The sequence below is a fragment of the Mchenga conophoros genome, linkage group LG19 (genome assembly GCF_057382185.1).
Source record: "Mchenga conophoros isolate Kocher_MC1m ecotype Shallow Benthic linkage group LG19, M_conophoros_male_GT1.1, whole genome shotgun sequence".
NCBI lineage: Eukaryota > Metazoa > Chordata > Actinopteri > Cichliformes > Cichlidae > Mchenga > Mchenga conophoros.
The window spans coordinates 21,992,192-22,058,536 of NC_140544.1; the positions used below are offsets into that span (position 1 = coordinate 21,992,192).

At 39.3% G+C, this 66,345-nt stretch overlaps 4 protein-coding genes across 4 annotated transcripts in view; 3 read left to right on the forward strand and 1 right to left on the reverse strand.

Annotated features, from left to right (window-relative positions):
- pax9 (paired box 9) overlaps positions 1-2,620 on the reverse strand; it is an 8,158-nt gene extending 5,538 nt beyond the window's left edge. Inside the window, exons 1-2 of the mRNA XM_085257607.1 lie at positions 2,472-2,620; positions 1,270-1,884 (exon numbers count right to left, since the gene is read on the reverse strand). Of these exons, the coding sequence (XP_085113733.1) occupies positions 1,270-1,884; positions 2,472-2,475 (619 nt within the window). The 5' untranslated portion in view covers positions 2,476-2,620. The remainder of the gene's footprint in view (positions 1-1,269; positions 1,885-2,471) is intronic.
- An 11,760-nt stretch (positions 2,621-14,380) lies between these two features.
- nkx2-9 (NK2 homeobox 9) lies at positions 14,381-15,685 on the forward strand. The gene is made up of 2 exons (XM_085257528.1): positions 14,381-14,801; positions 15,077-15,685. Exons 1-2 carry the CDS (start codon positions 14,642-14,644, stop codon positions 15,661-15,663), a joined length of 747 nt encoding a protein of 248 aa, XP_085113654.1. The 5' UTR covers positions 14,381-14,641; the 3' UTR covers positions 15,664-15,685.
- Positions 15,686-25,352: 9,667 nt separating this feature from the next.
- nkx2-1 (NK2 homeobox 1) lies at positions 25,353-27,813 on the forward strand. Its single transcript, XM_085256836.1, has 2 exons — positions 25,353-25,913; positions 26,524-27,813. Exons 1-2 carry the CDS (start codon positions 25,547-25,549, stop codon positions 27,198-27,200), a joined length of 1,044 nt encoding a protein of 347 aa, XP_085112962.1. The 5' UTR covers positions 25,353-25,546; the 3' UTR covers positions 27,201-27,813.
- A 19,312-nt stretch (positions 27,814-47,125) lies between these two features.
- Positions 47,126-52,746, forward strand: mbip (MAP3K12 binding inhibitory protein 1). Its single transcript, XM_085257836.1, has 9 exons — positions 47,126-47,284; positions 48,136-48,252; positions 48,439-48,639; positions 49,181-49,277; positions 49,620-49,685; positions 49,819-49,977; positions 50,220-50,317; positions 52,261-52,299; positions 52,395-52,746. The coding sequence occupies exons 1-9, from the start codon at positions 47,165-47,167 to the stop codon at positions 52,500-52,502; spliced, it is 1,005 nt and encodes a 334-aa protein (XP_085113962.1). The 5' UTR covers positions 47,126-47,164; the 3' UTR covers positions 52,503-52,746.
- Positions 52,747-66,345: the final 13,599 nt, after the last annotated feature.

Genomic DNA, 66,345 nt, shown 5'->3' on the forward strand with positions numbered 1-66,345 from the left:
GATTCCCCGTTGTTTACTGTGAGAGAAGCCATCACAACAATTTCGACAAAGAGCTGTAAACAAACTGCGTGCTGCACATATTAATATTATAACACTCTGCGACTTTATCAACCCTCGGGAGTTTTGAATGTGTTGTCCGTGTGCGTAAAAATAAAAACTACTCTAGACAAAGCCACTAATATTTTACATTTTTAGCCGTGCACGTGTTTTATTTTATTTTATTTCCTATCATTTCCATTAATTCCAAACCCATTTTAAAAAAGTATGTGGCAAATCTCTCACTTTACTAAATGTACTAAAAACTTCAACTCAGCGTTCAAAAACCTGCCACAAGCATCTGCTAATAATTTAGAAATGCATAAATTGTTTATAAAGGCAGCCCCTCAAAACACTGTTCTCCCCCCACCCACCCCCACCCCGTGAGCTTTCGTGGATATCTGCTTTACATTTATGTTATTTATATTGCTCGAGTGAAGCTTTGCATGGCGGTGGAAGTGGAAGAGGCCGGGGCGTGTTTCTGCATGGCAGCCCTGAATCCTGACAGCAACAGGATTGCGGCAATGGACTGACAACACTTCCCTTCCTGCCACTGGAAAACAAGCTCTTAGAAGAAGCCCTCTCACACCACCGAGCCGACCATTAGCACTGATTTATGCTGGATCCTGTTTCACTGTTTCCAAAACAATTGCGGTTTTGTTGAGTACAAGGCAAAGTTATCTGGGCCTACCTGCATGTGGACAAAACACAACCCACGCAGCAGAAAACGCATTCTAATGCGAGATACTTATTTGAGGCCTGAATCGGGCAAACCGCTGAATGCACAGTTCTGCACAAAACGACTCGCTCCAAGTCATGGCAAACATTCAGCACACCTCATTTTGATACACTTCGTCTCACCGCCTTTCCCTCCGCTGTCCCTCTAATATTCCACATCCGCCTCTTAATTATTCTTGCAAGCTGGACCATCTGTTTCTGAACTAACCTGCCTCCTTTTAAAATCAATATCAGCAGGCAGGTCAAATGGCATTTAAGCTTTCTCTCTCCAAAAAGGCCTGTGGGTTTATAACGTTCCAATAGTTACTTTTGGAGGCCTTTAAAAACAATTACACTAACTCAAAGGGAGAAAAAAAACACAAGTGCCGGTTTTATTCCAAATACACACACACATACACACACACATTCGCACTCTTGCGTGCAAAACCCCTTCAAAAGTTGGTTATATGTGGTGCAATAAACAAATGTAACCGCCCTCCATGCAGCCATGCTTACTTTGTTGCTCTGTAATAGACCGTATCCCCAGAATATCAGTTACAGAGTGCGAGGAAGGCCATATCCTGTGCATGGCCATGTGTCCGGGAAGGGTGGGCATGCCAGGGGGAGTGGGCACTTTGGACGTCGGGTATGAGTATAAGTGGTTGTAGGGTAACGTTGGTTGTGGCGGTGGATGAGGCGCCTGCTTGCCCGACTCATACTGGCTCTGCTGGGACAGATTCCCAATCTTGTTTCGGAGGATCCGACTGATGGAGCTAACGGAGGGCAGGTTGAACTTGTCGCAAACCCCGTCAGCGAGTAGCCTGTCCCGGATCTCCCAGGCAAAAATCCCCGGGTCTCTCTGCTTGTATGTCCGTATGTGTTTGACAACGGTGGGTGTGGTGACCCGCGGCTTGCTGCCTCCGATTGCCCCCGGGAGGATGGAGCCGGTCTCGTTGTAGCGAGCCAGGATCTTGCTGACACAGCCGTGGGACACGCGCAACTGCCTGCTGATGTCACAGGGTCGAATCCCGAGTTGGGCCAGCTCCACTATCCTGAGCCGGATGGCGTTGGGGAGCGGCCTGCCGTTTACGAAAACACCACCGAGTTGGTTCACTTCACCGAAGGCAGGCTCTGGTGTCAAAAACAAACACACAGAAGGGCACAACAGTGAGACAGCGATTAGGTAACCAACCCAAGGCCCTCCACACTGCTAACGACCCCTTATTTATAATATAACAGAATATTTAAATAATATATGCTTATATTACAGATATGAATTTCAGCAGATATGCTGATAGTTTATTTGTGTCTCAGTCAACATATTTCAACTTTTGTTATTTATATACGACGGGGGGAAAAATCAACCTTCTCACATTTGCACTTGATTTTAAACTTTAATTTTTGTTTTTTCAGCAAAGTTTTCACTCCCGCTAAACAACTGAAGTTATGGATCAACTGTGTTAAGTGATCGCTGATAGCTGTCGTTTATGCAGGGTAGATTTCACACCGATGTCCGGTGGGAAGTGCCAAAATTCGTGCGTAACCTCCACATAAATACTCATCGCCCTGTTTTATATCCTCTGGATTAAAGACTAAACTAATCCGTCAAAACACCACAGACAATATCTCGCTAAATTCCCCCCACCTTGCTTTAAGAAGTTGCACCGATCGCTGCATCCCTGTCAAGAAACCAAAAAGCGATACAACACTGAACTCACCCATCGTGTTAAAGCCGCAAATGAAGAATACGGTGTCCGCTTTGTGCCTCCTGCGTGGGTCCTGCTCCGCGTCCAGCGTGTCCACTTTCTAAAATCGCGTCCAAGAAAATCTTCTTGCGCGATAAGGAACAAGAGAGACAAAATTCTCGATCTGTTTCCTGACGGCGCTGGAGACAGGCTTACATTTCAATCTGTTGAAATCAGGAGGCTGGGCTTCCGAGGGTTCTCCCCCCGCTGATTGGATCGGACCCTCCCATTTGCCATCGAGTTTGCACAGACCTAAATTATCATTGGCCCAGAAGTTTGTCATGACAACTTCAGAGTGTCACACACACACACCCGGGTCCCTCTCATCCTGCTATCCAAAAAACGGGGACATGCCACCATGAATGGCTTTGTTTTTTAGGCAGGTTGAGTGCAATCCAGTATCCGTACGGGATCGCATCTTCACTCTTTCAACAATGATGTGAAGATACCAACAAAAAAAAATGACAAACAGGTTCCTATTTGTGAGCATCACAAGGAAACACCAACTGAAATATTATGTGAATTTATTTATAGGGGGAAACCCCACAAATGTGTGCATTTTCGACCCCAGCAGTAACCGGTTTTATTTTATGCAGCTGTTTTTATAATAATCAGTTGCCTTTCAAAATAAAATAAAAGTTCAGCTCCAAAGACCCGACTTTGTGTGGCTTTATGCTCCGCCACACTAACTTTCATCTCAAGCTTTTAAATGGCATCATTAAGGAAATGGCAGGAAATGAATGATTGCTTTTCTGTAATGTAATTGGCTGGTTGATGTTTGTAAATTCTATCTCATTGCACTTGAAGGTTATCATAACTTTTTTCTTATTTGTCACCCAAGTATTTCTTTTCTTCTTCTTCTTCTTTTATTCTCTTTCAGGCGTCGAGCATAGACTGACAGCAGACCAAACGCTCCAGCGATTTGGTGAAAATGAGGCGAATAAGTTTAATCTTTAGAATTTAATCTCTCTTGTCATGCAGTTTGAAAATACACGGCACAGTTAAAAACCATGGCCAGGTTTCAATTTTGTGCCCATTTGACATTAAGTATTATTTCGTTTTTTTAGTCGGACACGTGTCAAAAGAAAAATACAATTCAAATCATTGTTTTTTTTTTAAACAATTATTTATTTTCACGTTTCTATTATAAGCTGCACGTCTCTTTAGGCTTAGCCTGCGCAAAGCAGGCCAATTTTTTTAGCCAATTATGCCCAGCGAGCGTTAATGGAATGCAGGTTGTTAAGGTTCTTATGTGATAACATAATTACCTTTTATTTCTTAACCTTTACGCGATTGTCCTTCAAGCTCAACGTTTGCAGCTCAGTGTGTTATAGAGGGAATATTCCTTACTTTCACATGTTCAGCAGGCAAGCACTTTCTGCAGAGAAACCCCAGTTGCAAGCAATAAGAAAGATTTGTTGCTCCCCGACACGAGAAACAAACACACGCCATAATTTTGCGCCTTCGCTCACTCCCCGTTTTGACACATGCTTTGGATTTTCCGTGTCATATTTTAAGAAGGCCACGGTGCATGACTGACCTTCATCTCTGTACAATCTAAAGAGATCAGTGTGCATGTAAACATCAAACAGCACCCCTGCGCTGCAGTGCAATTAAGAATATTGTTGAAAACCTCTGCTAACATTAAACACCGAAGCGGCTTTGAGGGGCCAGAATGTACACGAAGTCTTTCTCGGTATTTGTTTCAGCACGCACAGCTCTGCAGGCTGGATGCTGGATGCCTATATTATGATTAGCTTTCCCACCTTTGCTAGGATCGCGTCAAACTCAGAAACTGAACAAATTATAGTGCCTCCACGGCAATGCAAGTCGGTTAGACGTGTCTTTAAAAACGCGTAAATTACTTTTTCTCCCCACGCTGGAGTTGTTTTTGCCTTCATGAACGGTTATTTGTCACAAGAAGACCAGTTGGGGTTGTCTTAATGGACTCTTTCTTCTGTTTTATTTTATTTATTTTTTTGTTTGTTTTTATAAATGTATTTATCGCTGCATCATCTCTTGTGCACCCACCTGCCCACCCTCCTCCGCTCCCAGGCCGCTGATGCAACAAGGATAATGTTTACGGCGGGGAAACGTGCCCAACTTGTTTGCCTTGGGGTGCCTCTGGTAACTGAAATAACACAAGGTCAGGAGCGAGGGATCAAAGGTCTTCCCAAACTGCTTCATCTTCTGCATTTTTTAGGCCGGACGGGCATGCACCTTCCTCCCGTTTCTGTGACATAATACACGTCTAAGGTGAGGCTATCTGAAACCGGGTGACGTTTTAAAACAATAATAATAATAATAATGCTAGCGAAATACATGCTTTATCTGATTAATGGCACCGCAACTATTAACATTTAAACGGTAGTAGACAGTGCATTTTTACGCAGTTGTTCAAAAATTCCCATAAATTAATTAAAAATAATGTGATTATTACAGTCAGTGAAACTGTTGCAAATTATCATGACTGTTATTTTTATAATAATTATTGTAAATTGTACTTTTATTAACGGTAAAACGAAACTAGTACTAATAATAATAGTGTATTCTTAAAGAATGCTGCTAGAGTGTATTAAACACATACAAATAAATTTTAAAAAAATTGTGTCGTCACTATCAGACTAAATATGTAAATAATAGTGGTTTAGCCTGTAGAGTATGTTGGCATCAGTGAGCCTCCACGCACGATTTGCACACTCTACACGCCTGTACTGTTCACGAGCCCAGAATGGTCCGTGTCGAATTGAATTGTTCATACCTCAAGTGAAGGCAACGCATCACTTGTCAGACAAATTGCGTAATGATGGAGTCAGAGTTTCGTCCTGTGCTCTGCAGGAGAGAGCATAACCCAAATGATTTTCCTCTGTCTAATAAGGTTTCTGTGAAATCAGAGATGGATTGTTAACAGGCTTATCCTCTTGTCTATTCTGAAAAACAGTAGGCTTGTTGTTGGGTTTTTAAAGTTACAGTCTACACTTTTATTTTAAGACTTTAAAAAAAAGTATGTATATAGGCTACAGTATTAATGCTTCGTTAAAAACACCAACATGCTCTATTTGAAATAGTCCAGCTCCTGCAGGATGTACTGAGTCATGTTATTTGGTTCTATATGCTGCCAAGCAGACGACTGCATACCCCAGCTTTTGATGGCCCACACAAACAGCGTGCGTCCGGTGGTGTTGCGCACGCATAATGCCTGCGCAAGTGCAGCTCTTCCATAGCACGTCGAAATCCATAATTTAATGCTTGAGGGGTATTTTCTAAATAACATCACACAACGTCACATGCTTGAATTTCTAACACTTCCTCTGCTTGTTTGCACTGATGTGCCTTTGAGCCCCTTCAGGTTTTTCTTATTAAAGCTGTTTCTCTCTCTCCGTTTTTAAAACCAGGATGCTTTAATAACGTGGTCTGTTTGAGAGCAAGACAATGGACCGTTTATTAATATTTTTATGAGCTCAAAAAGAAGACGACTTTAGGAATTGTAATTATTTGTTTCACTTGTTTATAGTTCCGTTCTTCTATTTGCCTTCAGTGGAATCGCAAGCTCCAACAGCTGTGTTTGGGAGCCACACATACTGCATGGCTGCACGTTTAACTCCTTATATTGCAGTTCACGTCAAAGTGCATGGCGTGGTTGTGATCGTTTTCATGAATATCGAAGCTACATATTATCAAAAATACCTAGTTTCGATTTACTTCTGCTTTTCTTCTTTTCCAAAAGAAAAAAACTGTCAGAAAACTGAACACTGGGATGTAATGCTGATGATAATCCATCAACACTCAGCAGATAAACATGTTAAGCTGTGAATGCTTATCGTGTAACATGCTGAGTGAAAAACGTAAGCGCTTCGTCCAATTTGCATTTCCAATGAAACAAACGGAAATTCATACGGTCCACGTCACATGAAGCCCACAACGCGATAATATTCTTCTTTAGAGCAAAGTTATGGGGTGTGCCTCATCCTCTTATTTGGAAAAACATATCCATAGGTTATAAACGACATCTTAAGGCCTCTATCTGGGTAGAGGGAAAAAATTAATTAGTGATAAGAAAGGGTTCCATGGTTTTGTTTACCTGTGCTACTAGCAAAACAGCCATAAATTCGGATGACACAGGCACTCTTACCACAACTATCCGCTTCGTGTGTGAGCGAAGTCACTAACCCACCTTTTCTTTTTAATTTCCTCATGTTCGACAAGTAAAGGCATGAGGAGCTCAGTTGTCACCACAAGGCTCTGGTGCAGCTATACAAAATTTTAAAAACAACAAAAGAAAAAGCTGAACTAGACTCCCTGGTCTTGGTTTCTCAGGCTGTTAGACTGTTTTGGTATCTGCTAAACTGTAAACCCGTTAAAACAGTTGTGTGGTTGCAGGATTTCGATTAAGCCTCGTGGAAATGCAAAAGAAACTCTCAACATTAAACGCAACTTATTTCCCATGTGTCTTTTAGTTCCATTCAAAAATTGGTGCATCTAATTTTATATTAGCCCACTTTACTGGAGATGCAAACGTAAATCACTAACATTTATCTTACAAATCAATTTACGACTCAGACCGAATTAATTCAAAGATGGGAGGACATTCTAATTTTCGTGGATGCTGAAATAATCTCATAATAATTTTAAATAACGTTTTATTAACGTAACAGTCTAAATGATGTAATCTTTCTAAAAATCGTCAGTACCGAAACAGAAATTCTCGTATTCAAATACATTCGTTTTCTATCCACCGCAAATGCGAAAATAATGATGATGTTCAAAATGACGATGATGACGAAACGGCTACGTTCTGCATCCTCTAGCAGGCATCAACCATGTAGCTGATAGCCCTTTAATCAGATCAATTAGACACCGTTCTAATGCGTTCCATTTAATGTAGTTTGAGCTACCACATTTTTACCTTTTACTCTCCACTCAATCGGATGACACCGTCATATCAAGACGAATGAAAGTGTGACACTGAAATAAAGTGACACACTTACTATAGAAACCACAAGACCATTGCCAAACAGTGCGCATTTAAAGTCCGTAACAAGACTTTAATAATGAATTCGTAATAATCATCTTTTCTTGAAATTAAGAGGCAGCACATAAAGGGGGGGAGGGGGGGGGGGTATTGATATGTCCAATATTTCGCAAAGATCACTTTAATAGCTAAACCAAATAGCCTACGGCATATTACAATGATACAATAATAATATTACAATAACTACAATTAAAGTCTTTGTGCATTATTATTATTATTATTATTATTATTATTATTATTATTATTATTATTATTATTATTATTATTATTATTATTATTAACTGTGTGACTTTGTACCAGTGGGACTTAAGACCCTGTGTCATGAAACAAGCTGCTGAAATTGGATTGAGACGCTTTGACTGTAATCCGCCCAGACTGCTACTTCCTCTTTGTGGTCTGAAAAAAAAAAGTGTGTAAGACAGAGTTTCTTATCTGCAACCTTGAGACGCAGAGCCACCACGCTGCTCATATTATCCGTGGAGAAAGTTACAGAGGGGTGTTAAAAAAAAGTTCCCAGCTCCAGGTTTAATGTTCCCAGTAAGATCCTGTGGGAAATCCAAGTTACCACTAATGGGTTATTATGGGGACACGCAGTGATTTCTTGTTTCACAAAGGGGTTGGAGGTCTGTCATCTCATACTAACTGTCCCCAAAACGACTGACATCTGCAATAAGATACACACGTGCTGAGAGTTATAGTGTTTGTGTGTGTGTGCGTGCGCTGCTCGGAAAATTGAGGTCCAGCAGCAGCTTGTCACCCAAGAGCACCACTAATCCGCGTTATTAAAGCGGAAAAGACGTGATTTCCCCTCAAGTTGTTTGATACAAACGAGATAAGACTGTGTGGATTTTTACTGTGTGGACACTGCTGTTTTTTAGGATAATGCCATCGCTTGGCGCCTTTAAAATAACCCGCACCGACGATTCTAACCTTTGCAGTCCAAATAGCGGTGACACCATTAAAGTCTTTCTACAGGTTAGCACTTCTCCAGGACTGAGTGGCCCGGTAACTTTAGTGCGGCCTTAATGAGGACGAACGCAGGTTAACGACGAATGTAGTCGTGTTTCAGAGGCCAGGCCTGGGTTTCAGCGGAGAGGGACAAAAAGAAACAATATTTACGACACTTTTAAGCATACATCACTTTGACATCTGTTCGTCTGGCACCTGGCATCCATTAGTATTAAATATTTCATTCCGCCCTAATTTGGACCTCTCTTTGTCCCGTACCAAGGACACTGGGGGGGAAATGGAGAGCTCTACCTTTATTGCGCTTTTACGCGCCGATTACTTTGTGCACAAAAAAAGTGCAAATGGGGTGTTGATACAGACCACACCGCTATGTTATGCGTTGTAGATACGAGGAATCCTTGAGTCATACCTGGGCTGGACTTATATTAAATTTCCTAATCCATTAAGATCCCCGCATAAGCGCGGAAACATTCCTGCAATTAGTCAAGTTTGGGCACACGAGCTTCAGATTTTTACGCAGTGTTATTAGATTACTGAGTGGACGGAGTGTTCAATATCCTCATACACAAACAGAGGTCGGAGAGAGTCAGATGTATAATGTCAGCGTGGACATTGACAAAATACTGGCCCTCTGATAGCCCCCTTTTTTGTTATTTAATTTGGAGTTTGGCGCCGAAAAATAGAAGTACATGTTAATTTAAGGATGGTAGAAATAAGAATACAATTTCATCGTTCTCTCTGGGGACATGCAGTTAAATTGTGATTGATGTGTTTCATAAAGAAGAGAGGATTACACAGGAATATCAGCACTGAAGCACCGAGGCCTCCTTAATCGGGACGCATTGTGGAGACACAGGAATGAGAACAAATTTTGTCTGAAGATAAGGGTGGAGTGAGTTAAATATTGTTTTTATTATTAATAATAATATTAATAATAATAATGTAAAGGGATTACATTTTTGAGCATCAAATAGCTGAATTAGTTAGAACCGGCTTAAAATCTTTCCATTTGGTCTTTGTTGACACAAAATTGTGACCAATTTGTTTTAATCTTCTTTAGTTTCACCGTACGTCCTTGTTGGTGACACGCGGTGCAGGGGTCACAAACGCTGCTGTGCCAACACACACTTTACCTGGGCAAGTCTGTGTATTGTAAAATGCAGTGGCGCCATCTGGTGGATCTTCAGGGAACACGTCAAACATTTCTTAAGTATTATTCCACGACTTTTTAATAAAATACCAGAATCATATACTACACATATACAATTTTAATTGCCTGATAAATGATAAGTTTTTACTTCCCTGGATTGGCTCGTTCAATTAGTAAAATTGTAACTATATTGAGTTCTATTTCACCTGTTTAGACTGAACTTATTTCACTTTCAAATATGCTTGTGACGTGTCTGTTACGCAAGTATACGTTTATTTGCATTTCTTTCCTTAAACACTGCGTTCATCCCTCCTGCTATTGGTTGTCTGTGTGAATATATGTCAGGCCAAGTTGTTTTTATCTTGATAAGTTCAAGTTACTTGGTACACACACACACACACAAAAAAAACGTCAATTCAAATGGAAGGTTCTGCTGTATATGAAATACGACCTTTTTTAGATAATCTATATTTACCGGAGAAACAAAAATAAAAAGTCAGTTAAAAAAATCAATAGTTTTTACACACCTTACAAAACCATAATCGGTTATGTATTACAGCTAAAAGGAGTGAAAACTGGCCTTTGACCCTGGCCTGTTAGACCCACTGAACAGTTGGCACAAAGAAAGCTGTTAACAAATGTCAAGCAGCTGATATTTCTTATGGTGGTGGTGAACTATCTATAAACCATGCATTTTAAAAGATATATATATATATATATATATATATATATATATATATATATATATATATATATATATATATATATATATATATATATATATATATGCTGTACGTGTTTGTTTTCAAGGGTATTGTATTTTGTAAAGCATTGCATTCTCCTTGTAGTTTCATTTTGCAAACATCATAACATAACGTCATAAGATTAGCAAGGGAAAATATGTGTAAGGACAATAAGAGCAAGAGTCTCTTCTCCCCCATAGCTGTATAGTTCACAAAGCTGAAGCCCTTCAGGAAACAAAGAATTAGTAAAAATAGATGAAAACATTAGACACTGCAGAGCTGTCATATCTGTTTGCCTGTATAAGTTGGCGCAGGGATACTAAGGGTGCTGGGGCTACATTAAGCTCAAAAGAACTTAAAGACTAGTGAAATAAACTCCTCCCACAGCTTGTGATTGGTTGAAAAATGCTAAGACGAGTCTGCCTCTCAGTTTTAATGTGAATCCTGCAGAGGGCAACCAAGTATCACACATGTCAGATGCATCTACAACACTCAGAAGGCTTTAAAAATATACATCATGCAGTCGAAAGTAAGCGTATGTAAAAGCATGAATGAAAAAGACTTTACTTGGTTTGTTTGTTTGTTTTTAGTAATGCTGTTTCTCTTAAATGAACAATGAAATTGTGTGAAATTGAATTTTCTTGCCTGAAAGCATTTTGGTGACAGAACACTCGTGTTATTAATGTTGTAGATTTTAAATCATCTCTGAATGCATATGGATCCATTTATACATGTCTGCTTTTAATGCCATCAGAAGTCAATAGAACGATTACAATTAGTCATTTATTGTATATCGGTCTTGTCATAATCAGGACAAGAGCTCAGCTATATATCAATTAATTTGTAAATATTTATAAATGTGGGTCTCTCCATCAACTTGACTTCAAAAGGTGTATATTGATCATGCTTTGCACCGAACATAAACTGTTATTCTGAGTTTGCTAAAGTATCTATCAGGACTGCACTGACAGGTGTGTTTGTTTCTTTTCAGTGGTCAATAAATGATCAGTGCTAACTTTATTAAATGATCAAGATGAATATTTAGCTTTTAACTTCATTTTTTCTTGGTGTTTCTGTCTCCACTTCATTCTTATTTCTAAAGGTGATTTATTTTCCACTAAAATCGTCAGTTTGAAATTCAGGGTGCTCTCAAATATTTTTGCCTCCCCTGGATTTGTTTTATTTTTATTATTTATTTATTTATTTATTTTTAGAATACTTTCTTGTATATTTTTAGTTTCTTCAGGAGTTTTGTAACTCCTTTTTATAAAAACGTCTTTGACACACACTGGTTTATTGTCTTTAAAAACAATACTTTTTGACACACTTTCACCGAGTACAAACATACAGCTGCTGTACGGTCAAGCAGCCTCACAAGACTCCAGTTTACTGCAGCGCGAGCGATGTGGCTGCCAAGTAATTATCCCCCACAGCCCCTGTCCAAAATGCTAATGGTATTTACAGGAGAGGACATCAGCAGCAGGTGCAGCTGCTGGAGCGTGATGTTACGCTGAGACACCACACTAAACTGAGAAGTAACAGAGGAACCATTGTTGCCATAGGTGTTAAATAATCAGTCAGACTGAAATCAGATAAATGTTGTTGTTTTTTTTCAGCAGTTTTTGTCTTTTACTCCGATGCGACAGCTTTAGACACAAATATAATACATATATGTCAGCAGTTGGTTTATTGATGCTGTGGCATGAGTTTGGAGTGAGTCGGAATAAAAAGATTGCTGATTCCAAACTGACTCCAGATTTTTACTGCTGAGATTTTGTTTGCTTTAAACTTTCTTGTTAGTAGTTCATGAAAGTACAGTCCAAAAATTCTGTCTTAAGGATTTAGTGCGGATAGGAATGTAATTTTACATAATTAAGTGATATCTCAAGTTAAGCACTGTGAATGCAAATCCATGAACTCAGGTCTGTGAATTAATCCTATAAAATCTAATATTCCGGGTTAGGACAGTCTTACTTGCACTCTGTCGATTTCTTTTTTTAAAATGAGCTTATAAACCAAATACTGATTAAATGACTTGAGAATGTTATTTGGAACAGACTTCATTAAACATTCATTTTAAAAGCTTAAACGTTTTCTGACTGGAGGAATAACCTCTAAGCTTTCTTAAAAAAAACTACAGTTATTTACAAAAAATTATCATTGCATATGTTAAATATGTTAAATGTTGCTTTCTACAGTCACTATATATATATATATATATATATATATATGATTGCAGGGTGGAAAACAGAAAGAGGTCTCTTCGTCGAACTTCTAGGGAAAGCTCTAGGGAAGCTGTCAGTTCAGCTGCTGACTAGAACCATGAGAGAAAAATCTCCATTTGGCTGAGGAGGGATTGGGAATGGAGAGCTGAACAACAGAGTAAATATTTGGCAGTGGAGAGCTCTTGGGAGATGCAGAGAGCCCACTCTGGCTGAAGCCCGCGGGTGTTAAATAGATTAAGGGGCTGCTGGGTCAAAGAAATTCCCGCTCTTTGGACATGACTTTTCTTTGCTTTTGGGTGTTTTTGCTCTCCAATCGAGTGCCCTCTGTAAACTACCCACTCCAGCTAACCTGCAGTACTGTAATCCTCTGCTGTTTGTCAACCACTGGGAGGCCGATGTGTACACACAAAATGTGCTTCGGGAGGAGTGCGTCTTTTAAGACGTTTGTGCGTGATGTAAACACTTAAAGGTTACTTAACACTGTTTGGTTTTCATGGACGAGATTACGTGTGCGTAAAAACAGTGTAAAACGACAGGTAAAGGTGGATTTCAGAGCATTTTGGCGGAGTAATAATACAGGTCAGCGACTTTTTTTGAACTCGGAAATCTAAATGGAATTTAACAAGTCCTGAATATTGCTTTGAGCTATAGACTTGGTGGCAGTAGACGCAGAGCAGTAGATAGTGTCCCAGATCCTATTCAGCTCCATTCAAAACCATGACAACACAGAACAAGCTCGGATTTATCTTGCTAAGTTAAAGGACATTGTGCCGGGGCGTCAATCAGGCATTATTGCTGGACTGAACAAATGCAAAATCTTGACTGGAACAAATGCTTCCAACGGGTCTCGGACGCGGGGCTACATTTTCCCCCTTTGTTCCCCTTCTCTGGTTGGCATGTATTTGTGTTCCCCCTCGTTCGACCACCCAGGACGACTGGGGAGGCATGTCCACCACTACTCTCCTCCTCGGCCCTCGTGCACCTTGGTGAAGTGGCTGAGGGTGGATATCAATATCAGTTACTAGAAGTAGGGAGGAGGAAAAGCACCCCCACCACCACCACCACCAACATCGTGTTGACATGAGACTGGATTCACGCTTTGCAATTAATGTGCTTTATAGGCTAGCACAAGGGTAACAAATTGACCAACCACTGCAGCAATTTATCAGAAAATCCCCCAGGCTTATTTTCGTGTTAAAGTTAGGTAAAAATCTGCTGTTGGGTTACAGTTATCGCTATTATATTAGCAGTTCTAAACACGATAAAATACAAATACCTTAAAAAAATATTTGTCAATAATATAACACCCTTATTTCAAATCATATCTTCCAAACCAAGTTTTAACATTTCTGTTTGCCCAAAAATTAAACATGATAATAAATCATCTAGTCCAAAAAGGACGTTTCGGAAAAAAAGTCTGGAAATCCTCCGCCGTCCATAAACGTCAAGACTTCTCACGTCTGCAATTAATACGCCCATTAGAGGCGTATTAGTTAAACCAACTGGCAGGCATCACGCTAATTGCTCACTTTGTATGCAAATATTGGACACGTTGTTTGGGCAAAAAAGAGGGAGGAGGGGGGCGAGGTGTAGGAGAGAGAGAGGGGGTGTGTGGGGGGGATGGGATGGGCTCTGTTGTCAGTTGCCACCCAAGATGTGATTCAGCTCCAACAATTACCATTATCTGTTTCCCAGTTTGACGATACGGGACGAATCGGTAATGATGACGAGTGTTTCCTTCGCTCATTCTTGAAGCTCTGAGGATTTTTTTTCTCAGTTCACACCTAACCATCATTGGGTGTCAGCACTCGAGCTATTCAGGTACTCAGCAGAGGAGGAGGCTATTTATAAGCGAGCCCCTTGTGTTTGCAGCTTATGAAGTGCTGTTTGTGTAAATACGGAGGCCAGCGCGCACACTGGTGTTTGGACAGTGCGTGAAGTGGACTTTTTTTTTTTTGATAGATTTGGTTTGAGTGCTTGCTTCTTATCGGCCAGAACAAACCCAGAGTGCATGCAAGGAAAGGATGGCTGCACCGACCAAGTTCAGTTTTTCCGTAAGGAGCATCCTGGATTTGCCTGAGCAGGATGCGGATGCAGCAAAGCGGTCTTCCCCGATTTACTCCTCTTGCTCTTCCAGCTCACCCTACAGCTCATGGATCGACTGCGAGCGGAGCCTTTGCATGTGTAAGTGGGCGTTTAAAGCCATGAGAGATGGGTGATAATGAATTTTAAAAACAACCCGCATTTAAAAACAAGGGGAGAAAAAACTAAGACTACCCTGAAATGTTTTAACAATTTGCTTTCTCAAAATGATAGATAGATAGATAGATAGATAGATAGATAGATAGATAGATAGATAGATAGATAGATAGATAGATAGATAGATAGATAGATAGATAGATAGATAGACACATCAGTTTAAAAATGCTTATTCTAACTTGCTGTTTTTTTTTCTACAGCTTCTGACGATTGCAATTTCGAGGCCTCTCCTGACTCAACTAAGCCCGATGACCCGTCCCTCGATTCAGAGCCTGAGCAGAGCAAGAAGAGCAAGAAACGCCGCGTTTTGTTCTCCAAGGCCCAGACCCTTGAGCTGGAAAGGCGCTTCCGCCAGCAGCGCTACCTGTCGGGTCCGGAGAGAGAACAGCTGGCACGGCTGCTGAGCCTGACTCCAACCCAGGTGAAGATCTGGTTTCAGAACCACCGCTACAAGATGAAGCGAGGTCGAGCAGAAGGAACACTGCAGGACGTAGAAATCCCGCAGCCGCCGGTGTTGCGCAGAGTCGTTGTTCCGATCCTGGTCCGAGACGGGAAACCCTTTCACACATGTTTACTTGACTCTGAGAAATTTGGGTGTTTACCTCCGTCATCTCAGCCGGTGCCCTTCCCTTTAGCTTACACATCTCTTCAGCATCCATCATCCATCCATCCATCCATTGCTCTTCCTCCAAGGTACCACCAACACTTTCCGGCAGTGGCGGCGGCCTCCAGCTTCGCCTGGAGAGACTTTTGGAGTGATTCGGTTCATCTTAATTCTTTCAAGTAAAGGTCTCGTTTAACTCATTTAGAACGGCATCAAATGTTTTCTGAATGTTTTGTAAATGTTCGAGCAACTTAAACGTTTAGATTTTTTTCTATAGAACGAATTATATTTTGCACATTATTTACGCACGTATGCGGAAATTTTAAATGTTGTTTTCTCTTACATGGCTCATTGCTGTAGCCTTTAGATTTTTAATTACCGAGGTGTATTCGTGTGATTTTTAAGCCTTTTTAAATGTAATATTTACATAAATGACTTGATAATTGAGTTCCAGTAGCTGCATTAGGCGGTAGAACAGGATAGGAGAATAGGGGCAAAGCCGCTATATAAGTATGAAGGGAGAATATGCCATTTGTTGGTTTTAAGGATACTTTTTTAAAGATTTAACTGTCTTTCTGTGAACAAAATTATTAATAAAATTCTTCATATTTTGTATATTTTGACAATGTAATGTGCTTTCTTTCTTTCTTTCTTTCTTTCTTTCTTTCTTTCTTTCTTTCTTTCTTTCTTTCTTTCTTTCTTTCTTTCTTTCTTTCTTTCTTTTTTTATGTGTTGGCCCCAAAAGCGTGTACCCTGTGCATGCATTTCTAAAGACTAAGCTAAAGATAAAAGGTTTTCGTTTTCCTACAAAAGGTTTTGTGTAAAGATTTATGTGAAGTTCTAAAATAAAAACAACCTTAAAAGAAAAAAAGATTTTTTTTTTATCTAAAAAAATGTAGCAGGTCTTGACAGAGGCCCCAGGGAGCTTTTATAATGTTAAAAACGAATTTTGCACCCAAAAGCTGAGCAAACATCACATCTGAACAGACTAGGTTTGGCATAAGAATAGCCAGTAAACATTAAGGCCTGTCCCTCTACAGCACGCTGTTGTTGTCTGGGACTAAGAGCTGCTTTTCCCTTATACAATTAACTTTTGTTATTCTGAGGAAAGTGGTCTTAATATAGCTATTAACTTTATCTGGAAATCTTGGTGTGTGTGTGTGTGTGTGTGTGTGTGTGTGTGTGTGTGTGTGTGTGTGTGTGTGTGTGTGATTATGATGATGATGTGATTTTTGAGGGGCATAGCAGTAAGTGAAGGCAAATCATCAACCCTTTTTCACTTCTCATACAGAAATGTAATATTTATTCCACAATTGAACTGTTCTAATTTACAAATGATTTAAAAAGGCAAAATGAGCTCTTACTGTTGTTTTCTAGTATAAACACAACACATTTGGGTTTTTGTGTGTCTGCATTCAGGCAACAGTTTAAACCAATCCTTGAGAATAATACAAAAACATTCACTACAATGTTACTTGTAATATTATAGCTTATCCTAAATATAATACATACGTGACTATTTTTTAACATTGCTGTGCCACCTCAAGAAAGCAGGTCCACTCATGCTTATCTTGAAAAATATGCCTCAGTGTTTAAAATCATGTCAGTTTTTCATCAGTGATGAGGGGGGTCTTCTGCTTTCACGCCCCCTATAATGTTGTTTGCTCGTCCTGTGACCCTGCAGCCCATCGTCACTGTCACCTGGCCCTTTGTCCGCATCACTGGGGCCACCTTGTATCACATATGGAGGGGACTGGCCGAACCCCTCAGCTCGCTGCATCTCTCCTTAAATGCTCTTTTTGTTTGGGTGTCTCTCTGTGAATGGACCATTGTCCCTCATCCAAAAGGGACCGAGACAAAATCTTTAGTGTTTCAATTCCCGTGATGTTTAATCAGTCCCTGCGACAAATTTATGAGGTTTAACTGCACAATGGTGTTTTAAAGCATCTTGGGGTTTAAGGGTGACAAAGACAGGCTTTTTAGAGGTTGCCATTGGTTTTTTAAGTTGGTCAGAAGAATTGCCTGAAAAGGATGGGCAGGCTAATACATGCCCATCCTATAGTTTTACTCACTGGCCTGCACTGGGGCCCCTCCAGGAAAGTTATAAGGAGCTATAAGGTCCATGCTAAGGCCACATGGAGGAGTTTTAAATTGTTGTAAAGATGCTCACCAAATATTGCCACCTTTTCAAACTGTTTTTTAAAAATGTAAAATCTTATATTTATTTGTAGAGAAAACATTAAGACCAAACATTTTAACCCCAAACCGGCCTTTACGGTTATTTTGTCAGATGTTATTTTGTTTGCTTTCTATACTACAAACCTACAAATCAAAGTCAAAAAGCTGGACTGGCCATCGGGCATACTGGGCAATTGCCCGGTGGGCCTATGATGATTTTTCATTTTTATGGGCCGATGTTTTTTGTTTGAAAGGTGGTGGACTGGCCAACTGGTCATGATCGACTCTGGCCTGGGCAAATTACAGCCAATGAGGTCGAACTTTAAAGTTCCGTATTGAGATGAAAATGAATGCGATTAGAATTTATTTAGCATTTCTTTCTAGTATCAGCTGATGTTTGCTGGAGCCACAGCTGTAAAAGCTGCTGGTCATGATATCGGTTTGGATATGTGGTGAGAGGGAAACATGAAGATGAAACCAGGGGATGTCCTTACTGAATCATCAGAGCTGAACAGGTGATGTAGAAACATGTTTACCTTTTAGGTGACATGAATGAGTTGACGGGAAGTTATGAACTGTTTCTGAGAGACAAATAACACCAGGATCCTTTTCTAAGTAGCTGACAGCTGGTAACTGTGCAGGGGCGGATCTAGCAAAGCTTTGCCAGGGGGCCAGGTAGGGCATTAACAGGGAAAGGGGGTCACAATGAAATACCTTTCTTTCTTATTCTCATTTAAAATGTCTAGCTTTTAATAAATGATTATCTGAATCTTACAACCAAAATGTTAATCTTAAATGTATAAAAATCCATTATTGTATATAGTAACTATTAAATCTAATATACATCCTAAGCCATAGTACTTTTTCCTTTGGGAAGGTATCATCTGTGCAATCTGCAATTCTGTTGAAGAATGGTAAATGGTAAATGGCTTGTATTTATATAGCGCTTTACTAGTCCCTAAGGACCCCAAAGCGCTTTTACATATCCAGTCATCCACCCATTCACGCACACATTCACACACTGGTGATGACAAGCTACATTGTAGCCACAGCCACCCTGGGGCACACTGACAGAGGCGAGGCTGCCGGACACTGGCGCCACCGGGCCCTCTGACCACCACCAGTAGGCAACGGGTGAAGTGTCTTGCCCAAGGACACAACGACCGAGACTGTCCAAGCCGGGGCTCGAACCGGCAACCTTCCGATTACAAGGCGAACTCCCAACTCTTGAGCCACGATCGATGTTGAATCTATTTAATTATTGTAAAAAAAAAGAAAAAAAGAAGAAAGAACCAAAAAAAAAAGGTGTCTGTGCATTTGTTTTACACATGCATTAAATTAAAGTCTATTACGTCGATTAAGCATCATGAAGCGGAGGGTGCGGGGTGGTTCCCTTATTTTGTTGTTTAATATTTCTGCTAAATACTGTTTAAAATACCAGAATCGGGAGGATGTCGTAAGTTTAAGTTTATTAGATCGATACATATATACCAACAAGACAGTGTACATCACTGTTTTCATTCAAAGGCTTTATGGCTTTTCCTATAATACCCGGTGGGCTCAAAATTCCCAGGCTGATTTTTTGTCCCAGTCCTGCTCTGCCTCCACACAAAACTCATAAGTTAGTTTCACTGTTGCTCCTCTTCTGGTTTGTTGTGTTCTTCATGCAAGAATATATTGACTTCTGAGTTTGCTTTGCTGTAGCTTAGCTGTTTTGTTTTTTAGAATGGAGTAACATCAAGGTTTAGCAGTCAGCCCTCCCAGGGGTCTCAGTGTTTTGCCCCTAGCTTTTGAGCATGCCTTTACCTCTGAGTGGGGCACCATCTTCTAATGTGCTTTGTTCACCCCTTTGAGCAAAAAAATAATTTGAGCAGATATAGATGTAAAGCTTTTCTCACTCAACACTACATAAAGTGAGAAAAGCATTACATCGGCATGTCCACTATGTTTAAATCCTTTTACATCTGAAAGACTAATGTGAAGTTATATTTTAAGCAGGAGTAAAATAAGTAAATGAAAAAGAGAGCATTAGCTTATTTCTACAGTGGCTATCACCTCCTGGTTTGCACTTAGCTGACTGGGGTTTTTCTGTGTGGAGTCTACATTTTTATCTGGTGCCTGCATGGGATCTCTCCGGGTACTCCAGCCTCCCCCCTCAGTCCTAAAAATGCAGGCTAGACTGATGTAGCCTATATCCTGGGTGTACCTCACCCTTCTCCCAGTGACAGCAGGGATAGGCTCTAGCTGTTATTGCTACAACCAATGACAAATATAAATAATTGCAGTCAAAGCTGAAAAAGTCCCTAAAGATTATTGATATTAGCATATCGATAATGTTCCTCTTACTTTATAATGAAAGACTTTTGGTTAAACGGTAAATGAAACATTTGATAATCACGTTATCAGCTATGATAAAAATACAGTCATGTTTAGTCCTGAAACATGCGAGATGGCATGGATTACAGAAATTCAATAATAACTAAGATATATCCTGATTTAAATCAATAAACCAGATCAGCGATCATTTAATTGTAATAAACTGGATAACACATCAGTACCTCAGAATTTAATGGTATTTGAGGCTGAGAAGTTTTTGAGATGCTTATCTGTAAGAATACTGTATTCAAAAGATACTCAAGTCCAATATAAAGTAGAAGTAAAGGAATATCCTCTTAATCCTCCCAGTATCAAAATTAATACAGAAGATTTATTATTACTTTATTATTACACCTTTAGTCATTTTAATGTTCAGTGTAACTAACTCACAGATTATAAGTATAGTATTTTTTTCTCTGAAGTAGAAAGGTGAAGTCCAATAACATGACTCAAGTGAAGTAGTGCTACATTTAAGTACTTAAAGAAATGTGAATGTAGTTTTACAGCTAATATGATCTGATGATGATACTCGTAATGTTGGAAATAAGAATGGATTAGTAGGTGCATCAAATACTGGGTCCTCAGGTGGGAACGACCCTTCTTTGATCCTTTGTTGATAAGCTCAGGACATAAGAGGGTTCAGTTGCTCTTCATGGTATTCACAGTGCACCTTCCTCAGTTCCACATGCCACCATTTTCGCCTTTGCGTTCAGTCCAGATTGTATCTAATGGCAAGGATTTGATTGCTTGTTGGAGGAAGTAACTCAACAAACAGATGTGGCAACAACACTTCTACACTGAAAATATTGGTCTTTCAGGTTTTGAGGGTCATGACCAACCTCACTTTGTTGCATTTAAATTCTGCTGGGAGACATGAGATCCCTTATTGCAGTTTGCTATACCCACTGTGAGAATTTGGGTATTGTGTAATGATCTGACTTTCCAGCACTTTTTCATAGGTGATTTAATACTAAACCAAAACTACCGCAGTTTGAGTTCTTTTCTAACATATACAGAAAAACTAATTGTATTCTTTTTGACCTGTTCAAACTACTCAGTTTCCTTATACTTTCATGTTTCTCTTGATGTTCACCATGATGTTTTTGTACTTCAGTCAGAGTCTGTGTATCACATTAGACATTTTACAGTTTTATACTCCATACTGCACATTTAAAAAATCGACTGACTGATATAGGTTAGTGTGGCATATTTAAAAAAAAATAAAAATAAAAAAATAAAATATATATATATATATACGTACTGTTTCCATGGTAACCATATATACATACATGTATATGTATATATGTATATATATATGTATGTGTGTGTGTGTGTGTGTGTGTGTGTGTGTGTGTGTGTGTGTGTGTGTGTGTTTCTGTGGAAAGGCCAAAGAGTGAAAATATTTAGTTTAAATTTGAAAAGCTTTAGCGTTATATTACCCCCTCCTTGGGTAAAAGAGAAAATACACACAAATATGGCATGGGGTCATTCAATACATGTCACCATAGAGCAAGACAAACAAAAAGAAACTAAAATAAATACATCTATCAATAAATTACTCATGTCCAAATGCAGATAGAGCTTCCTTAAGTTTTGCAAGTTTACACTGCATAATAATGTCTTTAGGGCTAAACAGCTCCCGTTGTCTTGTATTCATTTGGTCTCAACCTAAAATATACAGGCAGATATTTCTGTCTGTGCGACTTAAAATCCCATTCCATCCCATAAAGCACCTTTAAAAACAACAACAGGGCTGACCAAAGTTCTGTACAATAACACAAAACTTAAAAGACAAACACAGGCCAGAAGGTCTAGAAATGTAAAAACTTAGAAGTTAAACAATAAAGGAATAAATCAAAAAGTAACATAAGATCCAATAAAAGAACTACATTCAGATAAATAATGATAACCTGAAAAGCTTCAATATATGAAATGTCTTCATTGCCCTACACCTCTACACCCATACAGATATAAGACTGTCTGATCAAATAACTGTTAGTGACTTTCAACAGATAATCCCAAAAAGTCTAGTTTTAGTTAAAACACTAAAGAGCTTTCCTAGCTTGCCCCACTTGTGAATTTGTGTAATGGCATTATTTTTCATAACATTCATGTGGCGAGAATTATCATGTCCTCAAAATGAATCTGTGGGTATTTATCAATAAATAAAGCATCAACCTCCAGATGGCGCAAGAACACACGGTATCATTTCGGAAACCCTCTCACTCCCGTCATGAAAGAAATGCACTAAAGGGTGATTTTCGTTGCTTGGATGGAGAGAGCCTCTGGACCGCTAGGGGTCGTGCTTCACTGGAAAAACACTGGTTTCACTTTTTGGAACTCAACTACTACGTTACTTTGAAGCTGCTGATTGGGTGCAGCAGTATGTCTGCCCCTAGTGGCATCATATTGGCTTCGTCTCGTGACGTCATGTTTCAGCATTTCCTCATAGGCTGTGTGACAGGGTCCAACAACACCTCTCATTTGAACCAAGTGGATTTTTCAACGTCTACAAAATAAATCTCAAAAATTCAGAATGACGTGAGCTGATTGGATAAATTATGAGGTGGGGAAATAAAGGGTTATTACTAATTAGTGACCTCCTGTAGTTCACAGTTGAAGCTGAAACAAGGAAATGACTCACGAGGTCGTCAGGACTTTCACGTGACACACATGCAGCCCACTTTTTCTCTCTGTTTTTTCTTCTATCCTTCTATTTTAGGCTGTTTACGGGTACAAGGTGAATGAGATGTAGCTTAGTCAAGAAAACAAAAGTTGGAGTTTCGAAAGAAAAGAGTATTCAGGCAAGCCAAAGGCTGCAGGAGCAATAGCAGGTAGTTGCTGCACCTCTAATCTGACCACTTTGATAAAGCCAGAGTCAGCAGGGTTAGTGTTTTGGCACAAGAACACTGTTGACATTTAACAAAGATAACTTTGTAAAGTGGCCTGAACGCTATGCTGGTTTTGAATACAAATTACAACATGGTATTTATTATTTGTCGTATTATTTCAAGAGAGATAGATTTATTTTATGTATACTTGATAAATTGATGAAAACGCGAGTGTGGATGTTTTTGGAAATTAATTTGCAACGTTCAGTATTTTTATATAACATTTAAACGTGGTACATTTGTTATTTTCCTGCTGCTCTGGATATCTTTTAATGTAAAAGAAATTAAGGGTTTAATTGATATTAACAACAGCAAGCAACTTCCGTTTTACTTTTTATCGTCCGCATTTTATTTTTCAAGGTCTGTAGTTGCTCTGTTGAGTATATCATGCACCAATCAGTTCATAACTAACAACATGAAGCCTCAGTAACAAAGGCTCGGTAGCCTCATACCCGCCACTTCAAAGTGTCCTCATTATTGTGAGGAATTGGTCGGAACATTTGAACTAATTGCCACTAATTGGCCGTAATAACTGTGTGCCAGAACAAGAAAAAAGTACTGATTTAGATGATTAAGAATGTCTTGCGAAATTCCGTAATTAAGGAATGCATAAGCAAGATTTACCTTGGATGCAGAAAGATGCTGTAATTTTAATTGCCTGCGATTATGCACCCGCACCGCGGCTATCATCCGAACAATTTATTGCAGCTGTAACATTTAGTCTTGGACTATAAGACAATATTGCTTCATTAAAGATTGGATTGGGTTGTTTTGGAATAGAATGGATTGAATTGTTTTGATATGTATATTGTGGGGACTCCTTATATTGGACTAGTGGGCTGTAAATAGAGCGCAGATTATCCTGCAAGGACATGCAGGCAGCCGTGAAATATTCACAAGCCAGGAAAATAGCAGAACTGGTGATTCCCGTGACAAACTGGCAGTGATCTGTATGCCACTGCAGGCTACACACTCACGGCGCTGACCCTAGCTCCCGTTTGGCAGGTCTTTGCCTTTACTGCGCCATTCTTACTATGATAAACAAGCAAATATTATATCATGTAATTAAAAAAAAAAAAAAAAACATTTAGAATCACAGCGGAGTGAAGGAGATCACAGCGCAACGGCCAAGCGGGGTTGCCACCAGAAGACGCTGTGTTTCCTTAATTCCTGTAGGTGAGATGGTTTGAGTCTGCAGGCGCAGACTTCTGCGGCATCTGGCACCTGACGTTAGACCGCCCCACAAGACCCCTACATTATCAGCTGTTTTATCTGTTTAATGTGTGCACAGGCTCAAGGCATCACAGACTGTGTAAGTAGAAGTTACTGCATCGATTTTAATTCGCCTATTTGTTTTGTTCGGTGTAATTTTATAAATTCTTGGGATTTGTAACCTATACGTAAGATATTGATTTATAGCTAAAATAATCCTAAATAATAATAATAATAATGATAATGATAGTAACTATATATATATATATATATATATATATATATATATATATATATATATATATATATATATATATATATATTGTTTGTGAAGAGGAGAATTCCACCTAAAAGTGAACTCAGAGGCACCACAGGGCTTTTAAAAAATATTTTCTCATACAAACATACAAAATTTTACAAATGAGATATGATTGGGTTAAACGGTAATGCCTCCTTGAGCATTAAGGCAAGATGCTACTGAGGGCTATACCTGGCGTTGTGCTGCAGGAGAGTAGCTATTTGAACGCCGTTAACTTCGCATGAGCGCCTCTCCTACTCCAGACTCAATTTTTTTCACTGGGTCTCTTAGACGAGTGTGTGCATCTGAATTTAGGTAATGCGCTCCTTGCGTCCAATGATATCAAAAGGAAAAAAAGAAAAAAAACGAGGGGGGTTAATCATTTACGCAGCCACTTAACACGCGGATGTGTATTTATTTACTTATCAGTATCAGTCATTTTCCCTCCGCGCAAGTGCACTTTTGCATGTCTGAGTACGATAAGGCATAACACAAACAATCCTGCAATCACTGGAGGCCTCTCATGGCCATTAAAAGTCAGTAGTTCAACTGAGGAGTGGTTCTCCAACTCTCAAGTCCATATAGGCCTCCTTTCATCAAGAGGCCCTCGTAAACATCACTACAGTTAATAAAGTGTATTGTGGTCACTGCAATCTCAAGGTGCAGCCACGTGTTCATCAGCAACATCAACAAGTCCCAAACTCCACACATGCAGCAGCTGCAGCGTGCTCGGACACCGCTTGCAGTCTCGGGGATGAACATTTATGATCATGCACGGTGCTTATGTTATTGTTAGTGGGAGGGGAGCACATGTCTTGTAAATGAAATTACGCTCGACGAAAGGAGGCTAGAGCTGTTTTGTATTGTTGGCGATGCCCCGCCTCTGATGGTAGCCTTAAACCTGGCACCCAGCTAAAACAAACCAAAGCCAGCACCGAGCTCCCACTCAATCCAATTAAGGCGGACTTGAGGCGCTCTCTTACGTGTTCATCTACCAGGATCGACGTTGAGACAACAGGAAGCAGAGGGGCTTTGGCCAAAAAAAAAAAAAAAAAAGGCAGAAGGAGAGATTGCCTTGCCTTCTAATTTCTCCCTCTCCAGCCCCAGAACAATGTCGATGAGCCCTAAGCATACGACTCCTTTTTCTGTTTCCGATATCTTGAGTCCCCTTGAGGAGAGCTATAAGAAAGTAAGTATGGAGAATAACAACTTGGGGGCACCTCTCACTTCTTACCGGCAGCCGCAAGTCTCACAGGCGGCGATGCAGCAGCACCACATGGGCCATAATGGGACTGTGTCTGCGGCTTACCACATGACTGCGGCAGGTGTTTCTCAGCTGTCACACACGGCCATGGGGGGCTACTGTAACGGCAACCTGGGCAACATGGGCGACCTGCCGTCTTACCAAGACGGCATGAGGGGCAGCGCCACGGCAACCGGCTGGTACGGAGCCAACCCAGATCCGCGTTTTTCCACCAGTGAGTATCCTGCACCTGTTCTTTGACTCCAGCTTGGAGTTATCACAGTCCGCATTGAGCTGAAATCCATATTTTTGCGGATGTTTCGTGGTGCTGTGTTTTAGGAGTTGCAGTACAGTTTTTATAATCTTTACGTTTTTCGGCACAAAATTGGCATTTTTCAAGTTTCGGTACTTTAGATGTTTCCAGTAAGGAGGGGCAGAAATCGCGCAAATATTCAAGTTTTTAATCCACAGATTTCAACATTTGTAAAGATTCTCACGACAGAAAAATAATGGAACAGTTTTCCTTCAGGGCTTTCACACTCATCCAGCAGTAACAGCTTTGCTGTCATTTATGAGCGGCTCCTTAAATTTGGTCGATGTAGTTTATGAACACGCTTTCACTTTGACACTTTTGAGTTTTAGGTGTTGTAAATAAAGGTGTCTGCTTCTTTGAGACCCGTGAAGATTTATAAAAAGCTGATAATTGAGTAACATTGTTGATTTTTGCATCTGCAAATGATATTTGTCCATACTAAATTTTCTCTCCATATAAATGTCTCTATGTAACACGAGAATATAACTTTAAAAAAAAATTGAATTTAATTACAATTATTTTCCCCCCTCAGTTTCCCGCTTCATGGGCTCATCATCCGGGATGAACATGGGCAGCATGGGCAGTCTCAGTTCCCTGGCAGACGTGGGTAAAGGCATGGGCTCTCTGTCAACCACACCGAGGAGAAAGAGGCGAGTGCTGTTCTCCCAGGCGCAGGTGTACGAGCTGGAGCGACGCTTCAAGCAGCAGAAATACCTGTCGGCGCCGGAGAGGGAACACCTGGCAAGTATGATCCACCTCACCCCGACCCAGGTGAAAATCTGGTTCCAGAATCACCGGTATAAAATGAAGAGGCAGGCAAAAGACAAAGCCTCCCAGCAGCAGATGCAGCAGGAGAGCGGCTCCTGCCAACAACAGCAGCAGCAGTCACCTCGGAGAGTAGCTGTGCCGGTGCTGGTAAAGGATGGGAAGCCGTGCCAAGGCAGCGGCCACACGCCCACATCCTCCGCTCAGACGCACCACCAGCAAGGGGGCAATGTCATGATTATGTCTAACAACACGTCCGGCCTCGGCCAGCATCAGAGCCAGCAGGTGGGAAGCACAGGTCACTCTCCAGACTTGGCGCAGCACTCCTCCAGTCCGCCCTCACTTCAGAGCCAAGTGGCCGGCCTCTCCCACCTCAACTCCCCCGCCGCAGAGTACGGCTCGGCCTTGCAGTGTTCAGCCCTGTTATACGGCAGGACATGGTGACAAGAGGCGCCGGCTATGATTTAAATCTAATTTTAAAAAAGAAAAGACATTTTTATGTTAATGCTCGGCAAGTTTCACTGTAAATGTGCGCACTTGAACAAGAACCGAGTGAAACCGACGCAGCTCTTCTTGAATTTTTTCTCCTCCCCATTTCGAAAGGAAGTGTGACTCTTGTGGAAGAATCACTTGTTCACAAACTGCGGATGTAAAAGTCTTGGGATTTATTTATGTAAATTATATTGACACAAAGGAAGAATCAGCAGTCAAATAGGCCCCATAGTTGGGATAACTAAACCCGAAACAGAGACGCAGATAGACTGCAGGACTGCTGGGTGCTCTTAAATTTCCCTCCTCAGACACAAATGTGATGACTCTGATTCATAATAGAATTTAATGTAAGCCGTAGATCTAGCTTGTATATTTCAGTAAAAGGTTTGAATTTTAGCTATTTGTTGTACAAAGTTTTTGACGCTATTGCCGGTTTGTTGTCGTTTCACTGGTATTTGTACGTTTTATTTCTTTGTAACTTATATAGATATTTGACTTACAGCAAAACAGTCCTATTAATAAATTATGGAACCCAAACAGTTAAACTTTGTTGTGAAATTAAATAATTATTTAGGTAAAGACAACAAAACAGCAGGGTTATTATTATTATTATTATTATTATTATTATTATTATTATTATTAGTTTTTTGCAGATAAAATGCAAGAAAGAACAAGCAACTAGAAGTTTTCAAAATATGTTCAGATTTGTCAGAACGTGGGAAAAAATAACTAAATGCCGCATTAGTTCTGACATGACAGTAAATACTGGGGCCTATTTCACCCCCCAGCCCCTGTTTTTTCTCCTGCTAAATCACATACCTCGCAGGCTTATCGTTTCATGGCTGCAACTCACACAAGCATGCCCTGGAGAGTAAACTGAGCCTTTTATGTGCTTTTTTCTTTTCTCTTTCTGTATGTGTGTTTTCTCTCGGCGTGAGTCAGAAAGGTAAGGTACCTCGACTCCCAACATCAAACACAAACGCTGCTCAAAGGGCAGCTTATCGATGAAATCCCTCGCCAAACAGCGCCGTATTCTTCTCAAAAGAGTCGTGAGGTGAACTGTTGGCGCGGGGCTATCAGATGGTTCATCAATAATCAATCCGGGAATTGAAAGGAAACAGGCTGTTTGTGTCGGGCATTAAAAACAAACCTGCCTCCACACAGATATTTATATATGTTAAATATTAGACTGTAGATTTTTTTTTAACCCTGTGGGATGTTTGACACTTGGAGATATCTTTATTTTCAAAATAAAGAACTCAAGCTGTAATTTATTTCCCTTTAGTTGTAGGGTTCGGTAAATAAAAGGTATAATAATCATTAGAGACTATTCTCCTGCCACCTAACAGAGATATAGGTCTTAAACAGTAAACAATGTGGTAGCTAAGCGGCGGGGTTAATGATGGGCGATTTTCGGTTATGGCTTGACCAGGGTAAGTTGTTTTCAAATCAGCGCTGTCATGTGTCATAAAGCTATAATTTTAGAGCCTTTCAGACAGGATACGTAATGAAAATAATTTATCTTTAAAGCTTTTTTTTTTAATCCTCCAGCTTCTTGGCTTCTACTGGCTTTCATTTCTGATGCTGCCTGAAATAAGTGAGGATTTAAAGCATACACTTTAATAAAACTTCTCTGGATGTTTATCCGTTGTCTTGAGATAATTGATCTTTACTCCACATGATCCAACCAAAGTAATTTTTCCTTCCATTTGCCTATCTGACTTTTCCGGTCCTGCTGCACTTTTAATTCCTGAAATTTTATTAATTATATGGAAACTTCTTTATTTCTAGACCGGAATGTACTCAACTATTCACATACTACTGTTTTTCAAAGTCACCCAGCTTTATTTGACGCCCGAGGTGACCATTATGTTTTGGGGGTTTTTTGTTTTGTATTTTTTAATATTCTCTATTTTTTCTGATACTTACCGTATGCATCGGTGGCCAAAGTACATGCGGCTCATATAGTACAGTTAGAAGCCTTAGTCCACAACTGGACCACAAGTTGTTTATATGACTTTTGCATAAGTCCCATTTTAGCACAAATTCTGCAAAACACTCAGAGAACTGGGGCTCAGCAGTGCTTTTTGCTTAATGGGGGCTAATGTTAATACAAATACAAGAACATTAACTGATTTTCTACAACTTTGTATTTAAAATCCAAAAGCATATTCAGTCAGTATTATCGTATAAAAAATGTGATGTTCAAAAAAATTAGGCACTAAACTCACGTCCGTCTCCTTTCCAAGCACGCAGTAGGTCTTTCCCTTGAAGCCAGAGAAAGATACAGTTTAAGGGCACCAGGCAGCCCCTAGAAAAGCAATTTTAGAGACTTTAAGTGAAATCTTACCAGCATCAGAAACTATCTTCTATTAGGTATTTTGCAGAGCAGGTTTTGTTCGGGAGAGAAGTGAGAACTTTGGGATTACATTAACATGTCTTTGGCGCGGTGTGTGGTCTTTGTGTGCAGCTTGTAGCTGTTGAGAATGACTTGTTGGAAACGTGTGTGCTCTCATCGCTCTCTTTTGTAGAAACCCACAGTGCAACTTCTCAAGTCTTCCTGCCTTTATTGTGGGCTGTCTTCACGAACCCCAAGCAATTAGTCTCTAATCTCAAGGTAATCATATTTGAGTTAGTGACTAGCTGCTGAATTTCATTCACCCAGGGACCCAGTGTATCAGTAGTACGTAGTCAATACTCAATTTAAAGTTGAGGAGGACAAAATGTATAAAATGTATATATATATATATATATATATATATATATATATATATATATATATATATATATATATATATATATATATATATATAGCTTCAGAAATGAAATAAAAGCGGGGGCTGGGGTCTCTTTAACTTTTATTTTAATTTTCCCTCAAAATGTATAAATTGTGGATTTCTTTTCAGAGCACATTAAGCATTTTATTAGATTCTTTTTATTAAACCCAACAAATATCGACATCGCGGTAAAGAGACAGCCTAACAGCTAACTAGTTAGATACAGTGAGCCTAGCAGGGCAGTTATCAGTAGCTTGGGTTTCTTTTTGTGTTTGTTTTTTTAATTTGTTCTAAAACTACAACTTACAAAACAGTTTTCAAAAGTTTTTTTTTATATTGGGAAAAATTCAAATAAGAGTAATGCTCACGTAGATTACCTATTAATATTAACAGACCTGCAATCATTAAACAAAAACTAGTGAGTCGTTGGTGATTTTGTTCACTGGTGTGTGATTCCTGACATACATTGCTGCTGAGTATGTGACGATGGCGTGGCCTATTCTCGACATTAAGAAGTGCTCCAATAATTACTTGAATTTCACATAAACTAATAATAATAATAATAATAATAATAATAATAATAATAATATGCTAAGTAAGTGTTTGTAGTGCGTTTAATTGCTTTTCTTCTGATTTAGATGTTAATGATGACACGGGTGCTGTCCACGGTGCTGAAAAGAATACGTCAATGGGAAAATGAAAAATGAGCACAAAGTCTGCATTTATTACATAAGATATACTCAAAAAAGCATTTTCATATTAGTCGTTGTATAATCTTATAAATCTATATGTATATATGAAAACTCTGTTCTTTTTAAATACAGCCACTCTCGTTCTTCTTTCTTAAGTTCCTAAACATTTCATTGCAGCAGGCCCAAGCATTCATGAGGATTACAAATAGGACAATTACACAGCAAATGCAATCACCCCCCTTGGTAAATGTTATTGTGAGCTAGCAGCAAAAATCTTTAATTGTGCTACGTTTATCTGCTTCTTCGAGCCATTGTGCAAAGAGCGCAAACGAGGGTCATTTGCGAACTGAAATACTTTGCATGCAAAGCGGAACACAAGATGCTGTAATACTTGACCTTTCAGCATAATTGTTGAAGGCATGAAATGCAGCATTCAGAGCTCGCTGAGTGGAGTCTTTCTTTATCTCTCCCGCTGATGAACAAAGTGCATTTTATATATCTTCGGTGTTGGCTTTGTTTCTTTTGAGAAAATTTTCCCTGAGACTGGCTGCAATTTATCTTCATTTTAATAATACTGCTTGGGTAAAAAAACAAAAAAAACAAAAACAAAACAAAAAGAACCCGAAAGAATGAAAGAAAAAAAGAAAAGAAAACGGCACAAATCACACGACTTTTCAATTCAATACTTAATGGACTTCATGCAAAACCCAAAAACCGACGAAACTTGTAAATAGATGTTCTCGTATAAAAAAAGAAGTCTGTAAATTAATCATGTTTGGCAGCTGGGGTTCAACATATTCCTCAAGGACAATTAAGGCAGAGGATTTTGCAGATGGTTAAGTCTCATTTCTCATGTTGGACGTTGTCGTGGTGCCACTGTAAAATTTCAAGAAGTAACTTTGTTCGAAACTCTCAATGCAAAAAGGATAAAAAGAAGATTAAAATGAGCTCTCTAGAGTTTCATAATTTAATTGATTAATCTATATAAAACAATCAAAATCGCAATTAAAAACATTCCCTAAAGTGATCAACAAAAATTCATCTCTCCTTTGGAATTGTTAAAGTAAGTAAAAGAAAAAATCCCAGGTATGTTATGCTATTTACAGTAGGGTGCAGAATTTCTAAATACTCATAAATTTGCATGCAAAATTCTGTATTTGGATTAGACATGACACTGAAACATTTAGATTTATATTTCACTTGTTCCTGATCATTTTGTAATAACATCAAAATAAGTAAAGCACTTTAAATTGTCTCGAAAAAACTTATTCAGAGTTCTTGCATAAGAGATTTCTGCTAAATAATCACCAGGCTCTTAGGTTTTGTAGATTTAACATGTTTTTTTCATTAAGGTAATTGATTGTAAGGAGAGTGTCATCTGCATAGATGTTAAAGTCACCGTCAAAAAGAGTGTCAGTTTTGATTTTTTTAATTGTTTGTTTTATATTGTTTGGTTTGGTTTTTCTAAATGAAACAACATGAGGATGGGGTCTATAAAAAGGGGGGTGCAGATTAGCAATCATCTTATATTAAGAAATCTAAAGGGGAGTGCTGGCCTCTGCACCTCCATTGCCAGAGTAGGACAAGAGGTTGAAAAATTAGTTCTAGACAAATTCGATTTTAGAAATGTAAACAAATTTTAGGCTGCTTAAAATCAAAATACACACACCAACATATTGAAACCTCCCAAAACAGAAGCTTCATGTGGTCACGTGCCATTTTTTATGATGGTAGTGGTTGCCACAAATTATGTTCGTTTAGATAATTTTATAAAATATTGGATTTGTTGTTGTTGTTGTTTTACAGAAAGCAAATAAATCATTTAAAAAACTGACACAGAGTAGGACTTAGAAACTGTAATTTGTTCTGATTTCTAGGCTTACACAGACAATTTGTAAAGTAAAAGGGAAACAGTGATACTGCATATATTTCTTTGTCAGAGTTGGATGATATCAACCAGTTCTGGCCACAGAAAACCTGAATGCCCAAACTGAGCGACAGTGAAAGAGAATTTCTAATAAAGCTACAAATGCATGTTTAATAGATGATACATATTCAGTTTGCCCAGATAAAAGGAAAGCATTTTATTTCACTAGCTTATTAAATAAGGCAATTGTTCTTGAAAATATTAGAAATTAAATCTAACCTCTGTGTACTTACTTATTTCTAACTTGTTATTTAGACAGGAATGCATACCCACAACTTATTTATGTAGATTCACACTGAGGACATACTACAAGCCAAAGGTTAAACTTGAAATCAGAAACAAACACCAACAAACTAAATGTTATAAAATAGCAGGTGGTTAAGTTTCTTATATTATTGATAGTTTTAAAGTGAAAGGAAAATCTGTTACAAAAATGAAATCTTAGTTATGTGCAATAACACGGTTATATCTGCGGTTGGAGGGCAGGCAGTGTGGGTGTCACATGTTAACCGTAGGCTCTCTTCTTCTAAACTAATGAAATCATTTTCTACCTGTATCCATCGAAGACCCAGTTCGACTTAAGTTCAAGATACATTAGGAGTTCTTAATGTAAGTAGCCATAAAATTAGAATAGACTCGGGGTAGAAAAAGAATAATAAGTAATAGGCTAAGGGTTTCGGGCTGTAGAAATTGGCATTATGAGTAGCACTGGACACCAGGATCTAGTTGGATTTAACTTAAACAGTGGACATTATACCTCGTATTCAGTGACCATGTTTAGAAGCAGTGTCACCTGATTTCCATTCTCTTGTTACATGATGACATACCATGTAAACTGGGGTATTATAGAACCCTCTAAATATTGATAAAAATGTATTGATAAAATAAAACACTTTTTTTTTGCTTAACCGACTTTGTTGATACTTTTTAAGCTACTTTACTTTATCAACTAGTAAACTTTATTCTGTGTCTTAACTTTTGTATTGCCATTACAGCACTTAATTTTCTTATTTATTGTAAGCTATTTTGTTGTACAGTGCTTTGTGACAGCTTGTTTGTGAAAAGCAGTTTATAAAACGCGTACTACAAATACTTAATACTAATGCTCTCATTTAATTACTTAATATTGTACAAACTTGGGAAAAAAACATTCACAGCATATTTTTACACATGTGCACTTAAGACACTTAGAAACAAAAAAAGAAATGTTTTGATCAGTCTTTATACTTTACAACAATAAATTGTTAATTTTCTTTAAACTTTAAGTTTTGTAGACATTCTCCACCTTTCCATCGCTAAAAAAAATACCTATTTACAAGTACTGTTAAAATCCTCCAAACTATATTTTGGCCATGGCCCTTAGTTCCCCTGTCCTTCAGAATAGGCCCTAGCCTGCTTTCATGGGTCTGTATGAGCTTATTTCAGGAGAGGATCTTATAAACACTGCAAGGCTACTGCCATTCTCTGTGACCTGAGTGGGTATAGTTTTTTTTTAATCCAAAAGACAAAATGAGCAGGTTCATATCCAAGCATCATAAACCAACCCAGTTTTCTATGGCACAATACATGAATTGTTTCATCAACTCTCCATACCTTCAAAACTACTCTACTTGTGTGTTTGTCCAAAAGTAACAGTGTGAAATATGTTTGTTTTGTGCACTCACCCAATGCCACATAAATGTAAACATACTTTTGACATTTGACAGAAATGTGGATAAGAATAAGGCTGGATTGAGACTTAAGTCTCTGTGTGGAAGGTCCTCATCAGGATAGAAATTCAAGTAAATGAGTGAGCTGGTGTGCGCGCCCACGCTGTGTGTGCTCCTGTTAAACATGCCAATTAAATGAGACCAGACTAAAGCGGAGTTGTCATGTCTGTGTACAGTACCAGCAGGAGTCCTTTAGAAACCAACGAGCCATCACTAACCCCGTTAACACCAGACCCTCCAGACCGACCCGGGTGCCGCTGCTCGCTCTATAGGCCTGCAGCAATAACTTCTCCATTTAATGAAGGTTTGAATAGTCCAAGGCTATCCCTTTCAAATAGTGAGACCTAAAGTGAATTGAAATTGATTTGCATGCTATAAATATGAGAGCACTTATGAATTATAGGCCATAATAACATTTTTTAGAGGAATTAACACAAAAAAGTGTGTTTAGTTTATAAAGGATGTTCGGCAATATTAAAAGGAGTGCTGCAGAGTAACTAAGTGGATATACTCAATATCTATATGTAAATGTAAAGATACAAGGGCTTACTCCGAGCTCTGTTTTCTATTACTCTTCTAAACTGATTTGAAAGCTACAATTTACAAATTAAGATTTTAGTAAAAACAGCTTCTGTTTAGTAACTACTCATCACTGCAGTTACCACTGACCACCTACAGCATTGGGTGTACTTCATCCAAATAAAAATTAATGATAGTAATTCTCAGCTGATAGGTATAATGAGTCCACCTACTTTTAACCATACTTTATTTTATTTATTTATTTTTTACAATTTTTGACCAATACTAAGCTTTCTTTTTTGTATCTGGTATTGTTATATGTGCCACTGCTATGAATAGTTCTTCCAGAGCTCTATGGTAACATTTTCAGGTAAGAAACCTTAAAAGTCGAAACCAGTTACCCTGATTTTGCTTTTTTGCTTTGCCCAGTAAGCATTAAAAGCTTCACACACATGCCTAACGTGAAAATTTAAAGCATAAAATGAATGAAACTTCCCATATGCTCTCAGTAAAGAGGGACAACTTGATTAAACCGCACTGAATCCATGGATAATCCAGCAGTCAGTCCATTCTCCTGTGTGAGTGAATGGTGGGGTAGGCTGCGTCTCTTTGCAGACTGAAAAAAAAATTCCTTGAATGTTTCTACACAATAAGCAATCAAGATCCCAAAGCCTGGACATTTGACAGCTTAATGAGTTCAGGCTGCAATCACTTTAAGAAAAGCCATGGTCCCTTTTAACCAGAGCACAGTCTATATGAGCCGAGCTGAGAAAAGGCACAGCGCGTCCATCTAACTCACAGTAAAGACGCACATAACTACAGGTTAATAAAAACACGGGGTGGAGGTGGATGTAAATAGGTCCTGTATATTAGGACCTGTTGAGACTTGCATGTTTTGTTCGGCTACAGGAGGAGGGGTGATATTTGCCCCCCTAATGAAATATGTCATTACGAGGAATTCATGTGACACAAAAGGGGCGACAGTCAAAAATTGCCCCACTGCTGTTCAGTAATTATATAGTTTGCCCTGGCAGCGCCTTCAGGCAGGTGGCTGGTCCATCATGCAAATGGCTTGGCTGTGCCGACATAATTAGCCACTGCGAGCCGCTTAAATTAACAATTAGCTAACATGCAATTCTGTTCACAACGCGGTAGTTCTCCTTTTTGGCCAATTGTCACTGTATGTTATTCCGGTGGCTGAATTGCTCAGTAGGATATAGGCTATGTGGTTTCTTACTTGGTCAATTTACAGGCTAAATGAACGGAAATCGACAGAATGGGGGTTTATATCCTAATCCCCAAAGAGAAGCTGCATGGCAGCGCATTTATGTTAAACACTTAGTCGGGAGAAAGAAAAAAGCCTGTAACACACATTTCATGGATGTCAGGCTGACAGGCAGCTCAATATAGGAGTGTCAGGTGTTGATAGTCAAATGGCAGTTTAACAGAAAACAGCAGTGTAAGTGAGAGTGAATCGGACTCAGGGGCCACACGCTGCGCTTCAGCCAGCCCTAAAGGTTCTGCTTTTTTAACCTCTTCACTGATCCCCTTGCAGCCGGCGTCCAAAACACTATTGCCTTACTGCAGGCCAATCACGGCCCACCCACTCTCTCATTATTCTCGCTGCCCTCCGACATGACACGGGAACAAAGTAGACATTAAGCAACATTAAACCCAGGGATGGGAGTAATCAGGAACCCGTTATCTCTTAATGAAGGAAAACACATGCGGAGCGATACACATAGCGGGTAATCAATAGAAAGGCCTGACAAAAGGAATCGGAGAGCCCAAAAAGGGAAAATGCAAATCAATTAGAATCGTTGTTTGCTTTGAAACCGTTCAGTCTATTTCCATTAATTACATGTTCATTAAAAGTAATTCGTCTAGGCTACACACCAACAACAGTTGTCTCTCCCCTTGTCCCTTTTTTAAGGGAATGGCTTAAAAAAGGGAATGGCTTGGGTCCAACTTCTTGTTAACATTTAATCTCACTCAGGCTTGGACTTTTTAGGGGGGGGAAGGAGTTTGAGTCAAGCTGCCTCAGTAAGTCCATCTGCTGAACAATGTATTCTGAGCTAAAACTGTATGAAAGTCATGCTTGAGCTCAATTTAAATACCTTAAAAACTCTGTGTTGGTTCAAATCATCAAAAGGCAATTTGTACAACACTTATATTCACTCTCATTTAGTTTAGCCTGCCTATTTGCTTAAAAACAGACAAAACTGTGTTTTTTAATAGAGTGTTATGTGGAAATGTCATGTTTCACTCTCACAATCAGCATGCTATCTTATCTCCTTTTTTTTCCACAATCTGAGTTGCTTTTACCAAAGGCCCACAACCTCTTGTTGGTTGCTATAGCATTTTCAAGCACCATTCTGCTAAATCCCAACCCCCACATAGACCTGCTCTGCACACTTGTAATAAATTATCCTCAAGTGAAACGACTAAAAATGAGCTGGACCGAAGCTGGACAGGGCCACTTTACTGAATCACACCTCATAAACATTTTCATTTTTGTGTGACTTGACCCCCAAAGCTTTTATACAGTCAATGCATGTGTCTGGGTCTTTCATCACACATGGTCTGAACCTTGCCAACTCTATGGGCCTACTGTTATTGAAGCTCTTATCTGCCTGCTGATGACTGATGTTATGCAATCACATTTTGCAGGAGCAGTAGACAAAATCTGTAGGCGGCTGGATGCATCACTTATGGAGCCTCCTCCTTATCCTACAGTGTGAAGTGCAAACATATGGGCCTGGAACGCTAGTGAGGAGAGTGCTGATTTGTTGATTAATTAAACATGCCCCCCCCCCAAAAAAAAAGAATTGCTCCCTAAAATCCCACATTCACAATGCCGTACCACCAAGTTCAGTGTTGAACAAGTGGAAATCTGAATCAGCCTCTTTATTCCATGAGCCCCATCTTTGCCAAATTGAATGCAGATTGAAAATAATTTTTCAGCTCTTGACTTCAGCTATTCACCACTCTGAATTGGTTTTGCTACTGTCACGTTGCCACACAAATGTAAATAAACACATTTTAGTCTTCAAATTATTGTTCAGCTAAAATTTGAGGGATATTGTCTAATGCGCAAAGAGAAATGACAGTGCTAGGTTACTGTAAATACACTGTCATTTTGAATAAATCCTCAAATCTCTGATTAATTTTGCTGTCACTTTCACCGCATTTTCCAGAGAATAATTTCAAGATTTTTTTAACATGCAATAACCAGCACAACTACTAATACATGTAAGTGCACCTCCAGCCATGCCAAAAAATGAGGCCGTTATAATGATTTTATTAAATGCATTATACTTAAAATGCTTAATATATGTACATATCAATGTCTGCCACAAACTCTTTAGCACTCACCTATTCTTGTGGTTTCCCAGTACAGGACCAGTGCCTGCTGTGTTTTGGCAGGAAATCAATACAGGGAGAAAATCTGTTCTAATCATCTGTACATTTACCATCACAATCAACAATCAAAGCCAAGACCTGAATCTTTATTTGTAGGCCTGAACTGAACAATTTTCCCACTGTGAAAGGCAAGCTAAATTAGAACCCTTGGTTCCTGTTAGTAGCTCTTAATGGCTCTGATTTGTGAACTGCTAAATGAGGTTATGTAAATTGATCCTGAATGTAGGCAGAGGCCCCCAGGTGACAGGTGCAGTCAGCTGAAGGTGGGGGCAGGGATGGTGTCATGCAATGGGGAATGGGGGGAGTAATATGCTAGGATGTATTTACAGGCCCGCAGGGAGACAGAGTTGCAGACTGAGATTAGGTGCATTACCTGGGAACTGAGTGAAAAGTAACACATTTTTAGTTGGGTTTCTTTTCAGCGTTACAGAATTATTTTGTCACTGCTCTTTCAATTCCTAGCAGGATCAATCCAAACAAGTAATAACAATGAAAAGATGCAAAGTATATTTCTTTAATAAAAAGTACTTGTTTACTTTTCCATTTCACTTTCACTGCATTTTAGATACAAATTTTAATTTACTATATATGTGTTCCCTCTAAGCTGTGCGCGTGAGCAATCGCGCACTGCTGACACGGTCTCCCCACACAGAAAATCTGCACTGCGCACAAAAAAAAATCCAGACTGAATTGGAATAAAAGTAAAAACATGTATTTATTTTATTTATTTTGCTCATCCAAAACACAAAAAATTAGTGTGTTGTTTTAACCGAGCCCATGCTCTTTATGTATCATTTCTATATTGGAACCAACTTTGTACAAAAAAAACAACCTTTCTTTGAAGTATCCACAAAAGCAAACAACATATAAATATTTATGGAATAACACTTCCTATAATTTAGTAATAAGCCAGCCACTTCATTAGTTACCCTGTGACCGATATATCAGTTTTGCCCCCTTCGCTTTCAGAACTTCCTTAATTCTTCATGGCAGACTCAGCAAGGAGGATTTTGGTACATGGTAGCATCACATAGTTGTTGTAGATTTCAGCTGTTCATTCACAATGCAAATGTCCTGTTCTACCGCATCCTAAAGGTGCTCTACTGGATTGAAATGTGGTAACTGTTGAGGCCATTTGAGTACAGTAAATTCATTCTCATGTTCAAGAAACAACTTTGACATGATTAGAGTTTTCTGACATGGTGCATTATCCTGCTGGAATTAGCCATTTGAGGATGGGCACACTGTGCTCATGAAGGGATGAGCATGGTCAGCAACAATACTCAGGTAGGCTGCAGTGTTTAAACAATATTCAGTTGGTGCTAAAGGGCCCAAAGTGTACCAGAAAAATATCTGCCACACAATTACACCACCAGCAGCAGCCTGAACTGGTGATATTGATAGCAGAATGGATCTAAGCTTTCATGTTGTTTACAACTCTACCTTCCAAATGTTGCAAAAATTAAGACTCATGAGGCCAGGTTGTATTTTTCCAGTCTTCTTTTGTGCAATTTTTTGAGCATTATGTGGATTTTACCATCATTTTCCTGTTCTGAGAGGAGTGGAACACAGTGTGTTCTTCTGCTGTAGCCCATCTGATTCAACGTTGAATGTGTGCATTCAGAGCTGCTCTTCTGCATAGCTTGTTTGGTTGCATAGGAATCTGGCCATTCTACAGTGACATCAACAAGGCATTTCACCCTTTTAATTGCTGCCCACTAGATATTTTTCACTTTTTTGGACCATTATCTCTAAGCCCTAGAGATAAAAACCCATTCACCCATATTAGCTCCATCCCATTCAGTTAAAACTTTACAATGGTACATAAGAAGTAGGTCTATTAGAAAAAATATTCAAAATGACTTAAAAAACCACACTGGTGGTTTTATTGAGATGAATAATGAATCCTGTTACATTTGAAACATTTGTACTATATGTACATTTTGATTAAGAGGTCTAGTTTTGTACTTGTACTTGAGAATTGGAATACTTTTTCCACCAGCTGTACATGCAGGGCTTCTACTAAAATTGCTGGTGATGCTCAGAAACATTGTGCATCCCCACTACAACATCACTTTCCTTTACGCTTTCTCTATCATTATTCATGACAGATATCTCATGTTAAGTGTTAAGGCACACACGAATATGATTCGGACACGTTTCCATAGCTCTAACCGAAGACATAATAACAAGGGAACTATCTACATACAGCCTCTCAGGGAAAGACTGCTGAGTGATTGAAGCACTCTGACTCACCGCTCTTCACTTCAGCCATTTAGGCTCTGCTGACTACTGTCTCAGCTGCGTTAAGGACAATGTAGGTGGACTAAGTTGCCACTGGTGACTTGGTCAGACTTTTATAAGTATGAAACCCAACCAGTAGTGAAATGTAATTGGCTGCATTTACTTAAGTACAGTACTGGTGCAATTTTATATTCCACTACATACATTTCACAGCTGTAGTCATAGCTGTAGCTTTCATTGTGACTGTAATAGTTAGTGACTATATATTGCCAGACTATAATACATATTCTTAAATTGCATCTGTTTAGAAACTGCTAGTGAAGTAACAGTCTCTGTAGGTTCATTACTACAAATAACTACTGCAAGAGTAATTCATTAATTGAATGAATGAAAGAAATGCTCTTCATTAACCAAACATCTCCTTGTTACTAGACTAAAACTAATTTGAAAACTAAAATGGAAAATACAACTGGATTGTGTGTTATCCTCCAGGTCTATACTCTCTTTTTTTTTATCTAAAATGGCAACTTCATCACGGGTTCACGGATGAACTTCACTCAAAACTCCTGTTTTATCCATAATCTTAATTTTGTTCACTAGATTCCAGTTTTCTCATGTTTACTCCTCTCCACATGCAGAAGTTAGTCATGGAGTTCCTGAAGGATCTATGGTAGAGCCAATACTTTTCACATTACCCAAAAATTTACTTTTACCTGTAAATCAGACCAAGTAAATCGATTGAACTATAAGAACATTGTGAATTGTAAACTTTTTAATTTCTAAATCAAGAAGTGTTTTGTTTTTAAGACCTTGCAAACAGTTACTCTGGTTGGCATTACCATGGCATCTGTTTTTATTGTGATATTTATGAGCAGAACATTTCATTAAATATTGTATATTATTTAAAAAATATATCCTTAGGCCTTATACCTTGTCAAAGTTAGGACTATCCTCTGTCAGAGTGATGCTGAAAAGTAGTCTACACATGTATTACTTCCCTATTCTAATTCCTCATCAGAATAACCCCATAAAAGCCTGGCAGTGATCCAAAATCAGTACTGATCAGAACTAGCAATAAAGATCACATTCATCTTCCGGAAATAAAAATAAAATTAATTCCCTTAATGACTAAGCTTCATTGTGTTTTTAAACTGATCCCCTGTTGAACCAGGTTTGATTTAAGAGTCAGAAACCCTTTCTACTTTTGAAGCAAAGCTTAGAGCTACTGGCAGCTCCTAACTATGCTGCTACAAGAGCCAGTTCCTGGTTGACCTCCATCATCCAGTACTGCTGCTCTCATTTAATTAACTTTTTATTCTCTCTGTTTTCTCACTATCTCTGTGCCTTTTTAAGTCTGGCTCTCTATCTGAATATTTCTGATCTAAGCTTACTGGCTCACCAAGGCTTGGTGGTTATTTTCTGTTTTTCAATACTGATATTTTCTCCACTCATCCTATTCATTAGAGGCAGCCTTCCCTGGATTTGGTCATGCAACAGGTTTCTTCTTGTTAGAGGAGTTCTTCCTCTGCACTGTCACCAAATGCTTGCTCAGCTGGAATCATTAAGTTTCACTGGATAAACTACCATGAAACAACTTCTATTGTGTTCTGATAAAGCTGTTAAAAGCTACATTTAAAAAAAAGAAGGTAAAACCATATATGAACACTGATGAAACACTAGACCTCTTGAATTGCTCCATAACAGTCAAATTGACCTGTATTAAGCTGATTAAGCAAACGCACAGGAAAGAGCTTGAGTGCTGGTATAGACTTACATCTTTCTCTTGTGATTGTAGACTAAATGTGGCAGAAACAGCAGTGCACAGCAGTAAAAGCCAGTTAATAACTTCATGAGGATCCTTAACACTTTGTCCATATTATTAATGCTCTTCACAATCAGAAGTGGCTTAAAGCAATAACTTACCTCCCTGTCCCTTGTGGCTAACTTTTAGTTGAGGCTGCATCACATTGCATTGCTAACTCACAATGAATTATGAAGAGCTGGGTTTCCCTTAGTGTAAGCAGGAAAAAGATTCTGAATAATTCCTGTAGCTGCTTCCAAGTAAAGATGTTTTTCCCGTTCTCTTGCCTAGTGTGTGCTGCAAGGTACTGTTTTGGGGCCTTTTCTTTTTTTCTTATATCTAGTCCCTTTTCAGCATAATTTAAGATTTCTTATCACTCTATGCAGATGACATCTTGTTATATATCTGTTTCAAGCTTCAAGCTGTTTCTAAGTTAAATAGTTGCCTAGTTGGTTAGATTTTATTATCAGTTGGATGACTGAAAATTTTCCAGGAGAAAATGAAAGTCCTTTTTTGTGCCCTGAACACATTTCTGATGGAAATTGTAGTTACACTTGCTATTTGCCAAAATGTCTATAGAACACTTTGATTCAGCTTTAACTTTGCTAATGTGAAATATCTGGTTCACGCTTGCTTTTATCACTGAAGAAATATTGCTAAGCTGAGCTCCACTGTGTCATACTCTGATTTAGTCATGTCTTTATTTCATCACATCTGGATTATTCATATTCATTGTTTACATGTCTTAACAAAACCTCTTTCGAACATTTGCAGGTGGTTCAGAATGCTGCCATGAAACTTTTGAATAAGTCTTCCAAGTCACTCGCCTCCCACCTGTCACTATTGCTAATTTAGTTCCACTAGCTCCCAGTTAACTTGAGAGTCTGCTTTAAGATTTTGCACATCAGTGAGGCTTTGCATGCATACTTCCCCTGCAGGTCCCTGGGGTCATGTGATCAGGATCTGCTAGCTGTGCAGCACACAAGACAAAAAAAACTAAGGAGACAGAGCTTTCATGACAGTGCTTTCAAACTCCTTTTGAGCTCGAGATCTGTGGACTACATGTTTTTATGTTTTATTATTTTCATTGTGAAGTATTTTGTGATATTTATCTTGAAAAGTGCTATACAAATAAAAAAAAATTGAATTTACTAATTTACTATTTTTGTTGCCAGTAATGGTAATTGACTTGCATTCTAAACTATGTCACTAATCATAAACTTAAACCCGATAAACATGGTACTATTGTCAATAGTTGATACTGTATCACCAGCCCGAACATGTTGGTATCACACAATTCTAGGTCCTGGGGTGAGTGGGAATAGAGGCAGGGAACATCCTCGGCAGGTCACCACTCCATCACAGGGTCAGCAGAGAGACAGACAACCACACACTCTTACATCCACACCAATTAACAAGTAAAGCTTGGGACGGTGGGAGGATTCCTAAGCACCTAAAAGCAAAGTCTAATGACTAGTTGTCTAGTGTAAAGAATAAAAAAATGTATTTGTGTTTAAAAAAAAGTGTTTCTATCAACTGAATAGTTTTATTCTCCAAAATATAATAGCATTATTTCTTTGTATAAGCCATCACGTGTAAAAGTCCATATAATTATATATGTATAAATGCTTGTATATAGATATAGATTTACAACAGTTTAAGAACTAGTAGGAGCCCAAATAAACCTTTTTCTGGGACAACAGCGTTAGTATAGGGAGACAAGCGAGGATGTGTGGCAGTGTAACAATGAGAAACAACAGCAAATAGAAAGAGAACTGCAGTTGATGGGTCTACCAAACAAAGCAGTTCTTCCCCTGTTACACTTCATAGGGAGGATTAGGAGTTCAGTGGGAATCTGTGACCAAGTGGACAAAAGTGGCAGCCCAGAGATTTCCACTATATGAGTGGACATAGAAGACAACAGTACATAAACATTTTACCTTTACAGTTCATGCACATGTAAATACTGCTTATGTTTGCATGCATCTTCAGAACTGAGAATTCCAAAAGTGTTGCAAGTAATGTGCCAAAGCAGTTCAGAAAAAATCTGTAAAAAGCTACTGAAGTCACTCTCAAATCCAGCACCATGACTAGTCTTTTTTTTAAAAACATTTTTTCTGCAAAATTTACATTTGTTTCCACGTATATCTTTTTATTACTTAAAAGCAGTACGTAATGAGCTGATCTGTGGGAAGCTTGGTCCCAAACTCACAAGAAAGGAATACTTTTAATTATTCCTCTCTGGGGGAAATGAGACAAAACCTTCTTACTGCAATCCACTTCGCTCTTTACATTGTGCTGCCTCTTTCTCCTGATCCTCATGTCTGGCCTTTACTCCGTCTCATGCTCTGTCAACATAATCTGCCACCGTGCAGCAGACAGGCTCAAAAGCGGACCTTTTTACTTTCCTGCAGGTGGCTGATGTGACTGAGGCAAGAGGCAGCAACAATCCCTCTTCACTCACTTCCCTCTAACACTAGGACCACCTTATTTCCTGTATAGCACAAATTCCCTCTGCCTGCCAAGAACACATTCTTGTAAAGCAAAGAAAAAAAATCTTATTAAGTTGCACAAAGAACCATTAAGGTATCCTTGTAACACTTTTCAGCAATTCTCTATAATGGCTTTAGCATTTACAAGCAGTGCATAAATACTTAATAAATGGTTATAAATTGTAATGTTATGTTAGGAATCTACAACTAATATGATTTAATAACAGCAAGAAAAACCAGAGGTCAAATCATTCTCTGGAAACAAGTTAGCGCATTTAAATCAGTTTGCTGTACCTTACTTTCAGCCAATTAGATAAATACAGTACTACTTATGTTGATGCATCAGTAATAATGACCCCACGGTGTAAGCCAACAATGACTAAGGCCGTTGTGCATGAACTTTTACTTGTAAAGGAATATTTTTAGGCTGTAGCACTTGTAAATACTTTTTCAACCACTGGTTTTTTAATCCTCTAAAATTGTTTTTAAGATGTCGGAACATATTAGAGGAAAAGGTGACATTTAAAGATTGTCAATATCTGTAATACTTAGTTTTGGTTTCAAAATGTAAATATAGCTAAATATAAAAACATTGAGCTCAAGTAGGCTATCATGTTTTTTTTAATGGCTCATATAAATGCCTTAAATCACAACTCTTCCCCGTTAGAAGAATAAACAGCTCTTTGGTCTGAAGCCAGCCAAATTAAATGAGCAGTTTTTTAATTTCTGAGCGCCTTGCTGTGTGGGAACATTCAGCAATAGCTCAGCATGTCAAACCATGTCAAGTGTTACAGTTCCTTCCTGTTTTGGGGGGGAAAATATCACCTCAGAGATGAATTAAAGTAAAAAGGCTTGTCTTCAGACCCCTTCCTAAAATGATTAACCCTCCTAAAGAGCATTATTGAGTTCTGAGTGGTTGTGCCTTCTCTTTGCCTGTAATTGTTCTTTTTCTGTTGTTTCCTTCATCAGTCTCTCTCCTCATTATATGAAAAGAAGGGGAAAATGTCTGAATAGAGGAGGGAGATTTTCCCACAGTCACTCAACACAAAAAAATACGCCATTGTAACCAGGTTCCCATCCCAATGCCCTGCTGCACAGTCCACTGCGGTCAGAGGGACAATATCTTTATAATTGAGTGACCATTCTTTCGCCTGTTTGAAAAGTAAGTGACTGAGAATACAGTTAACGGCACATTTGAGTGAGTTCAGTAGACGGGGAGCCTGCTTTGTATATATCACAGTGTTTTAAAATAAACGTAATAAAAATTGCAGGTCATACAAATATATAAGAACTGGCATTCTAAACATATAGTGAAAATAAAATTTGACAGATAAACATGCCATAAGACGACAGAGAATAAATGATTTAAAACATGCTTTAAAAGGCGTTAAAAGAGAAAGTTCAGAGACTGGACATCTTTGGGCATTTAATAATATGCTCCAGATGTGGCACTACTTACAGGCTTGTTTTCAGGTAGAGAACACAAGTCATAAAATTATTTTATTAATATTAAAATAATACTTGATTGTTAATAGAACTGTCTACCAGTGTATGACATTACAACATTAGCTTAACTTGACTAGAGGCAACAATAAAATGTTGCTTGACTGCTAATAGATTACTGTATAAAACCACAGGGTCACTAATGCATGAAGAGGGCTTTTATATTTGATGATAGTCATTAATAGGCATATTTAGTTTGGATTTTATGGGAACAGACTGAAGAGAAGTAGAAACAATTGGGTAAAAGATGAAATGTGCATGAAATGTTTGGAAATAAAGCTATAAAACAGGTTTTTCAAAGTTTTATAAAATCAGTTTTCCTATACAGTATATATAGAGATGATCTTACCCACCCTGTGTCGAAGAACAGTTCAAAGATTTTTAAATTTCACATTTTATAACTTTATTTGTTTTTTTATGCTGTTTGTTTTTTCAATTTGCTATCATGGAGCCTGATAATATCTAAGTATCTAACATCTATATCTACAGAAAACTGATATATACTTAATTGTAATTGCAGTTTTAAAAGTTGATCCTTGACTTTAAGAATTATGTAAACAATTTCCTTTCAATCTGTTAAAAGACTGAAAAAGAGAAATGCCTTAAAGCTTTCAGAAATACTTGCACAATAAAACCCAGTAAAAATAGTGAATTTAATTTAAGCATTTATTATTACTAGTATTTTAGCAGTAATATCAATATTCTCACAACTACGGTTGTGTGCGTGTACGCATGCGTGTGTGGAGCCTCGACTTCGTTAAGCGCGCACACGCAGAAGCCTGCACTCGAACCAATCAGCGCACAGTATTCTTCGGCTTGTCGAACAGCAATGGCGGAGGCAATGAAGCTAAGTAGAAATCATGCTCCTCCCAGTGACTCCAGTAAAATGTCCAGCTATACAGACTGTATGGATTCGTTACTGCAACTGCTAGCAGACTTCGGGGAAGAGGTTTGTTTGGATTGTTTAAGCTGCCTTGTTTCGGACATCGCTCCTTTCAGTCCGGGGTGTTAGCTGGCTGCATGCTAATGTTTTTAGCAATGTGGTGTTAGCAGGGCTGCTTAGCGGACCCACACTGTTCATTCATTGTCACTCACACAGCGCTGTGGTGCTTTTTTTTGACAAGTAGGTTGTTGCAAAGTAACTGTGCTTTAAATGGTTCAGTGTTGTTTTGAAAGTAATTTAAGATACAAGATCGAGCTTGTGCCTTGACTGGGCTTAACTAGGCATTCTGTTTCATCAGTAACAGCAATGTTTCATGTCATTATCCCTGTTGCCGTGCTTCTCGTATTGGATTGAATACACATCTAAATAAACCTCTTTATTCCATACATGCAGTAAATGATCTCAAGCCCTGCTATTTGTGTGGTAAAGCACAAATAAAATATGCATTGAATAAAAAATAAAACCATCGCCTTTCACCCGCTTTATGAATCTATAGAAGTTCATTATTTTCCTAAGTCTGGGATAATCTTATTTTTAATTATGTATTGATTGACCACCATTGCAATAATCAGCCAAATATATTAATTTTACAGTGACAAAAAACAGCTGAAAACAAGAGGAAAATAATCCTTTATTCCATTAAATTGAAGCTGATACCACCAAATGCTTTTTCTTGAACAGTAACAAATCAATAATAATTACCCAGTTAATTATCAAAAATAGTTTATGTACTTTCACATCAATCAATTGTAACTTGCATATATGAGACAAATGTATATATTGTCCTGTTGGCATGCAATTGCATGTTAAATGCTGATTCACAGTAACATCCACACGTTGTCTTTCCTGAAATTAAGCTGAAATTTGGGGATGCTGCTTTGAAAATAGATGTCAACCCCAGCGCTGTGAATCTTCAATCATCTCCACCTGCTCATGTTTACAGCTCATTACAAGGACATATCGCTAAATTACAGGTAAAAACTTTAGAGGATTTTCAAGAGCTGACATAGATTATTATGCAGCTTTTTATTGTGTTATCATTGCAAGGAAATAAAAGTAGATTCGAATTAACAATATCTGAATTTTAAATTTTCGATTATTCTTCAGAGCTTTAAATAATTACATCTAATATTCTTCTTTCTGGCCTGCTGTTTATTTAGGCTGTTTCAGAAAGCCTAAAGGCGTTGTTGGATGCTGATGCATCCTCTTTAAAGAACACATCAGAAGATGCTGTCATCTCATCTTCAAGCAGTGCACAGACGGCCACGCAGTCTGAGCACCATTCGCACAGCTCCGGGGCTACAGAGAGCAAGACGGCGGCTGATGATGTCATGGTTCAGATCCGAGCTGGGAAGTCAGAGGTTGGTCGCTGTCAGCAGATCTGTCAGCTGTTCTGGCAGTGAAATTTTAGAGCCCTCTTTACACTCTGTCAAGCAAATGAATAATCATAAGTAATTGCTCCAGAGGATGTGCACATGACGTGCCGCAGCAAAGCAAATGCTTGATGGAGACCTGATAAGCTGAGTTCGGTAGAGAATAAGGGGTCCTTTAGTGCTGCGGTGGGGTAGAACAGACCACATTGCTGGAGGGTTTTGAGAGAGGGCCAGGTCCTTGATGGATTATGAAGTGGATGCTCATTACTCTGAGATTGCATGTGGATGAAGGACAAGAGGCCCCATTCTGTTGTGCATTTATTTTGGTAGCCAAGCAAACAGTATTCATATTCCATCATGTGATGATGGCAAGCAGTTCAACTTTTTTGGCTACCTGGAAATTTCTGAAATGTAAATTGCCGCACCCTATTTGTCCCACATCATTATCGTTAAATAGTCAAAAACATAGCATTCTTGCCACCTCATCAATCCATTGTATCTTATTATGTTGTCTTCATTGTAACCCTAGATTGAGCGAAGAATATCTGCATTTATGGAACGCAAACAGATGGAGATCAATGAAAACAATGTACGCGAGTTTTGCAACGTGATCGACTGCAATCAGGGTGAGAATGGGAGAGAGGTGGGGGGGTGGAGAGGGTGCCTGCACACAGATTGCCAATGTTTGGGAGAGAGCTGATTTCCACAGGCGAGAGGTCAGGCTGAACTGCTCCAAGAGTGGGGCTGAAGTAGCTAACACACTCGGCCTCAAAACACAACCCGCTTAGTCCAGAAAAACACGAGACAGAAGAACCTTTTTTAAATTCAAAGCCTGTGTGAGACACCAGTAACAGAAATCAGGAGTAGTTGTTATTCAGGTGTGATATACATATACAGCTTTTGGTAATCATGTTTAATTGCATTTGGTAATTCTAATTGCAATTTATATTAAATGTGATCATCTGTAGAAAACAGCTGTGCCAGAACAGATGCCGTATTCACTCCTTACCCGGGTTTTAAAAGCCACGTAAAAGGTAAGAAAATGTCAGAATTTTTAACAGCTTTTTTTTTAAACTGTCATTTGTGTAATCAAACTAAAACATGTTGTTTACTAGAATCTGTTTAGGACCGAGTTGTATCTTCTGTGTTTGTTTCTTGGCTGGGCAGTCACACGAGTGGTAAACACTTACGGACCCCAGACCCGTAGTGGGGGAGACCAAGCAGAGGCTGGGGATAAACAGAGGGGGCCATTGACGAGAGACTGTGGAAATGCAGCCATAGAGGAACGACTCAACAACATCGAAGCTCACCTCAAACTTGCAGCAGGTGAGAGACAGGAAGTTATTGTGAGGCTCAAATGATCTTTGTCTTGTATATAACATTGTACAATATATTTAACTCAGCAATTACATGACACCTTTTATTGGCACTGTATTTTTTACTTATAGTAAGCCTTTATTTATAAACTGATCTATTATTTGGTTTATCTGTTGTTATCAGTCATTCTTTGTTTGCTCCTACTCTAAATTTCAATTTTCAAACTGTTCAACAAGTGTTTTACTCCTCAGTGGGTCCAGTTCCATTGAGTGTCTACCAGCGACTCAAGAAGTTGGAGGATCGTATACTCGAGTTGGAGGGACTCTCGCCTGAGTACTTTCAATCCACAGTGAGTCCTCTGGCTTCAAAATACAAATACAGATACATCAAAGGCGTTAATAGTTATTTATGGCAGAGGTCATGCATGTTTGAAAGAGGAATGAGAATTTATTTTAAGGCACTGAATGTAGTTTAATTGCCATATGTCTTAATGAAATTCTACGAGTTGCACAATTTGTGTCAGTTTTAAGCCAGTTTATTTCCAGCTATTGCCAGCCTGTCTGCTGCGATTCATACAGTAAGCAGGTGCTGCATTTCACCTGAGGAGCCTGACTGAAAGAAACTAACCATGAAGGCAAACCTCCCTGTTCACACAAAAGACTCTCTGGGCCCTCGTGAGACTGAAGTTTACAGGCGTGTTAATGTGGAGCATATAAATCATGCGTCCTGCTCTGATTAGAGTTTTAGTGTGTGTATGTGTGGGGTTTCCCCCCCCCCCCCCCCCCCCCCCCCCCCAAACCTGTTGTCAGTGATTTTTTTTTTCCCTTATTCAAGTCATAGTAATCATAGAGAATTTGGAAATTGTTGAACACGACAGTCTGCTCCTTCTCCATTTTGTTTTGAAGTGCTTTTATGTTGTCGCATTGGAACTGAAAACAACTTTGCTTCCATTTCCAAATGGAATTGCAACTAGTTTGCACTTCTTAATGACTTTTGAGTATTGAGGCTCTGGTTGTGATCAGGATGCTAGTTTGAGGTTCAATTCACGACAGATGGCACCCTTTTCGTATCGGAGAAAGACAAAAGATCCATACTGCATTGGTAAGAAGGCTTTAGTTTAGTTAGAATTTTGGTTTCTCCATTTTGCGCACTGTCAGCTCAGTTGTGTATGATGCCTAAATTGGCATGGAGAGTATTGGTTTGCTGTAGGAAAAATCATTTCAGAGTGATATCTACTTACTGAAAGGAGTTTGTGGGTTATGAGAATGGAATTTCTTCTGTTATGCTTTGATACTTCAACACGTTTCACTCTTCAAGTAACACTTAAGCTGATTTAAATCAGAACTGCAGTGCCTTTGGTTAGATTTACGTAAACGTTTAGGTGAGGGCAGACGGATGAATCTCAGAATTGACAACTGTTCATTGCTATTGAGATGACGCTGACTCAAAAGATGACAGTAGGTAATTTATTGGTCTTTCTATTCAACCTGTCAGACATCAGCAGTCACACAGACTCTGATTTCCCAAGCTGAAGGAGTCTGTCCAGTGTGTTAGTTATCTAAGTGTACTTGAGATGCTACATGTCTCTTCATCCTGGTATTTCTCAGCACAGCATGCTGCTTCTGTGAGTATGCTGCTCTCCATCTGCTTTTGACTCACTGCATGTTTGTGTGAGCTGAGCAAGAGTTGTTGAGTGTCTTTGAATAAACTGATGAGGATGGGGGTCTTTTATATTCCAAGTTCGCCCCCGCCCCTCCAACCCAGCCCTCCCTTTTTTTGCATTAGTTTGGTGTTTTCCAAAAAGCTGTACACAGTTGGCCCATGATTCCAGGGACAGCGTTTAAATGCTGATTATTAATGGAGGCTTCCTAACAAAATTAGACAGCAACATATCAATAAAAAATTTGACCGTGTTTGAAAATTAGAACTAAAGGTACAGAAGCTTACACAGTCTCACATACATGAAGTTTTCTATTCATTTTTGATGGTCTTGTTAGGTGAGGCCACCTTTATCTGTCTCCCAGTGTTTATTGTTTACCTATTTATTGTAAAAGCATCCAATAAGGACACAAAAATGTTTTAGATTAAAATGGAGCTTTTCCTTATCCTCGGCTTTGTGTATTCCCCTTTTCTACTGCGTTGTATTCCTTTCTGGGATAATACTTTTTTCTGTCCTTGAGAGGGCAAAGTAGGAAGGAGCACAGATGAGCACCTCAGTATGCTTCTCAAAGCTTGTTTAAAAATTGCCCTAATTAAGAAGGTCTTATGTGTATTTGTGTGCTTGTTTTGTAGAGTCACTTGCACAAACGACAAAAGACGTCCTCTGCTCAGGTTTGTTGTGTTTCCTTTCCTCTCGCAGTACTTTGTAAGTGGAGGTTAACCTATATTAAGTGAGCTGATCATTTTTTTCTTTCTTTGTCCTTCAGTCCTGCAGCCTGACAGAGCTGGATGAGAAGATAAGCGCAGTGAAAGCAGCTCTGCTGAAGAGGGCGACTGAGTTTGGGCCTGAATTTGGAACAGATTGTACATTGTGATATATTCATAAGCACAAACAAATACTCGAGTTCAGTTGCTCAAGCATTCACAGTGTGTCATCATTTTCTTTTCCTCCAACTCTCAGCTACTCATTAGCAGCATTCTCATCGTCTGTGTCATTAAAAACTCCCAAAAACTCTTCATATGACATTTGATGATATTGGATGGAAATCATGTACTGCTATAACAGTTAAATGAAATGTAAATTTTCTGTAAATAAATCTATATTTTCCTCCATGAAAACCCTGACTCGTGGTTTAATCACAGCTATTACTATATTAGTTAAATCTAAAATTTAAGCTAAATGCAGTTTGTGACTTTTATAGGTAGAAATTAGTAGTGCAAATAATATTAATCAGATTGATCAAAAAACATTTTCACTGTGAATAATTTGTTCTGTAAATGAAACCAAATGTCAACATAGTATCCAGCCTTATACTCAGTGTATTTTTGCTTGTATTATAACTTTATGAATAATCAGTGGTTTTTAAATTTCAGCTCAAATAGATAACACATAACCTAAAATACTCTTTTAAATTTAACATTATAGAATGCATGTATATTGGATCTTTGACATTTTCATTTTCACACCCTAATGATAGGAAGGCAAGTGTGTGCGTTTATGCATGACAGTGTGTGTGTGTGTGTGTGTCTAGTCGAGATGAATCAGAGAAAGGAGGGAGAGTGCACCTGATTTATCTGCCTGACTGCTGTGTGACGATGATCACCCCTAATGGTTGTCATTATAACAAATGACCTGATTACTGCAACTCTGTTTGGGAAACATATTGGAGACCCAACAAACCAGCATTAAATGGGATGCTGCTGCGTTTGACACTGTGACATGTTCATAAAAGGCTTTTGCATAGAGCTTTAACTTCGCTAGTGAGTGAAGCTGTAATTATGATTTCTTTTTTTCCAGCTATCAGCAAATCTGAAGGGCTGTTGCTTTATCTTGAAACTGCTTCAGTAGAAGAGGATGTATATAGAAGCTTAAGAAAAATACTAACACAAGTATTTGTTACACAGATTTCTGCATTTAAAGTCGTATTTTTGAGCAGCAAATTTATCAAAAGGAAAAAAAATACTTAACTTTTACCCCCATAAGTATTAATTGGTATTAGAAATGGCACTGTTTTTAACACACTACGGCCACAGTTGGTCGAGATGATAATCTGCAAACTTTAAATATTTATAAGGAAAATTTGACTTTAGAAGAACTCGCATCAATTCAGAGATACTTAAAACATGCTTCTTCTTTTTTCTCGTGCCAAAAACATCAGGAATCACTGGTTTCTGAAACGTTATACTGCTATACTTTATATTTTATTTTTAAATAAGAGTTCACCACATAACTTGAAAAAGTTATTTTGTCATGTAGATAAATCATCTGTTGCCTGTCATTGTGTGTTATAATAAATTTGTGTTTATTAAGTATACGTAATATGTTTCCATCGAGGAAGGGGCATTGTATATTATCTTGGAGAGTTGATGTCATGAAATAAATAAATAAATGTAAAGTAAGTACTAACAAGACCTGTCCATTAAATGTAATTATATAAAATGTGCAATAATGTCCTCTTAAATTTAGTGCAAATATGAAGTGTCATAAACATTCAAATTAGCTGGGTTTTAATACTGTGAAGTGAATGAGCCCAGTTTAGAGGCGAGAAAAGCACTCAATTAATTGTTTTTAAAACGAAAACTCAACAGATTGATCGAAAACATTTTTTTAAAATTCTATATTATAATATTGTATATATGTTATAAAAACCAGCAGCTTGAATTCATGGCTAGCAGACCCAGGCACAGTCTATTTTTCAGAGCCACAGGACAGAAATTCTTCTTCTTCTAACTGAATAAAAATAGCAATGTCATTTTCAAAATAATTTTTGCAGCAGGTGTGACAAACTGACAAGTCCAGAAAAACAACTTTCTCACGTCTTGGGAAATTACTGTAACTCCCCTTCCTTTTCTCTCCAGTTGCTCTTTGTACATCTTGTCAAGATTTATTTCAGAGTTGATTGATGGAGTGACCTGAATACAACGGCAGACGTCGCATTGTGTTTTTCGGAAGATATTTCATTCTAACGCGGAAATGGGGAAATTTCTTTTCACCCCTTCTTTCAGGTGAACCCCGCTTGTTGGGGTCTGTCCATCTCTTGCTCATAGACTGGAACCTTCTAGGCAACAAGGGGCCACAATGTGCTGGGAAGGGGAGCACTTGAGCTGTGGCGATGTGGACGCGGGGAGGCCGGGGGTATTCTCATTGTTCCTCTGGAGCTTTTGTCTCAAACACAGTCCCCTTATGAGGGTTAATGAGGACAAATTGGTCTGAGTGTAACAAATGGATTATGGAGTTGGACAAAAGCTCGTATTTTGTGGGCTGCTTTCTCTGGGATCCACCCATCATCTGCCCATTGAGCCAAATACGCTATCTAGCGTCTACGTGAAGTGGCTTCCTAAATATCTCATTATCTTTATCCTGTCTGATTTATTCATTGGCACATTATGCATGCAGCTTCCTACGGTGGATCTAACAAAAATGTAAAGTTTATATCACAGTAATGCAGTTTCAAATCATGGCAATTACCTCTCCTCTTTCCTACTGCTTATATCAAGAACACAAAGTCAATATGTCAACACTAGTGTCAGTGGTTGGTGCTCTATGTCTGTGTAGGCATAGTGTACCTGTACCCTTCCAAATGAACAAAGAGCCACTTCCTTTTTGACTCTATGTAATTCCTGGCTGTCAATCAGTCCTTCCTCTGCCAGATGTCTTGAAATGTCCTTGGGAACCTCAGTAAAAAGACACAGAGGTGTTCCTTGTCTTCCGTGGGTCCAGTATTTTTTGTGGGGTCGAAGGAGAGGATTCATATCCATTCATATCTCACAAACTCCTAATGGGCTCCAAGCCCTCCAAAAAGAAAGCTCTTTCCTGTGACTAGTCAGCTCCAGTCTTTATTCATCTGTGGCTCAGTGTCAAAAAAGACTGTTGCTCGTTTGTGCCCTGAACAATGAGGAACAAGGCTGAATCTCTAGCTGGGAACAAAAGACAGAAAACAGGCTTTTCACTCTGCAGAACATTAGATTCTGACACATTTTGCCATGGCAGTTTTTTCCCCATCCTGAGTGCTGTGGCTCTGGTCTTTTAAAGAGACCACCTGTTGGCAACAAGCCTGTTCTTCATTACAGACAGGCCTATTATCACAGGATGAGGAGCGCCACAGGCTAACTTTTTTAAGTTAACCCTGCTGCAGTTTTCAAAGCTGGGCGATTAGGAAACATAGATTACGCATTACCACTGGAAAATCTATTTTTTCTTGTAATTTTAGATGTTGTGTTTGAATATGGGCTTTTGTCGCCGTAAGGGGGAAGTACTTTATCCATGCCCTTGTCAGTCGCAAATGTCACAAAGGGGGCTCAAATGCTCGCAGCTTCAGTTTTCTATAACTATAGATTTGGAACCAAATTCAGATGCATTTTAGGAGAGAGTCCCAATGGACTTAATGCTACATTGTTGATGGTGGTCTGGGCTTTTTTTTCTTTTCCATCTCACTGTTTCTGTTGAGTGATTTTCAACCCACAAAACATTAGCATAACTACAGTATGCAGCATCACAACTGTGTGTAAAATAAAAATATTGTGGGTGGCAAAATGAAGCAATCAAGTGTATACTTTGGTTTTGAATTGGACATGATAAACACAGGCTGACAGGAACAGGGAGTGTTCTGCCGTTTGATTGTGTGGAAATTTTAAAGATAATGTTAAATAATTTATGGTTCTCATAGCTCTGAAACCACACGGATAATTCAAATTTCATGACTAGTGCTTGCTACTAGCACACATTTTGCATGTACATGTAGAGGTTTTTGGTGGCCCGGGACGCCGGTGGCAAAATTTCACTCTCTTTAAGCAACATGAAAAACACAGCAAATACCATCACTCTCAGGTTATATCCAATCCAGACGCATTTGTTTCATGTTCATAAACACCCAGATAAAGAGAGTGCATGCACCTGTGACCCTCCCCCACAAAGCAGACAGCACAAGAGAGGATCCCCCTGTAGCCCACAGGCTTCAACAAGAGGCAGTCAGCTGCTCTCTGTGGCCCTGCTGCACAGTCCCCAGGCTCTCTGGAGTTAAATGTGCCTGTGATATTGCCAGGAGGGAGCAGCGGGAGTTGAATTCAGGCAATTACAATCAAGTCAGGGCATAGTTAGTGCGTGGGTCCTGGCAGCACCTGAGCTGGATGCTGATGAGACACTTAGCCACAAACCCTCATGCATTGGCCCAGGCACTGCATAGAGCAAGCCCTCCTCCCCCACCTTCCCTCTCTTCCCACAGCAGCAGACCCCCTACTGGACACTTCCACTTCCCTTTGCCCCATTTAGGCCTCTAGAGCTCTCTCATACTCTCTCTCTCTCTCTCTCTCCCTCTCTCTGGCCCTCACATTGCAATACTTCTGCTTTATATAGGTGGCGTGGAGTACTGCACTCAATCACTCTTCATTCATTCACACTGTACAATAATAGACTACTACTCCGATATTGTCCTTCAAGCACCTGTGCATAGCAGAGCTTTAAACCTGAGATGTGTCATGCCAAGTTCTTGAGAAATGTGTGAAGAGTTATTTTTCTTAAATGCACAAAAAAAAGTGTGGATAAGACACTTTTGATTATTTCTGTTGCACCATAATGTGCAGAAAAAATCACTTTCAGGAGAGTTTTCCAGCATGTCCCCATCTTTATTAAACATAAAACCATCATGCTCAAGCCCCGTCACACTGCCATCTCTGCACGGATATTCATTTGCAGGTGGCTGAGTATAGGACTGCATGTCCCGACTGATGTGCTATGGCAACAGGAAGAGAAAATGGAAAGGGAGGAGCGCTTCTTGAATATCTATGACCCAAGAATATGGAGTCAGGCATCACAACAACAACACTCTTAGCCCCTTTTTCCAATAAGATGCTCTCAGCTCTTTCTGAGGGAAAGCCTCCCGGCTCCCGCCCTCTCTCAGCCACCACACTTTGCTGAAGTGTCATTAGGATTGTAAAGGGCAGGTTGCCATAGAACTCAGATTGCTGCAGATGTATGGACTCAAAGATAAAACCACAATATTTTAAATATAAAGATCTGAGTGTGGTATCTAATGTAAGGGGCCATGCTGGGGACTGCACTTGCTGCTTCTTCATCTGTAGTCTCTGTGCATGAATCTGTCATGTGTCGCTTTAGTGCTGCGTTTTGTGAGATTGCTAGCTTTGCTCTTCAATCCACTTTCATTGTCTATCTGTAGCCGTGCTTGTTAGTTAGAGCTGGGCATCGTATTTGGCAGAGCCAAGGAGAAAGGTGGGACACCTCTTTCACAGTTTTTGCCATAATGGTTGTCTTTTGATTTTTCCTGGGCTTTGGAGACTACCAAGAATTGTCTCTTTGAAATTATTCCATTTTGGCCGTGAAAAAGAAAATGGATTGTGCTGATCCTGTTTTGTTCCTGGGGGGACGGCTGCAGTATTATCCTGGGCTGACACCGGTGGCGAAGAGGCAATCACTGTGGCCCTCGCTCTGACAAAAACACTCCATCTGCAAGGAGAGGAGGAAATCACACCACAATGATGTCTGACTCTTCTGCCTCACTCTGGCAGCTGGGCCCTGGAACCCGTGAACTGCTACACAACCGCCACCGCAACGGCTTCTATACAAACGCACAAATACCGCACTACAAATCAGCAGCTGTAACACACAAAGGCAATGCACCTGCCATCAAACAACAAGAACAGGGCTAGTTTGTTTGGAAAGTTTCTTTGGCTTCTCAAGGCTAGTTAAAATAGTCTCTCTTTTATGTTATGCATTCTTATATTATTATTGCTGTGCATATATCTAATACCAGTATAAGAACTAATAATGTAGGTCTTAGTATGTGTCACTTAGACCCTATATGATTTCTTCTGTTTTTCTTGTTTTTGGTTTGGGTGGTTTATTTGAAACAAGCTCATATTTCAACCTTTACACCCACTAATCTCTTTGCAAAGCACATACCATTAGGACGTCAAACACACACACACACACTCACACACACATTATACAAAAGATAAGCAGGCATGTAGCACAACCTGTTAGTATTCAGTAGTGTCATCTTCTTCCCTCTGTGTCCCATACCTGGGGATCAAACGCACCTCTTTGTGAGCGAGGCCTGACCCCCTGCTATTAGCAAACAGAAGAGAGCCCAGCTGACACCACTCTTGAGATGTGCCATGTAGACGGAGGCCTGTGATTACAGCACAATCCTGAGGAGACAACCCTCCACCTCGCTCCAGCCCCAACCTCCTGCAACTCCCCGCTCACACACAATCTGCCTGCGACCACCCCCACCCACCTCTCCTCCACTACAAATTCACCTATCTCTGAAATAGATGTTAATCTCTCACCCAACTGCCTTCCTCTGAGACCTCGTTGACACATTTATAGCCATCCCTGAACCATGAATAATCAATAGGGCGCTATTTACCTGAACATACGTACAAGAATAGGGTATTTCTGGTGACTATTCCTCCGGAAGATTAGAATCAGAGATTGGACTTTCAGATTTGTCATGGAGGTGGGTGTGCATGTATGGGTTTTTTTCCCTATGGTTGTGGTCACGTGTATGGATGGAGAAGCTCTTTCACGAATACACTGTAACACAGGAGGGATATGGGTCTGCGTAGTGCCGTCATAGCGCCACATGAAAACCAATGAAGGTAAAGCAAGAGGGGGGATTAATTTGTTGTGTGAGAGGTAGAGGCTCAAGTGGGTCTTCCAATAGCAAATTAGCAAACCCTCATTTCAAAAACCCTCATACATACTGAAGAGAGAGTAATGCACAAACACACACAACATGCACATGGATCCAATATATTCACACAAGGCTGTAGCCTAAAAGAGCCAGGCTTTGTCTTTTGTTTAAAAAAAAGAACCATCTTTCCTACTCTTATTTTTCTTTTTCAGCCTCCATCCCTCGTTGACACATACCCACGCGCACACAGACGCACACATACACACACTTGTGCTCATGTGCACACACATGAAGAAAACTTCAATTTTATCTGCAGGGGCGGAAATCAATCTCACATCTCTTTAGTTAATCCGCAATGACTCTCTACAGATCCCGACACTAATAAGGTATTGAGCAGGTGAGGCCAGGGGCTGAGGAGGAGAACAGAGAGGGAGGAGAGGCCTGTAGTCTGGGGCCTGACTGGCGGCTGGCACCGTTCCAGTGCAATTATGGGGCTTGTGTATGGGAGAGTAGGGTGGAGGAAAGAAGCAGCAGAGATAGAAGGGCAAGAGAGAGAGAGAGAGGCAACAAGAGAGAGGGAGCGAGAGAGGCATAGAGAAAGGGTGAGATAGAGGGGGTGGAGGGGGGGGGGGGGGGGGGGGCGGGGGAAAAATCGATCCCATCTGTGGTATGATGGTTAATTAAAGCAGCTCTTGAGCAGCCCAAGGATGAGAGGCTTGGCTGGGCTCCTGGAGGCACAGCTCTGATTACTCACACAGAATGGATGGTTTCTTAGCAATGAAAGGAGGAGGCCAAGAGCTGCCTGGTGGGGTGCACAGACAACGTCAAGGAGGAGAGACATGTGCATGCTGCACACTTACACATGTGCATGCACACATGTGCAAATGGACTCGCATATGCTCACATGTATACATTTACATACGGAAACACCTGTTCGCACCAACATACATCACAAGCTTGCAGAAACCAGTGCAAACGTCCCTTAATTATTCGAAAATAAATATAGCAGGATGCTAATCGAATACAGCGTGATTCCACAAAAATGAACATTTTTCAAATAAGATGAACTCAAGAGGTTAATAACAACTTAATTTACTCCAATCTAATGAGCTCAGTGCACTCTAATGTCACACCACAGTTACATTTCACATGTATTACTTACTATTTATAGTCCTGCATGAAGTTTCCCAGGATGAAAGCTCTAATTTTTTAGAATTACAAGTTAATACAGAACATTATAATGATACTTTCCTCACACTCGTCTCCATCATATACCTGAACAAGAAAACACAGGATCTGCCTCCTGGTTCTCGACAGTTATCAAAATTTCATATTATAAATCGACCCATTACATTTAGATATCCCTGAAACCAATTACACCCTCCCCTTTGACATTCATGGCTCTCTCAATATTAAGAGGGCATGGGTGACAGCACTAGCACTCTGGTATGACCCCACCCCCCTATGGCGAGATTTGGTATTGCATAACATAGCCAGACGAAATATTATTTTCAAGAGCACACACATTAACATTCACTATCACTAGTGTGTAATAGCCAGAGATGCAGAAATGACAAAACTTACTTGATATCACAAACTGCAACAACATGTAACTCTATGCAAAATGATGTAGATGTAGATGTAGATGAGAGAGAAAGACAGCCCTTTTCTCCTATTTTTATAAAGTTGAAGCTGACATATAATCATACCCTCAGAGTAAAAGAGGGGTTATAATAAACCTCCAAATCTGAGGTGTATGAATTATGTATATAGCAATGATTTGATGGCTGCAAAATAGAAAAGAGGGTGCAAGTGGCTGATTGAGGCACGCCACGTGGTGCGTCGTTGAGCGCCATGTCTCCTGGTACAGACATCCGAGGTCAGGGCCCTGTGCTAATTGGTGTCGGGCCAAACGCTTGTGAGCTAAATGAGAAAATTACACGTTCGGGGAGGAATCAGCTGCAGTTGTTGTGGTGCTTTTTACAGTACGGCTGCAGACGTATCTGGGCGGAAGAGACAGCCGTCTGGCTCTGTTTGTTGGGGACATGAAAGGAAATTAGACACTAAACTTTAGTCCTTTAATGGTGTGGGAACTTCAGTTAACCTTTACAGCCAAACCCTTTAGATATACATGCACTGCTGGAGCATGTGGTTCAAGTTAGGTTTTCAAATCAATAACTTAGATTAAGCATCAATTTTTTTTTTACCTTTCATGCACACTTTCTCTGAAACACCTTTCAATGGTCCATTCACTCACATAACAAAAATGTCTAGTTGTATAACCAATAAAGTAATAGGCAAAAATGCCTATATTTTTGGCTTCTTCTTTTTTTTTTTTTTTGGTGTGCAATGTTTTGCAATGTCCAAATGCATAAAGGAGCTGATAAGGTTAGAGTTAGAATGGACAATTTGTTACCAGTCCTCAAATACAACTGACTCTTTATTCCCATCACTGTTTGTTTTTTAACTAAAATTTAGTATGACTCCAAAGGAATGCCACTTTTACACTCTCACTGTGTAAATGAGTACCAGATTTCCTTAGGTCTTCATATTTTATGCAGGTGTCCATACTGTGTTTAGAACTTGACAAAAACAAAAAATCTGCATTAGCACATTTATATATTGTTTTAGACATTTCTTATGTACTCTTCAATGAATTTTAGTCTCTACTTGTATTTCAGTGCATTTCTGAGAAATAGGATTGTTTTTTTACTTTTTATTTTTGTTTGTTTTTTTCACCTGGCTTCTATGAATACTTATTTGTTTGACTACTCAGTCTGTGATTTTAATAAACCGATCCCATCTGCTAGAAGGGGACATAGATTACTTAAGTACAATGTTTAGGCTCTGGAAAAACAAGTCTACCTAAAGTAACATAATTTTTCTGTCATTTACTCTCAGCCTAAGACTTTGACTAACGTTTTTTTTGCTCTAAGCGCAATCAGCATGATCCAAGTAAGTATTCTTTGGTGTCACACTGACTTATTGCATTACATGATGAGTGATACTGTTTGAGAAATTTTTATTCTTCTTAAATTATGATTTATTCATGAAATGCTTTCATCACATGCTTTTGTGTGAGTCAGTCAGAGTTGTGCCTGTATGTGTCATTCAAGGCCTGGACAAATTATTCACTTCTAACCATAGCATTCCTCCACTCCTCTGACACACCCAACAAACAGACAAACAACAATGTAGACTAAATGACCGAAGCATTGAATTGCCTTCCTTTTGTTCTTTGGCGTATTTCTCTTTTCTGCTGGTTCTTTCTCTTTCCAAGACAGACTCCTTTGGTGGTGAGCCCCGTGTAATCTTGAGTAAACGTCATTAACTGTTTGCTCATATCGCCCACAGAAAGTATGCTGCAGCCTCCTTTGTCTCACTATCAGTTGTTTAAAAAGGTTTGTTCTGTAATGGCGTGGTCAGTCAGTGCCAGGGACTTTAAAGTGCCGTCTCAACCGGTGAATTAACGTCAACAGTCGCTGAAAGCTGACCCTAAAGTTGCATTTTCAGGTCACATGACAAAATAACTAATAGAAAACTTGTTTTTTTTCTCAAAGCAGAGAGTCTCTTCTCGCATTGAACATGTTCTAATAAGGCATCCTTCACATAAGCTTTATCAGTTGAACCCAGTTACTTAATGGATGTTAATAAGTAATTTATTAATGCTTTAGAGATCATAAACGTGCCTTTAATGTTCGTTAAATGGCAGGTTTGTTTGTCACGTATTGAAATACTCCTGAATTGTGTAATGAAACGTGAATATGAATGAAAATGTGAAATCTATTTCTAACATTACTTTATTTTATTTTTACATTTAAATATACATCAATTAAAAAACGCCCCCACCCTTCACCCCACAAATGAAGCATTGTAACCCCAACTAAATGAGCAAACATTCTGACAAAAAATCATGACAACCATGCATTAAGATCTATACTAGCATATATGTCTGTTTTATAAAGCAACTATAATTAATATTTTTGAAACAGAAATATAACAATTGATAGAATTGACCAAAAACAACATAAAGGTGGTTTACTGTGAAAAAGAACTCACAACTGGTCAACTAAACATGTCCTCTGAGCTCTACAGTGTTCCAGATTCAAATGTGCTGGTCAGCTGGGACATTCAGGTGTATGATTTCTGTATATGTGATTTGAAAACATGCAAAATCTGTCTGGAGTTTGCATGTTTTTACTTCAACTCACAGAGATGCTTTTTCCTCACCCTGGCCACCTCATCCAGCTGATCTTGGAACAGCAGAAAAAGCTGCTTTAGGAGTGCCTGAGCCAGCTGAAGAGGGAGGGTAATGTGGAACAGGAGGAGAACTATCATGGATGACCAAGCCCCTCCACAGGAGGAACCATAGACAGACAAACGAAGTGCTTGACATAAAGAAATCCTATTAGAAACTAGAAAGGGCCACCTCAAAAGACCTGGCCCAAGTTATAGACTGTGCAAAGATGCCCAGGGAAATACCCAACACATTGTAGCAGGATGTAAGATCAAGAAATGACAGCATATACTAAGAATTACAACCAAGTGGCTGATATAGTTTACTGCAAGTCCCGATGAAAGATGCAAACATAGATGGTAAAGAACTACAGGGCTAAGGTCTTTTAGGACTTCAGCTTCCAGACAGAAAAGCAGCTGCTGGCCAACCAACCATAATAATGGTGGTTGACAAGGAGCAGAAGACTGTTTGAGATAGATGTGGCAACCCCAGCAAACACCAACATCAGAAACCAGGGGAAGTACCAGGAACTGAAGGAACAACTGGTGCAGAAGTGGAAGGTAATAGGATCGTTAGGACCTGTAACCCTAAAACTGGAAGAATGGCTCCAGCAGATTTCAGGCACAACGGCCTTGTAGCAATCGTTGATGCGGGTGTTGGTGGTGTGATGGTGTGGGGTATTTTATTGGCATGCTTTGGGCACCTACCAACTGAGTATCATTTATACATTACAACCTATCTGAGGATTGCCCATCTCCATGCCTTTATGATAAAAGAAGGTGTCCAGTGCATTGTTGAATCTATGCCACAAAGAAATTCTGGGAAAAAGTTCTGAAGGCAAAAAGGGTCCAACTCAGTACTTGCACGGTGTACCTTTTAAAGTGTTCAATGAATACATACTGCTCCACTATCCATATTAAACATAGCCAAAATTTCAAATCATGAGATTAGTGTTTAGGCAAGTAATCAATCAGAACCAAAACCTTGTGGTACAGACTGCTTTCAACACTTAGACAGTTGATCCCCTTTTGGATGTTTATGATGTCAAGAGGAGGGTGTTTCTCTAATACTGGTCATTTTAGGTTTCTGGCTGTGAGCACAGATGCACTGAGCACAGAAGTCCCACCCACTTGTTGAATTTTGCAAGGAATTGCCTCATTACAGTGACGGAGAATGAAGCTAAAACAACTTGTTTCAGATAGGACTTTTCAGGTGTTTTTGTGCAGTGGTACAATAATAATACAGGTAGAATCCAAGGTCAACTTTACAGAGGAAACATTTTATGATGTAGTAAAAACTGAAAAAACTGTCATGTAATAGCACTCTTTTTTATGTCAACTTCTCCTTACATACAAAATCTTGAATATCAAGGCCACATCATATTGTAAAAACCTCATAGTACTATTATCCAAACAGAACTCTCTTAGACTGCAGACTTACTTGGAATTCCTAGTCTTTTCAAAAGAAGAACGGGTATGGATTCATACCCTTTGTGTACTCTCTACTTTTAAGATTAGGCTTAGAAGCTTCCATTTTGAAAAATCTTTTCACTCCCTGTGTGTTTATACACCATTCTGCATTTAATCATTACTAATTGTGAAACTCTCTCTCTTTCCCATTGTTTGTTCTCCTGTCTCTCTTTGCTCTCTTCTCTTTCCCCTCAACTCAACAGGTCACTGCATGTGTGTTCACTGAGCCTGATTCTGCCAGAAGTTTCTTCCTGTTAAAAGGGAATTTTTCCTTTCCACTGTCACCAAGTGCTTGTTCATATTTCTTTAACTTATGTAACACTGTTAATATTTCTGGTATCATAGACCAGCAGTGTGCAACCAGGAAGTTAGTCTATAAAGCATTAATAATATAGTTATTAACCATAAATATCAAATATCACACCATTTAAAAACTCAAGTTTCTCCTTTTATAAGAGGTATGATCTCCATTTTCTTCAAATGGTGCTAACTTTGTCCTTTATCAGACCCATTATCAGAGAGATTTGAGCTCTGGCGGGACCTGGGTGAGTAATGGCAGCAGTGCATTAGGAGAGAGAGGGAGAGAGATGTGTGATAGCCTGAGTTGTGAGTCAACATCAGAGGCCGCAGGCTGACCCCACAGGGGATTACACACTCTGATTTAAGAGCATCTCTCCAGCTCCCCTCCTTTCCTCTCTGTACCACTCGGGTCCTCGGTGCATACAACACCCACATGATGCAACATAATGTCCAGAAATACAGACACAAGCTCACATGCACACTCTCTCTCTCTCACACACACACACTTGTATGCGGGATCATTCTCGTTATACCCTTATTCTTAGCCCTGCTCCATCTTCTGTTATAGGGCTGGGGCAGAGTAGGATCATATCAGGGATTGTATCCAGAGAAAGAGGGAGAGAGAGATCTGAGCCCCTGCAGTGGTAAGTAAATACAGCCTAATGGCCTCTGATTAATTCTACATTGCTCTCATCGGGCCAGTAAAAAGAGACGTAATGACCTGCATCTCTCTCCCTCTCTTTCCTTCTCTCTTGCTCCCTCCCACCCCTCAGTCTTTCTCAATTTCTGCCTCATTTGCTCAGATTTTGATTATGAATTAAAAGGGATTGCAAATGGTATACTGTTGGTTGGCCCCCTGATTGCCATATTTGATTAAGAAATGTCAGTGTGCATGTTTCACATGTCTGTCTTTTCTTAGCCTTTCTGCTCGCAGTAACATTCACACATCCACAAGGAACACAATGGTGAACTTGAGCTTGAGCAAACTTGCACTAATCAAACACATTCTTTCGTCTCCCCTTTCGCTTTTCCTCAGCCTCTTTTCTCATTTTTTGCCTTT

Excerpts from the sequence above, each read along its gene's own strand:
- nkx2-9 (XM_085257528.1), top strand. The coding sequence starts at position 14,642 with ATGGCTGCACCGACCAAGTTCAGTTTTTCCGTAAGGAGCATCCTGGAT. Across the intron at positions 14,802-15,076 it reads CGAGCGGAGCCTTTGCATGT|CTTCTGACGATTGCAATTTC; the intron begins GTAAGTGGGCGT and ends TTTTTTCTACAG.
- nkx2-1 (XM_085256836.1), top strand. The coding sequence starts at position 25,547 with ATGTCGATGAGCCCTAAGCATACGACTCCTTTTTCTGTTTCCGATATC. Across the intron at positions 25,914-26,523 it reads AGATCCGCGTTTTTCCACCA|TTTCCCGCTTCATGGGCTCA; the intron begins GTGAGTATCCTG and ends TTCCCCCCTCAG.
- mbip (XM_085257836.1), top strand. The coding sequence starts at position 47,165 with ATGGCGGAGGCAATGAAGCTAAGTAGAAATCATGCTCCTCCCAGTGAC. Across the intron at positions 49,278-49,619 it reads CGTGATCGACTGCAATCAGG|AAAACAGCTGTGCCAGAACA; the intron begins GTGAGAATGGGA and ends GATCATCTGTAG. Across the intron at positions 49,978-50,219 it reads TCACCTCAAACTTGCAGCAG|TGGGTCCAGTTCCATTGAGT; the intron begins GTGAGAGACAGG and ends TTTACTCCTCAG.